At 41.7% G+C, this 62,161-nt stretch overlaps 1 protein-coding gene and 1 pseudogene across 2 annotated transcripts; both read left to right on the top strand.

Moving 5' to 3' along the window:
* Positions 1-19,267: 19,267 nt before the first annotated feature.
* Positions 19,268-24,060, top strand: LOC139460343 (uncharacterized; annotated as a pseudogene).
* A 2,140-nt stretch (positions 24,061-26,200) lies between these two features.
* Positions 26,201-55,469, top strand: LOC139460688 (C-type lectin domain family 9 member A-like). 2 transcript variants are annotated; one of them, XM_071242166.1, is made up of 6 exons: positions 26,201-26,523; positions 44,283-44,458; positions 45,294-45,379; positions 46,268-46,463; positions 53,192-53,386; positions 55,085-55,469. In XM_071242166.1, exons 1-6 carry the CDS (start codon positions 26,229-26,231, stop codon positions 55,322-55,324), a joined length of 1,188 nt encoding a protein of 395 aa, XP_071098267.1. In that variant the 5' UTR covers positions 26,201-26,228; the 3' UTR covers positions 55,325-55,469. The 2 variants fall into 2 exon arrangements, with proteins under 2 accessions (XP_071098267.1, XP_071098268.1); XM_071242167.1 differs by lacking the exons at positions 26,201-26,523; positions 44,283-44,458; positions 45,294-45,379; positions 46,268-46,463 and adding an exon at positions 51,477-51,781.
* Positions 55,470-62,161: the final 6,692 nt, after the last annotated feature.

Below are 62,161 nucleotides of genomic sequence, written 5' to 3'. Positions count from 1 at the left end.
CATGTGTGTGTATATGTACTAGTATGTGTGTGTGTGTCTATGTACTAGTATGTTTGTGTGTCTATGTATGTGTGTGTTTGTGTGTGTCTATGTATAAGTGTGTGTATATGTATGTGTGTGTTTGTGTCTATGTTTATGCCTGTCTATGTGTGTGCTTGTGTCTGTGTGTCTATGTATGTATGTATGTATGTATGTATGTATGTATGTATGTATGTATGTATGTATGTGTCTATGTATGTGTGTGTGTCTACGTGTGTGTGTGTATGGGTTTGTGTGTGTCTATGTATGAGTGTGTGTTTGTGTGTATCTATGTATGTGTGTGTGTCTATGTATGTGTGAGTGTCTGTGTGTGTGTGTCTATGTGTGTGTGTTTGTGGCTGCGTATGTCTATGTATGTGTGTGTCTGTGTGTGTGTCTGTGTGTGTGTGTCTCTGTGTGTGTGTGTGTGTGTATGTGTGTGTGTGTGTGTGAGGATGGGGAGGCTTTGTCTTCCTCACAAGATTCCTACTTAACCTTTCCCTTTTAAAGACTAAAAAAACTGAAGTGAAAATGATGTTTCCAAAGTTACCGATCGGTTCATTTTTGTTCAAGCATGTACAATACTCATTAAAACATTATTTTCAACACTTCTAATTTTATTTCACCCTTTATTTCCAAAATTCATCCTTTGAGATGCAACCATATATTGGAAACATTGCTTTTATGACCTCAAATTTCATATATAATACAGTTGAATGCACATGCCCATTCATAGCGCCATGGGTTCATCGTAAAAACGTCAACGCTGTGGGTAACAACGTTGATATGTTCGTTTACCATTACACAACGTCAAAAGAAAATGACTTCAGCTTGGTCTTGTAAAGAAAACCGAAAATGCCATTTTTTTAGGTTTCCATGTCAACAAGGAAGCCTGGTACTGGTCGACGAGTGTCCCCATATCGTGGCCAAGGCTACATGGCCGTAAGTCATTAGTCTGTCAGATCTTAATATCGATCTGCTACCGGTCACCAGTGTGTCGCCAGCATGCCGAACGCCGTCGTGTAGCATAACGAGTGCTGCCTCATTATGGGCGAATCTCTGAAGTTATCGATTAGAACAGCCTATCATGTGCAAATGACAAGCCAAATTACCATTATTTGCCGATGGAACAATGAATATAGGCCACACAAATCACTCGGTTTCTGCTAGCCATTGCCGAGGTCAAGTCTCTCTCGTCTAAATCACCCCTGCTTGTATCATCATGTAGCAGCAGTGCTTTACATTTCCGTGGCTTGTAGCATCGACCCTGAAAGATTTAATACTGGTTTTCGTCACGTGATTCACTGCAACACGGGATCAGATTGTCAACAAAAAAGAAGTCCGTGGCATCACGCGCGAAGACAAAAGAAAGGAATGTTTATTGTTGAAGATAGTTTGATGAGCTTAGTTGTGGAATAAAAACAATCGTGACGCCCTAACTTTCTCCGACGTACAACACGCATCCAATAAATGATCGTTGAAATTATTACACACTACACGTGTCTAAACAACAAGTTTCTTATCACCATCCGCTGTCGGAGGCCTCCAGCACGCCAGCGGAGGAGTTTGAGGGAGGTGGAGTCTCACTAGTCCTGCACCATGACCGTGGAATATATTTATTTTATGATTCGGTTGGCTGGTTGGTTTGTTGTTTTACGCCGCACTCAGCAATATTCCAGCTATATGACGGCGGTCTGTAAATAATCGAGTCTGGACCAGACAATCCAGTGATTACTTTCATGAGCATCGATCCGCGCAATTGGGATCGATGACATTTATCAACCAAGTCAGCGAGCCTAACCTCCCGATCCCGTTAGTCGCCTTTTATTTTATGAAAAATAATAATCTAGAAATGCATACAAAAGCAAGTCTAGCCAGTTCAAGCTAGCTCTATTCCACTCTGATATCAGCATAGGGAATTTTATCTTATTTTTAGAGTCAAGAAGGATATGGTGTAATATAAGATTTCAGAGACGAAATGTTAGTCTAGAGGCTCACAGACACCATCAGATTAGACTTATGAGATCATTCCGCCACAACCATGACCAGAGTCTGTCTTTGGACAGTAGATAGGGATGCAACATACGGGCAACGCTTAAGGAAGGTCATTGCGGATCAAGCATGTGCGCAACGTTGGGACGAGTCCAGTTTGCATTCATGAGAACACGTGTTGATTTGAAGAACTGGGAATTCTTTGTTCGCGATAAGCAGGATAACAAACGCGTACATGAGAACATTGAAGTTTAACGACTCCATTCAAAACAGATTTTTGTATCTGAAAATGTCTTCACCTTGCTCGTTTGATAAAGTGGTTTGTTTGTAAACGCCGACGTCAGTCTCGATTATCCGAGAAACCGATTACAGTGAGTGTTATAATTTTACATCACATCGGCAATATTGCAGCCATATCGCGATAAGAACAAGTGTATTACTATACAATTCCTGTCAACAAAGGACAGTAAAACGGTTAGGTAAATATCAGTGTAGACATAAAACAAACCTGAGCAAAATAAACAAAGACGTTTTCAATCAATTTGTCAAATAGAAAGTAAAACCAGGCTGTAGACCACTGGCAACCAAAGCTAGACCACCTAACTGGGGATCAAGGGGACTTACAGTGCTTTTGCTTCCTGCATGATTCCCAGGAGGATGTATGCCATCACTTTGGTCACGAGTGGTTGTACGAAATGTTAACCAATATTAAAAAGCAAAACACAATCAAGGAATTAAAACACTAGTTGATATTAATTATTTCAATATAGATGGACTCACGTGCCACTGTCAGGGGGACAATACTTTTACACTTCTTTAACCGAACAGATTTCAATGGGCGTAAAAGGCAATCGTTTTTATAATAATACAATGGCGACATAACATTGGAATAATGTGAACCTTTAGGTGTCCGTCTTGTCTTAAAAGAAACAGATACCACTCCGGTCATATTCTGGAATATGACACCCGGTGCCCCATGAGAGGTGAAGGAAACTGCGTACGGGATATGACACCGGGTGCCCCATGAGAGATGAAGGAAACTGCGCATGGAATATGACACCGGGTGCCCCATGAGAGGTGAAGGAAACTGCGCATGGAATATGACACCGGGTGCCCCATGAGAGGTGAAGGAAACTGCGCATGGAATATGACACCGGGTGCCCCATAAGAGGTGAAGGAAACTGCGTAGGGGATATGACACCGGGTGCCCCATGAGAGGTGAAGGAAACTGCGTATGGAATATGATACCGGGTGCCCCATGAGAGGTGAAGGAAACTGCGTATGGGATATGACACCGGGTGCCCCATGAGAGGTGAAGGAAACTGCGTATTGAATATGACACCGGGTGCCCCATGAGAGGTGAAGGAAACTGCGTATGGAATATGATACCGGGTGCCCCATGAGAGGTGAAGGAAACTGCGCATGGAATATGATACCGGGTGCCCCATGAGAGGTGAAGGAAACTGCGCATGGAATATGATACCGGGTGCCCCATGAGAGGTGAAGGAAACTGCGTATGGGATATGACACCGGGTGCCCCATGAGAGGTGAAGGAAACTGCGTATTGAATATGACACCGGGTGCCCCATGAGAGGTGAAGGAAACTGCGTAGGGGATATGACACCGGGTGCCCCATGAGAGGTGAAGGAAACTGCGTATGGGATATGACACCGGGTGCCCCATGAGAGGTGAAGGAAACTGCGCATGGAATATGACACCGGGTGCCCCATGAGAGGTGAAGGAAACTGCGCATGGAATATGACACCGGGTGCCCCATGAGAGGTGAAGGAAACTGCGCATGGAATATGACACCGGGTGCCCCATGAGAGGTGAAGGAAACTGCGTATGGAATATGACACCGGGTGCCCTATGAGAGGTGAAGGAAACTGCGTATGGGATATGACACCGGGTGCCCCATGAGAGGTGAAGGAAACTGCGTATGGAATATGACACCGGGTGCCCTATGAGAGGTGAAGGAAACTGCGTAGGGGATATGACACCGGGTGCCCCATGAGAGGTAAAGGAAACTGCGTATGGGATATGACACCGGGTGTCCTTTCAATGGTGAATGACTGATAGATGTGAAACTGGCAGACACCGTTCGTCAAACCCGTCAATAAAATGTTGACACCAGGTGCCCATTGAAAGGCTAACGGCTGGTAGCTATGAAACCAGACAATCCAGGATTGATATCATGAGCACCGATCTACGCAATGGGGATACGACGACATGCATCAACCAAGTCAGCGAGCCTGACCACCCGATCCTGTTAGTCGCCTCTTACGGACAAGCATAGCCGCCGTTTACGGCAAGTATGGGTTGCTGAAGGCATATTCTACCCCGGATCTCCACGGGTCGTGTCATTATTCATTTACACAAACTCACCACCCGATCCCGTTAGTCGCCTCTTACAAGCTTTCCTGAAGACCTTATGATATAGTCGGAATCGTGCAATGGCCCCTGACTTTAGAAGAGATTTTATATGATTAAAAAAAGGAGTCTGACGCTTTTATTCCTTGCCGAGTAGAGGGGTAGAGTAGTGGTTAAAGCACTCGCCCGTCACATCGTGATATTTCTGTATTTTGTATATGACGTATATTGCTAAACGCGGTGAAAAACTAAACTCACAACGCGTCTTCCTTTCCAAACTCTGGACCGCCTCAATGGTCTAGTGGTAGAGCTCCCACCTGGAGAGCGGAAGGTCCGGGCCGAGGTTCGATCCCCGACCGCGTCATACCAAAAGACGTTAAAAGATGGTACTTGTTGCTACCCTGTCTGGCGCTCGGCATTAAGGGGCTAAAACAAGGACTGGTCGGCTCCGAGTCAGTATACTGTGTCTGAGTGGGGTATTCATGTTAAAACTGCGGCATGGTATCTCAGTGAGCTAGCACTATAAATCGGCATCAGTCCGGACTAGTACAAGCAGCCACACAAACACACACACGCACATGCACGTCGCTATATAAGTGCAATAATCTTGGACGCGACGTTAAACCCCATTTACCTCACCTCCTAACTCTGTGAGGAGATTTTACTTGCGCTCCACACACTACTTCCCAAAACCAACCACAAGTACTCTTTCGGAAGCTCCTTGCTACGATATCGACAGCGGGCGGTAACGTCAAAACTCATCTATTATCACCCGAAACGAAATATTTTCAGATGACATCTTTTCAGAGAGAAATGTTTTTAGCCCTTCCATTTCACACCTCCATGTGTCGAAACAGTACATTGACACTCTGTAGGGATTATAGTTTCTCGACGAAGTTGAAGAAAAGATTAAGTTGGAAGCCCAGGCGCCGAGATGGATGACTAAGGCACGCTCTTTTTTCCGCTGAAATACCCAGAAGGAAATTAGTACGTACCGCCAGCTTCATTTAATGTGTCTTAAAAGGACACGGCTCCACTGAGAGCCAAAGTATGGTAGTCTTGAGGGGATATAATCCGATATGTCGCGCAGAGCGCATTCAGCTGACGGTGAGGAAGTAAATGTGACGGCTAGACGGAATACTCTGCTTTGTTTTAGCGGACATTAAGGTAAAATCAGGACGTTTCATATTATATTCGTCCAAATATACTGTGCCAACGGGGACGTTGTATCCGGGCGAGGAAAATGGGGCTTAGATCCGTGAAGATGTGTCAGTCAGGTTTCGCATTAGTGAAGAATTCATAACGGAAATGAGCCCGGCAGAAGTGTAACGCGGTATTAATCTTACAGTAATTATTTACCGTTATGAAAGACGTCACTCTTAGGGTTCACTCGTCTCATGGAAAGACTGAAGATCCCCCCCCCCCCCCCCCCCCAAAAAAAAAACGACAACAAAAAAACCCAACAAAACAAAAAAAAACAAAAAAAACCCACACAAACCCTTTCTCATACCGCCATCCCCGGGATATGGAGTACGCCAGTGTAAACAACATGGCTGAAATATTGTCAATGTGAATATCAATTCCCTCGATCACTCACTCACTCGCTCTCTCAAATGCATGACAAACGATTCGCATAAGGTTGGAGTAATCCAGTGATTGACATCATGAGCATCGATCCGCACAATTGGGGACGTGTGAGTGAATAATGTTTTACGCCATTTTTAGCAATTTTCTAGCAATATCACGGCGGGAAACCAGAAATGGGCTTCACAGATTGTACACATGTGGGGAAGCGAACACGGGCTTTTGGCGTGACGAACGAACGCTTTAACCACTAGGCTACCCCACCACCTCCTTAAAATTGTTTGTTTGTTTATTTGTTGTTTTAACGCCGCACTCAGCAGTATTCCAGCTATATGACGGCGGTCTGTAAATAATCGAATCTGGACCAGACAATCCAGTGGTTAATATCATGAGCATCGATCCACGCAATTCGGATACGATGACATTTATCAACCAAGTCAGCGAGCCTGACCACCCGATCCCGTTAGTTGTCTTTTACGTCAAGCATAGTAACCTTTTCCGGCAAGCATGGGTTGCTGAATAACTATCTCACAAATGGGATACGATGACATGCTTCAACCAAGTCATCGAGCCTGACCACCCGATCCCGTTAGTCGCCTCTTAACGCCAAGCACAGTCACCTCTTACGCCAAGCACGGTCGCCTTTTACGCCAAGCACAGTCACCTCTTACGCCAAGCACAGTCACCTCTTACGCCAAGCTCAGTCACCTCTTACGTCAAGCTCAGTCACCTCTTATGCCAAGCACAGTCGCCTTTTACGCCAAGCACAGTCACCTCTTACGCCAAGCACAGTCACCTCTTACGCCAAGCACAGTCACCTCTTACGCCAAGCAGTCACCTCTTACGCCAAGCACAGTCACCTCTTACGCCAAGCTCAGTCACCTCTTACGCCAAGCACAGTCACCTCTTACGCCAAGCACGGTCACCTCTTACGCCAAGCACAGTCACCTCTTACGCCAAGCACAGTCACCTCTTACGCCAAACACGGGTTGCTGAAGACTTATTCTCACCCGGATCTTCACGGTCCTTGTAATCTTTGACACGACATGACAGAAATATGTCTGAACGGAGGTTCCATACTTAGATTCCTTTGCCTGAATGAAGAAAAACAATTTCAAAGTTTCTGACGTGTTGAAAGCTGAGATGTAATCTATTTCAGGCGGCGTGTGTCGAAACGGGAACCTCCCGTGAAGCTCGTGCTAGCTGGGAGATGGACGCCCCACCTGTACCTATATATTCTCTTCATGGCAATCGAAACGAAGCGATGAGACGAGGGCGTAGGGGAGAATGAACGAAAGAATAAGGGCCCACAGGAGAGAGAGAGAGAGAGAGAGAGAGAGAGAGAGAGAGAGAGAGAGAGAGAGAGAGAGGTGTCGTCTTCCAAGACCACAGTTCGCTAAGCGATATAGAGCGATTTGTTGAAACCTAAGTACCTTTAAGTGCTCTCAATGAAAGAGGAACAGTGTTCCTAATTGAACCCATGCCCGATCACAAGACATGATCATTTGCACCGAGACAGTGTGTGACTAACCGAAAGACCAGCTTGTCTAATCGAACACACCTTTCAACGTGTCTGAAGAGGCAAAGTACCGCAATTGTGGCACCGCGATTGTTCGATACGACCGAAAGAGCTTTATCATCTGAAGGTAATGACGATTGGGAGATATCTGCTCGCAACAGAGGCTCATGTCATCCGCGAGAATATTACCGCGTTCATATATTAACGACATACATTTTCTCCTCTGATTTCACAACAAATATAATTAGGCAGCTTTTCTTCTTAAAGTCACATTAAGAATAAAATAAAGTATCCATGGAACTCTCCCTCGTTCTTAAATGGAGATATTCGTCAAAAGCCACTATTTGATTTTCGTTTGTGTGTTTCAGAGCATTTGCTTAATTTGTTGGAGCTAAATCAATATATACAACGAAAGCAGGTGCTCAATTATTATTTCTTAAATAAATAAAAAATAACGATCTTAATTTATTGGACACTTGTCTGCAAGAAAAGGTCACCTTATTTTATTTCTACTCTGCGAGACATTTGTTACTTTCCTTAATAAATAAAAATAACGATCTGAAATCATTGGAAATTAGTCGGCAAGAAAAGGGCACATTATTATCTTTCTACACTGCGAGAATTTTTTTGTTTTTTTTAACAAAAAAGTCCAAACTGAGTTAGTGTACATCCATAATGACACGACCCGTGAAGATCCGGGGTAGAATACATGTAGGTAAAAGGCGACTATGCTTGTCGTAAGAGGCGACTAACGGGATCGGGTGGTCAGGCTCGGTGACGTGATTGATGCATGTCATCGTATCCCAGTTGCGTGGATCGATGCTAATGATGTCAATCACTTGATTGTCTGGTCCAGACTCGATTACTTACAGACCGCCGTCATATAGCTGGAATATTGCTGAGTGTGGCATTAAACAACAAACCAACCAATCAACATCACTTGGATGCGACCTTCAATGGAGGTGTCGTAAGATCTCAAGGCCGAGAGGTAACCTATCAGAGTAAAAGATCTGATGTTCATGCACCTGTAATTACAGTTGCCTCTCTTTGGCAATCATGATGTAGAATAGGTCTTCAGCAACCAATGCTTGCCGTTATATTAAGGCGACTATGCTTGTCGTAAGAGGCGACTAACGGGATCGGGTGGTCAGGCTCGGTGACGTGGTTGATGCATGTCATCGTATCCCAATTTCGTGGATCGATGCTCATGATGTCAAAAACTGGATTGTCTGGTCCAGACCCGATTATTTACAGACTGCCGTCAGATATCTGGAATATTGAGTGTGGCGTTAAACAACAAAAAAACAAATAAAGCATAGGAATACGAGAGTAGCTGAATAATAGTTTGCTTCCTTTTATAATCTTTTTGATATGGAGTGTTATCTATATATGGATATCTATCTATCTATCTATCTATCTATCTATCTATCTATCTATCTATGAAATAAACGACGCGGGGGAGTTGTGTATCATAATTCAAAACCCTGCTATCTATCTATCTATCTATCTATCTATCTATCTATCTATCTATCTATCTATGAAATAAACGACGAGGAGGAGTTGAGTATAGAATAGTAAATCTATGCCCCTCACGGTCAAACAACCAATGACCACGGGCGGTTTATTTCTTATATGATCATATGATCATCCCTACGTATGTTAATAAAATTTACAAGCTTTAAAAATATTTAGCTGTATTTAAATAATGGTGACGCTCTGAATATAATCAAATCGTGGCAATGGCGGACGTGTCCATTTTGTGTACGGTGCGTGGGGGTTGGGAGGTTGGGGGTTGATGGGGGTTGATGGGGGTTGGTGGGGGTAAGTTTGATATTTCCTGAATATTCTCACAGCGGTTATATGTACCTTTTCTCCCAGTACAGATTGCCATATCCCAGTTTGGGATGCGATCGTTTGTCCACTGCTGTTATTTGCGTTGCCCAGTTGCATCTAAGGGAAACAACTCACTGCCTTCTCAAGACGAACGTCATCTGTTGTATCGCATATCGACCGGTGTTCGAATCTCCTGAAATGACGTCATGATAGAACAATGTTTTATCGAAAATAAACCAACCTAGTGTGCAACTGCTTGATATAAGGTCTTGAAATTTCATTTCGGGACCGACCATTTCATAAAAGACTTACACCCAGACATCACATGGAGATCCGTGAAGATCCGGGGTAGAATAGGTTTTCAGCATCCCATGCTTACCGTAAAAAGGCGACTATGCTTGTGGTAAGAGGCGACTAACGGGATCGGGTGGTCGGCCTCGCTCACATGGTTGATGCATGTCATCGTATCCCCATTTCATGATATTAATCACTGGATTGTCTGGTTCAGATTCAATTATTTACAGACCGCCGTCATATAGCTGGAATATTGCTGAGTGCGGCGTAAAACAACAAACAAACCAACCAACATCGCTTGGATTGGCCAAAGTTCGTTCAGGGTTCACCAGACGCGACCTTCAATGGAGGCGTTGAAAGAGCATGGTAAGAGAGGTAACCTATCAGAGTAAGAGATCTGATGCTCATGCACCTGTAATTACAGCTGCCTCTCTATTTTAATCGTGATGTAGAATAGGTCTTCAGCAACCCACGCTTGCCGTTGTATAAAGGCGACTATGCTTGTCGTAAGAAGCGACTAACGGGATCGGGTGGTCAGGCTCGCTGACTTGGTTGATGCATATCATCGATCCCAATTGCGTGGATCGAAGCGCATGATGTCAATCACTGGATTGTCTGGTCCAGACTCGATTATTTAAAGACCGCCGTCATATGGCTGGAATATATTGCTAAGGGGGGCGTTAAACAACAAACAACAAACACGTGAAACTAATTGCACTAATATTGTTTACCTACATAAATCTGTGATATATTATCAAGTCATCGAATACTTACTAGCTATTGTTTGTGTATAAATGATAAAAAGACAAAAACAACCAACCAGTTTATCGACATCTTCTGTCGATCGAGTCGCATAGAATATTTTGAAGCGCACGTAAAATCGTGTTATCGTCATAGACCAAGAAACTAGAGTGAGTATGTTTTTACGCCGCTTTTATCAATATTCCAGCAATATCACAGCGGGGGACACCAGAAATGGGCTTCACACATTGTACCCATGTCCAGAATCGAACCCGGGTCTTCGGCGTGACGAGCGAACGCTTTAACCACAAGACTACCCGACCTCCCCTTGAACCAAGAAACAAAAATTGACGATGTATATTAATCTCCTGTGTGGAAATGTTTCGGATGTTTTAAGAATGGAGATTTTGACCAGAAGTATAATATTTACCGACAGTGCACAGAGCAATATTTCATTATTTGTCGTCGACAGCTAAACTGGTTCTACTGACGCAAGCTTAGCGCTTTTAGCCTACGTGCGGCTGAGTGAAAAGTGGTAGAAAATATAGGCGCAAATGCGTAAAATCCAGAGGTTGTCAAATACGAATGCAAATAAACATGCGTTCACGAAAGATATGGTTAGGCCGCGAACACGTTGAATGATTGATTCATAACGCTTGGTTAGCGCCCTTGCGAAAATGAAGGCTTGCCTTTAATCGGTGGAAATCATATGAACAGTAATTCAAGGGAGGTTACTCTGCTTCTGCCTCACGTTGTCAATAGCTGATACTTATTTCGTAGACGGAATAAGGAGTTCGATTCCAGTGAAAGTTGTATGTGCAGTAAATCTGCTTTTGACTGGAGAAGAAAGGGGAGCAGATTTTGTTGTCTGATCAAGTTTTATTAATTTGCAACTTTGTCCAAATTGTTGAATTAAAAATAGTAATAATTTTTCGTTCGGTCTTTTTTCTGAAATTTAGATGTGATGTTTTGTTATCCCTGTAAAGTTTTTAAATTGTCAACTTAAATGAAAAACGTTATTGTGACATGTATAATATTTAAAAGTTTGACCTCGATTTGACCTTGTACCTGCGACCATACTGAAAACTAAAACTTCACACGGACGTCAAAAGTTTCAAAATGCAATTAAATTTGATTTATGTGTGAAGTTAGTAGTGGGCCTCAACACAGATTACCTTTTTGGCGATATTTTGACTTTTGATATTTATTTACCTTTGCACTTTGGTCCATACCGCGAAGCTTGCTCGTTTGGGTTCAAAAGCGTATGGTTTTGCGATTTCTTGAAGGGTCAAGGGAACTTCTTCGGATCAGGCAAGGTATCGGATGCCATGTTGTCTCACAATAAACTGGTACTTTATATCTTTTGCGTTGTGACAAGACGGGGACCGAGTTAAATTGGCACCAATTACGTCATAATCTAAGGGGGATAACTCAGGCCTGTTTAGCTCGGAAACCGCAGGCCTCATAACGGCATGACATTTTCACACTTACTGCGAGCTTCCTACTTTCACTGTGTGAAAAATGAGTGTATATTTTCAAACAAGAATACTAACTAAATCTAAAATTGCGTTTTGTTCAAAAATAAGAAAGAGAGTTATTTTTGCGTGTACACTTCCCCATTAATTCTCTCAAAATACATTTCCACGTTGTGTAAATATTTGCACCACACGAAGTTACAGTGTTCCCCAAAGGTATGCATGCTGGAAAGTAAATGTGTAATCCGAGCTCCATATCTCCAAGGAACATAAAATTGTAAAAAAACAAAAAAACATTGGATGAGATGACTAGTATGCCGAATGAAAGATGACCCGTGAAGATTCCGAGGTAGAATAGGTCTTCAGCAACCCATGCGTGCCGTAAAAGGCGACTACGCTTGTCGTAAAAGGCGACTAACGGGTGGTCAGACTCGCTGACTTGGTTGATGCATGTCATGGATCCAAATTGCGTGGATGGATGCTCATGATATTAATCACTGGATTGTCTGGTCCAGACTCGATTATTTACAGACCGCCGTCATATAGCTGGAATATGGCTGAGTGCGGCGTAAAACAACAAACCAACCAACCAATCACGAGTCCAATGTTCTTTAAACACATACACAGTGATACCATGTTCAACGTTCTTTAAACACATACACAGTAATACCATGTGTAGTGTCTCCTGTATAGACTTGATATCCTGGCATGTCTCTTTCACTGTAATCATTGAAGTGAGTTTCTGGAAAAACACAAAACACGAACCACTCCAACAAACTTATCATTATCTTATCTTGCAAATGACCATTGAGTAATGGAGCATTCAAGTGAGCCACCTTGAGTCCATCGTTATGACTGTTCTCTACAGGGTGTGTCCAAGTGAACAATTTTTCATTCCGCATTCTAGTCATCTCATCCGATGTTTCTTTGTTTTCTATAGTGTTATATCATCAAAACCTTCCACGTTTTAGGTCTTTCCTTAGTATGACCCTGCTTAGCATTGCATACACCTGTCCAGGCTGGGCTTCAAATTTCAAGTCAAGTCGTATGCATCTCAAATAGATAATTATAGTGACGGTTCTCAAACAACGCTGCATGGATCTCTTAGTTTTTATGTATGTGTGTGTACGTAGTTTGTTGTTAAACGCCGAACTCAGCAATATTCCAGCTATATGACGGCGGTCTGTAAAATAATCGAGTCTGGACCAGACAATCCAGTGATTAATATCATGGTCATCGATCCACACAATTTGGATTGATGACATGCATCAACCAAGTCAGCGAGCCTGACCACCCGATCCCGTTAGTCGCCTTTTACAACAAGCATAGTCGCCTTTTACATCAGGCATGGGTTGCTGAAGACCTATTCTACCCCGGATCTTCACGGGTCATTGCCAAGGAAACATACGGAAAAATCCCAAACTGTCAAAAGGTACCAATTCACCACAATACCTAATAATGTGCCAAGTTTGGTGAAGAAATATTGTAACTTGTTTCTATGGAAATATTGCAACTTGTTGCTATGGAAACTCGAAAAACATTTTTTTGAAAAAAGAAAACACCATAAAAAAATCTCCAGTTGAGCACCAGTTGACCACTGGACCTATTTATGTGCCAAGTTTGGTAAAGAAATAATGTACTGTTTTCGAGGTCTGCTCCGGAAATGAACACTACTTCTATCTTCAGTCCAAGCCAAAGTCGTTGTTACTGCAGGGGCGGTACGGTAGCCTAGCTAGTGGTTTAAGCGTTCGTTCGTCAAGGCGAAGACCCGGGTTCGATTCTCGACATGGGTACAATGTGTAAAGCCCATTTCTGGTGTCCCTCGTCGTGAAATTGCTGGAATATTGCTAAAAGCGGCGTAAAACCATACTCACTTACGTTGTTGGTGGATCTACCTCCGGCTATAAATTTACTCAGAGATGAAGAATATTAAATTTCCTATCTAATGGTGTACATTTACCTGCAAATATTAAACCGGTTTTGAAAAAAAGACACTTCTAAGTGTTGTCCGAGAAATTATTCTTCGTTGAAAAACGGCAAATTTCGCCGCTTTTTATCGTACACCGACTAAAGTACTGTGCGTCGATTTTTTTAGCAGCTTCACGGAAACTTTCACGGAACAAAATACTCCCTAATATCCGAATGACACAAATGTATATCAAATGAATTTATATATACGCTTATGTATACAAAAAATAGCTTGCCGTAAATGACGAAAACTGATTTTCCTCTATGACGTCAAAAGACGAAAGAGCGGTTACACACGTACACAAGCTCATTCCCAGCGCGTGACACCTTCGTTACACTCTCGGTAACATCGTTGCCACCAGTGTGGGCGCGGACATTACAAGAATCTTGAAATTTGCCCTCTAACCCCAAATGTAGTAACGTTTATACTTCTTTTTATGTCTTTGGAATGCCATCATATTTCATTTTGAAAAGGTTTACAACTGACCATGTTTTCCAGATGAATTAACTTTGTTGTTTTGATAATCAGATTGGTTCGAGATTGCAGACTAACGGAAAAACTTCTCCCTTACATACTTACTATATCAATAACACGATAGTTTTAATGAAACAGAAATTCAAATTGACAAACGAAGAAAGTAATTAAGCAGCGATAAGTGCATTCGGCGTCACGACAGTCGTCACTTCTTTGTAAACATAACGGTCATTCGGTTGCGAGTTCAACTCCAAGCATGGTTGTGGCCACCTATTCATATCGCTGTGAGGAGTTTGACACGTTCAAGGAAAAAGGGACGTAACTCCTCTATGCTTAGCACTCAGGTTGGATAAGGACAATATATTTTCGTGGTGTTTTGTTCACGAGGAACCAAACTATTCCAACACAAATATCGATATTGAAACTGTATACGTTTAGGCATAAACAAAGCCATAAGAAATGATCAAATCGTACTTCATAAAAAAGTAGTAACAGAGAAATGGATGGGCCAAACTAATCTATAAATTAGTCTTTAGATTCCAACATTCTCCTGATAGTGTTAGTGAATTTGATTATTCCATTATTAATGAAGTATTAGCCTTATCATCAAATATAATGACTTACTAAAAATGACACCTTTCTATTTGACAGTGGTATTTTGATTAATATATATCTCCCCTAATATTCGTTCATGGTTTGGAAAATCTCGACGTGTAGAACGGAATTTGAGCTTTTTCGACACACCATAAATAGCTGATTTTATCATGTAAACAATGTCTTGAATAGATAAACAATTAATCATAAAATAGATCGTTTGCAATGTATCCTTACTGGACAAAGACACGCACCTGTTTAGCATCAATTTTACGTAATCAAATACCCAAAAGAATACTTCAAAACAAACAAATGTATATTCAATTTTGAACATGTATTTGTTCATTATTTTGTGATTATTTCTCTTCATCTCGTTTCAGAATTATACAATAAAAGATGCGAAGAAAGATTCTTTGGTATAGAATTAACAGGACACGGTTTATATTTTTTAGACTCTTAACAGTTCTTGGAGAAATAAAGTAAGCAGTTTATTATCCTGTGATGAAAATATTTAAAAAAAACCGGTAAACCCATTGAATATATAATACAAAACGAGAGGAATAATTCGTAAATAGTTTGTGGCTAACGCGCACCTGGCGAATCGTTAGGCATCACCGTTCTGTATATCAAACAACATAAAATAACAATTCCAAGACCAAGACAATTTCTATGAAAATTGTGTGTATATATATTAACAAAAAATGATATCCTTTTTATTACAGTAGTATATTCCGTTTAAGTTTTAAAATAAAATGAAACGTTTATATGAAATTACAATACTGATTATTAAATTCTAAAGTTACATTTACATCTTCTTACATCTTCTAACACGCGTGAAGATTCGGGGGTGGAATAGATCTTCAGCAACCCAAACTTACCGTAAAAGGCGACTATGCTTGTCGTAAAAGGCGACTAACGGGATCGGGTGGTCAGGCTCGGATCGCTGACTTGGTTGATACATGTCATCGATCCCAATTGCGTGGATCGATGCTCATGATATTAATCACTGGAATGTCTGGTCCAGACTCGATTATTTTACAGACCGCCGTCATATAGCTGGAATATTGCTGAGTTCGGCGTTAAACAACAAACAAACAAACATCTTCTAACACTTGTCCGAAGGAAAGAAATATCGAAACTATAAACTTTTTTATTTCTTGTTCAAATGTTTAAACAAACAGGGGATGATCAAAGGTTCATAGAATTTGTGGCCTTTATCTACGTATGATAGCATACAAGACATTGATGAATAATTATAGTGAAATTACTTGTGTGACAAAATGTATGAAAGATATGCAAAAATCAACATCATAATTGAAACTGTAAAAACAGGATACAATGATCACGTGCACTGTCATTCCAGTACCTTCACCTCAAAGAAATTACCAAATGTGTACAACAATGTTGACGTATGACATCACTTCCGGTGACCGACTTATACAAAATAGCGTGTTCAGTGACAACATCACGCGGGACTTTAGCAAGGGACTTTCGTTGATCTAGGGATCGTATGTTCTTAAATGTGACAAGTAAGTAATCAGACACATTCTGACAATCTGTTTACTGTTATTTGTTGTTATATTTTTCATTGAAACTGGGAGAAATAGTAAACAATTCCGATAAATACCGTTGTCGTTGAACGTGATTTTCAATCGGTCATGGCGCCACGCAGGACGGAAACTTAAACAATTTCTGTTCAATTTACCAAACCATTGCGATGTATCTTTTTTTAATTCCCCAATTCTTCCTACGATTCTCTTACCATGCATATTCTGAAAATGTTGAAGCAATGCATGCAACGAATAGACAAATGGATAGCTCAAAATAGTTGAAAATGCTACAGTGTAAAATCTGAATTTTGCTTTGTTTACATTTCATACAAGTGCAGTTTTCCGAGCACAGCGTTCGTTTTCACACCAAATTTCTTACACATCTGTGGGTGAGGATAACTGGTATCAAACATATGTGTGAGATCGAATTCCAGGCCCGTGATTGGCTACTCCATGGTGATGACCTGAGGTCAGATTATGACGGACTACTTTCCTGATGTAAGTAATTGATAAGTTGCTCATGCTTCAGTCGAGTGTTCACCTACGTCTGTGTTGAACGTTATGGATTTGTTTTAGTGTAAAGCCCCTTATTGATTCCACATCGACATATATGCCTGTCATAGAGTAACAGTTTAAACAATAAGCCACTCCCCGTGATTTCCACTTAAGCGTAATAAGTGCTCCCTTAGCAGGGAGTTCTGGGAACCTCGCGACGGCTGCTTCCGCCATGAATGTAAACACTCAAGAAGAGTAAATCCATGTACATCTTGACTATCCCTCTAATACCGGGTTGTCTTGTTCATTATATGATTGTATGTAGTATGGGGTTACCACAATGCCACTCCTCTTCAACCCTCACTTCCAAGTCGAAAATTTTTTAAAATACACTACGCTCACTAGGCCTAACACACTTCGCAGTTTTGAATTCGGTTGGAAATTCCCTCTTCTGTGATATCATATCCACTGTCATTTTAGGCAAAGCAAAATTACCATTCACGGCGTTATTTACTCCGTGTTTAGAAATCTAAAGATAGGATATTTACTCAAAGAATTGAATTTCAAAAGTAGCATATTCTGTGTCAGTATCTGGGTATCTGTTTTTTCATCTAATCACTAATGATAGTTTTGAAACGTCGCCTAGAATCGGATAGAATGTTTTGGAAAATTCGCACACACAAACGCCGAAGTGTACGTGCCACCATATTGTAGAGTATTTACAAAATCACGTGTCAGGTGCCGATTATGAGACGCCTGTTAGATCACGTATATTTCCAACTCAACTGCGTTACATGCATCCCTGAATTCCTCATACATGGAGGAATCAAATGGCATATGGTCTTTGTCACAATGCAAATTATCTAGAAGATAGGTTTGTTGTTTAACGCTGCACTCAGCAATATGCCAGCTATATGACTGCGGTCTGTAAATAATCGAGTCTGGACCAGACAATCCAGCGATTGATATCATGAGCATCGATCCGAGCAACTGGGATACGATGACGTGTATCAACCAAGTCAGCGAACCTGACAACCCGATCCCGTTAGTCGCCTCTTACCAAAGACAATGACACTTCTTAATTCAGAATATAATGGCGACAGTTATGTTGTTAACAGCAACAAGTGCATTAACCAAAGGAAAGAATTAAGAATAAATATATATTTGAGTTCAGCAAAGAGCTAGAGGCAATTTTCACCGGCAGATCTAACCAGACGCAAAGACTACTTTACTAAAGTTAATTTCTAACGAGACATTTATTCAATGCAAAAATGCCATATATTCTTGCCACTGAGGGGGTCACGGGTGGCCCAGTCGTCTAGGGCGCCGCGATTCGCTGTGCAGAGTTGCGTCCCTTGGGCACGCCAGAAACCTATGATTGTGGGTTCGAATCCCGGTTCGCCCCGATTATGTTTCTAGGTTTGTCAGCACCATACCCGTGCTCGTGGGTTTCACCGAAGTGGTAAACGTCTGAGACCTGCATCACTTCGGGCTTTCCTCCCACATTAAGCTGACACGCCGCGATATAACTGGAATACTGTTAAAAGCTGCGTTAAACCCAACTCACTCACTCACTCACTTGCCACTGAGTTTTTTGGTTTGGTTTGTTGTTTAACGCCGCACTCCAGCTATATGACGGCGGTCTGTAAATAATCGAGTCTGGACCAGACAATCCAGTGATTGAAATCATGAACATCGATCCACGCAATTGGGACCGATGACATGTGCCACTGACTGCACTTATGGACAGTCATGGAAGGGTAACATCTGCCAGTTTGGCACAGCAAGAATGACGAGAGTGACTAAACACCTGTTTAGAATTTTAGTTCAATTACAAGCAGCACGCCATTCCTTATCATGCTGACAAAATAACTATATATTGGTTGGTTTGTTGTTCAACGCTGCACTCAGCAGTATTCTAGCTATATGACGGCGGTCTGTAAATAATCGAGTCTGGACCAGACAATCCAGTGATTGATATCATGAGCATCGATCCACGCAATTCGGATACGATGACATTCATAAGCCAAGTCAGCAAGCCTGGCCACCCGATCCCGTCACTCACGACAAGCATAGCCGCCTTTTACGGCAAGCAAGGGTTGCTGGAGACCTATTCTAACCCGGATCTTTACGGGCCGGGTGCAAATTGCCTGCTTGTACCCAACACAGTTCATGTTGAAGAGTATAACCACGGTGTCATTGTTCACGTTGACAAGAGAATACATGCTATCAATATGGCCTCGCCTAAACCAAATTGATACAAGTAAAATACTTCAAACAAATCTGACTTTCCTTTTGATCGATGTAAAGCCACTGTCAAACACACTGTACAAAACAGCATATCCGTTATTTAGTAGACATGTCGTCAGAATCCACGAATGGCTTTGTGTTTGAGAGAACTCGGTTGGTAGTATCCATGCAACCAGATGGAGACGCGAAGTCATGTTTTCCATAACAAACACCACTTGCTCGAAGAGCAATATATAATTAACAGATAAATTCAGTTCCTGAACATTTACGAAAGAGCATTGTGGCACTGTAGCTAACCTGGTACAGGAAAAGTAGGAACATTCCCTTGTGAAGTTTCTCTGTCCCTTGATGTGATAGGCCCGTGAAGAATCCGGGGTAGAAGAGGTCTTCAGCAACCCATGCTTGCCATAAAAGGCGACTATGCTTGCCGTGAGTGACGGGATCGGGTGGTCAGTCTTGCTGACTTGGTTCCCTTGTGAAACGTTTCTGTCCCTTGATGTGATAGGCCCGTGAAGAATCCGTCTTCAGCGTAGAATAGGTCTTCAGCAACCCATGCTTGCCGTAAAAGGCGACTATGCTTGTCGTAGAGGGCGACTAAAGAGACCGGGTGGTAAGGCTGGCTGACTCGGTTGAAACATGTCATCGTATCCCAATTGCGTGGATCGATGCTCATGATGTCAATCACTGGATTGTCTGGTCCAGACTCGATTACTTACAGACCGCCGTCTGGAATATTGCTGAGTGCGGCGTTAAACAAAAATCCAACCCAATCCAATCCAAGCCTTACGTACGAATTAAGTAATGCAAACAATGAAGGACCTCCTTTATTTGGAACACTCATTTGATCGTGTCATTGTTGGATAATGTTTTCTCTGTCCAAGGATATGAAATAAGTTCATTTAAGTGAGTGAGTGAGTATGGTTTTACGCCGCTTTTAGCAATATTCCAGAAATATCACGGCGGGGGACACCAGAAATGGGCTTCACACATTGTACCCATGTCGGGAATCGAACCCGGGTCTTCGGCGTGACGAGCTAACGCTTTAACCACTAGGCTACCTGACCGCCCCAGTTAATTTAAGATCCTTAAATTTAAATAATGGGGAGATGGTGTAGCAGCTTCAATGGTACCTTCGTTTCATCTACAGTTACTGTTTCTGACGTCTGAGGCGCTGCAATTTGCTGTGCAAAGTTGCGTCCCTTGGTCACGCAAGAACCCAGATCGTTGGTTCGTATACTTTTTCGCCCCGATTATGTTTCTAAGATTGACAGCATCATACCCGTGCTCGTGGGTTTTCACCAAAGACCTGCATCATCACTTGCCGTGATATAACTGGAATATTGTGAAAAGGGGCGATTAGCCAAGTAACTCACTCACTCAATCAATCACTTGCTCATGGCGACCTTACGTCCACATTGGACAATATGGTTGCCAAAACTGGAAATTAAATCCATTCCATAGACCGAAACCCGTATGTCACATTCGCCCACAATGATCATTTGGCCGAGCAAGTTTGTTTATAATATTCGCATATCTTCCAGGACATTTCGTTTGTGAGTTATAAAGTTTGAACACGTGAAACTACTGCAACTATTCAGTAGTGGTTGTTAGCCCGTTAATGAATTGGTTTGTGTTTGCGTGTGTGTTTGGAAAATGACATATGTTGGCGTTGCAGGACTCTTTTTCTTCAGCGTCAGGAGGCACGGGTGGCCCAGTCGTCTAAGGCGCCGCGATTCGGTGAGTGAGTTGGGTCTAACGCCGCTTTTAACAGTATTCCAGGTATATCATGGCGTGTAAGCTTAATGTGGGAGGAAAGCCCGAAGTGATGCAGGTCTCTGACGTTTACCACTTCGGTGAAACCCACGAGCACGGGTATGGTGCTGACAAACCTAGAAACATAATCGGGGCGAACCGGGATTCGAACCCACAATCATAGGTTTCTGGCGTGCCCAAGGGACGCAACTCTGCACAGCGAATCGCGGCGCCTTAGACAACTGGGGCCCGTCCCCCCCCCCCCCCCCCCCCCCCCGCCCACACACACACACACACACCCTTGCCATTGTCATATAGTCGGAATCGTACAATATGCAGATTTCTTATGGAAAGGGTTTTGTCACTTTTATGGATTATTAATGCCATCTGAAAGCTTGTGTAATTAAAATGAAACGTCGTTGGACGACAATCCTTGGGCTTCGCAAACTAAAATAGCAGATCCTGTTTAGAACTACATTAACGTGATTTCCGAATTACCTCATTGAAGATATTATACCTTCATTCAGTCTTCATTCATTGTCTCTTTACGCGCTATGCACCGTGAGTCATGTGCAGTGTAGACCCGTGAAGATCCGGGGTAGAATAGGTCTTCAGCAACTATGCATGTCGTAAAAGGTGACTATGCTTGTCGTAAAAGGCGACTAACGGGATCGGGTAGTCAGGGTCGCTGAAAACATGCAATATTCCAGCTATATGATGGCGGTCGGTAAATGATCTGGAGTTTGAACCAGACAATCCAGTGACAATCCAGTGACAAACCCGATCCCGTTAGTCGACTCTTACGACAAGCATAGTCGCCTTTTACGGCAAGCATGGGTTGCTGAAGACCTACTCTATCCCGGACAGGTCACCATATTATAGAATCAGTTTGAATAGTGCAGTGATTAAGAACAAAGAAGAAAACAAAATTTAAACAAGAGTTTGCCACTAACGTGGCTATATCCCTCGCCCTTTCTCAGAATTTATGACATAATTATATCTAAACAAACCCTAACCTTTTTTAACCGAGGTGGAACTTGTCATGGAAACTGTAAAAAAAAAGGAAGAGTTTGGAACCTAAATCCACCTTGTTGCCATAAAAACGTAAAAAAATAAAAATTTCTAAAATTTCTCGCTGACTTGGTTAATATATCATGGTCATCGATCCCAATTGCGTGGATCGATGCTCATTATATCAATCACTGGATTGTCTGGTCCAGACTCGATTATTTACAGACCGCCGTCATATAGCTGGAATATTGCTGAGTGCGGCGTAAAACAACAAATAAACTCATTCAGTAATGCAATGTTAGCTGTGGAGATGAATATCTTTAAAATACTCTTAATGTACGTTTTGTTTACCTTTATATATCATATAGGCGATTCCAAATATTAGGTAGATTGTCCTTGTGTTTTAGAAACAGTACATATTTGAATATGTCTAATTACCAGACGCAATTTAAATGTTTCAAACAACATTTCGATTCATGTGCATGCCTCGCCATTGTTTCCCTATTTGTCTAACAACTGCACTGAATAGTCGTGCATCTGCACAGTATAATTAACCAACTCAGCAGAATAATAATTGGCCAGCTGACGTACTTAAATAAGCAGCCTAATTGCTGACATAGCAAATGTCAAGTTAATCAGAACTGATTAGCTCAGCAGAATAATGATCGGTCAGCTGCCTTTAAAAGCAGGCAGGTTGTGTTAACAAACCATCGGAGAAGCGCAGTCACAATAGCAGAGAGGAAAACCAGGGACAAGGAGAGACGAGCACTGACCAGCCAGTCCAGCACTCAGCTGCCCAAGTGTCAACGTGACTTCTTCCTATGTTCGACTCTGTAACTATTGAAGGACTGGTTCTGTAGTTCTACTGTGTTAAAAAACAAACCATTCTCCGCAACCACCCCGAACCCGGGTCTTCGGCGTGAACGCCTTAACCACTAGGCTACCCGACCGCCCCCGATTGCATACCAGGCAGGAGCGATCATTGTTACCGTTTGTCGGGAAGGCACTAAGTTTCCTGTTTGGTGTAGTATCTGATGCATATCTGGATACCATTAAACGGAATATTAAAAAAAATAGCAGACTACCAGATAGGATTAGTCCACATAGTAAAGGAAGAATTTTCGATTCTAAACACATCCAGAGTACGAATCTCAGAAAACAGGCATACCATTAATGAAGGAATTGACAACCTGGTTATAATCGAGGGAAAGATTTCTAATGTTATAAAAGAATTGGACAAACAAATCTTGGAATTAGAATGAGCAACAAAAACATATTTACAAATTGAATTAGTAATGGAGGAGTGAGTGAGTGAGTGAGTGAGTGAGTATGGTTTTACGCCGCTTTTAGCAATATTCCCGCAATATCACGGCGGGGGACACCAGAAAGGGGCTTCACACATTGTACCCATGTCGGGAATCGAACCCGGGTATTCGGCGTGACCACCCAACGTTTAAACCACTAGGCTACCCGACCGCCCCAGTAATCAAGGAAATTAGACAAATGTTACAAACTTTGATTTAATTCATGGAACACCTCAAGTTACAACTGAATATGCTGGCACTGTGACATTTATCCCCGAGTACCATCACCCCTCGCCATTTACTGGCCCTTCTGAATGATGCTAAAACCCAATTACCAGCAAAGTTTAAGTTATCTGGCATGCCAGAGGAAGATTTAGGGAACTTCTATAAAAAATTGACGTGTAACACGGTATTAGAGGATGATAAAATTTTGATAATTACTTCGATCCCCTTGTTAGATGTCAATGGGAAATTTGAAATTTATCAAGCTTATAACTTACCCATGCCAATATGACAACGACTGCCCGACAGGTCTGAAGAAATTAGCCGTATGGTCGCTAAGTATCGTGTGGAAAACCACGTGTTAGCTGTAAATGCAGAACGTACTAAGTATGCATTATTAAAGAATTCGGAGGTCGAAACATGCACCCAGCCTTACACAAACTACTGTCATATCCAAAGTCCTATATACCCCACCAACTTAAGTCAACTTTGCATAGTGGCTCTGTTTATGAAAAAGGAAGATAGCGTATTGCCAATGACAGAATATTTAACAGATAGCCGCTGGATAGTTACTTCTGATAAGGGTTACACACAACCAAATGTTTTCACATAGACTTCTATAGTAACGTTATATTTTTTTTAAAAATAACTAAGCATTCAACAGCTATTACCTGTACGTGTGTGCACAGTTTGGCCTTAGAGCAGCAATAAAAAAGTAAAAAATGACAAGCTTAGCCAGCTCCTTTTCCGAGTACATGAAGCTAAACACACCACCCCCAGTTTCGCACCAAATGTCACCTACTTGAAAATAGCTGTGGTCACATTCAGCATAAGTCATCATGTTGAAAAAGACAGTACTAAATATAGAAAAAACATAGTCAGTTTTAGTAACTGGATGGATGTACATTTGAAAGACATAAAGATCTTATAGAATATCCTCCAATCACAGCCTGCAGATATCTCACGATCTGCACTGAAGGCTCCTACGAAAACCGCACTAGTCGTGTGGGGAGAGGGCGACGGATATTCTCAAACCATGAGGGTTTCCCCCCACCTTTAGGGAGAATCAGGCTAAACGCGTCATGCTCTGCCTCAAACAGTCATTTATGTTTAACTCCGTATTACCACAATGAAACTTTATACGAGTTCGAGGACGGTTTCCTTCAATTGGCTCGTAGCCCAAATGTTTCAAACATGTGACTATGGAAACCATTCCTTCAGGCTGGGCGAGAACTGGGTGTAATGAAACTACCCCCAAAATTGACACAAATAGAACGCATTCCCATGGGGCATCTGATCGAACAGTTATCTGATCTATTATGACACATTTAATTGGAAGTGGGATGTAATTGTTCTTTTGATAGTAATAATACTATGTATGGTTAGTGAAACCCTGGCTAGCCAAATAGAAAAGAGATAGAAACATTGACTTGGTGATGACGGAGTTCGAGATGGTGTCAGTAGAAACTGAAGACGCATGTCACGCTCACAGGGGAGATTACTCTCTGCACCTCTTATGACCACAGGAAACATGGGCCAGCGAGTAGACCAAGGTGTGGAGGACCAGACAGAAAATACAAGTCAACGTCGATGTGAGAATGGTGTATCATTCCCAGGCACAGTGATTTGTGTGTGGTGGACCTGCCAACAAGGTTGCCATGAAGACAATGAACATAATTGTACCACTATATGTATGTTGCCATAATGTTTGATGCTACGGAAGCCTTTTAGGGCCATTTGTTTTTTGAATTTTTTTTGACACTATCTTCAAATACTAAGTTAAAATTTAGAGAAACTAAGTTGAAATTTGAGGATACTATCTTCAAATTTCAAGATACCATCTTGACATTTTAAGATATTAAGTTGAAATTTCAAGATATTAAGTTGAAATTTCAAGATACTAAGTTACAATTTCAAGATACTAAGTTACAATTTCAAGATACTAAGTTGAAATTTCAAAATACTATCTTGAAATTTCAAGATAAGAAGTTAACATCCTAAGATGTAAAAATACGTTTGAAGTGAATAATTTTTGAGATATCAAGATCCTACAGAAGCTTTTGGGCCATTTGTTTTTTTCGATACTATCTTGAAATTTCAAGGTACTAAGTTGAAATTTCAAGATACTATTTCAACTTAGTATCTTTAAATTTCAACTTCTATATCTTGAAATTTCAACTTAGTATCGAAAAAATTTAAAAAAACAAATGGCCCTAAAAGGCTTCCGTATAATGCACATGGACACCGTTAGTTAATATGGTGCATCTAAATATTCATCAACACTACGAAGATAGTGTTGCATAAGCATGGTAATTCTATATACATCCCTGAAAAATTAGAATTAGTACTCACCTGTAGTGTCATGATTGTATTTCATTGTTTGTGAGGATGGGTTTACTGTGGAATCGATTGATTCTTCTAGACGATCAATAATGTAATTATGATTTGTTACACATGATGTATAATGGAAGTATGTGGAATCACATATCGCCCGTTTCTGTAGTTCTACTGTGTTAATAAACAAATAATTCTCCGTCAACACGGCTTGTCGTCCTACGTGCACGGAGGTGTCACTATTCCTCTCACAAAGACGCACGTTTAACTTATGAATCAATAAGAGTTGAATGTTGATTCGAACACAGTGTTCCCGGATAGGAGTTATGTTACATGCATAATGTTTATTGATCTGGGACAGAGTCAGAACTGACAACACGTCTTTTGAACAGACGAGTCAACCTCGCAGTTACGTAGATTCCAGTTTTGAAGTGTTGAGGAATCACTATGTTCAAACGGGACATCTTTCTCCTGACGCTTGTATTCCATAAACTGATATCTGCCCATCAGTCTTGTGGTGGGTTTCATGTTCGACGTCACTCAAGTTTGGACAATCTGTTGTTTAATGAGGCCTTTATGTCTGAACACGTCGTGGAAGGTAGATTATCATGTGCAGAACGTTGTTACCGACACCCCCTCTGTAACATGCTGCTGCACAACCCAACGTCCAAACGATGTCGCCTGTACAAGTCCTTCATCAACACAGGAGGCACTGAAGAGCCGGGCTGGCAGTATTATGCAGGTGATCTTAATTTATATAAGGATTTGGTTGGTTTGTTGTTTAACGCCGCACTCGGCATTATTTCAGCTATATGACGGCTGCCTGTAAATAATCGAGTCTTGACCAGACAATCCAGTGATTGATATCATGAGCATCGATCCACACAATTGGGATCGATGACATGTATCAACCTAGTCAGCGAGCCTGACCACCCGATCCTGTTAGTCGCATTTTACGACAGGCATAGTCACCTTTTACGGCAAGCATGGGTTGCTGAAGACCTATTCTACCCCGGAATCTTCACGGGTCTTATATAAGTAGAGCGTAAATGAATTAATTTGTATATCACGTGAGCAATTATTCAGTTATATGCGAGTGAGTGAGTGAGTGGGTGAGTTAAAATGTAAAATCACATCGGCACTGTTGCAGCCATAAAATGTCACGAACAATTTATACATTAACAATTGAGACATTTAGATTAAAAAAAACATGTCAACAATGGACTGTAAAACAACTTGAGTATAACAGTTTTGTATTAAAACCCGTCAGCAATCATAAATATATATGACCATTTACAACAATAGACCCGTGAAGATCCGGGGTAGAGCAGGTCTTCAGCAACCCATGCTTGCCGTAAAAGGCGACTTTGCTTGTCGTAAAAGGCGACTAACTGGATCAGGTGGTCAGGCTCGCTGACTTGGTTGATGCATGTCATCGTATCCCAATTTCGTGGATCGATCATCATGGTGTCAATCACTGGATTGTCTGATCCAGACTCGATAATTTACAGACCGCCGTCATATAGCTGGAATATTGCTGAGTGCGGCGTTAAACAACAAACAAACAAACAACCCATCAAGGGACATCCACTAACAATCTCAGTTAATACTCAGATACTACCAATTAATGAAATAACTTTAATCAAAAGTTGTCAATAAATTCTATTTCTTAAGAAAAAATAATTAAACAAGAACTTCACTGATCAAAAATATCTCCTCTAGATAAAACTTTGAAATTGTTATCCCTTGCAATGGAAACATCAACACAGTAATGCAGGACATGCTTTACTGTAGTTGTCTCACCACAGGGAATACAGAGCGGGTGAGGTGAGGTGAGGTGAGGTGAGGTGAGGTGAGGTTTAACGTTAACGTCGCGTCCAAGATGATTGCACTTACATAGCGAAGTGCATGTACGTGTGTGAGTTTCTATTTATACTAGTCCGGACTAATGCGTATTTTATAGTGCCACTGGGATACAATGACACAGTTTAACATGAATACCCCACTCAGACACAATATATTGACGCCGAGCCGACCAGTCCTTGCTTTAGCCCCTTAATGCCGAGCGCCAGACAGAGTAACAACAACAAGTACCATATTTTAATGTCTTTTGGTATGACGCGGCCGGGGATCGAACCCCAGACCTTCCGCTCTCCAGGCGGACGCTCTACCACAAGACCACGGAGGCGGTCTGTAAACTACCGGGCAAAAGAAACTAATCACTTGTAAATTAAGGTTTATCTGAATTAAAGACGATGCGATAAGTTAGAACATTATCAGAAAACATTCACCAAAACACCCCCTGTGCACACTTTTTGCAGGATTCAGTGAATTTCGTGCAGTCAGGATAAATGGGAAAAAGCAGGATTTTGGGAACTGATAAAAATGTTCGTGCAGGAATGTTACATAAATTCCGGTGTGGGGCAGAGCAAGGATTCGGCATCAAACAGAACATTAGAGAAATGCCGAGACTCACACAAGAGGAACGTGACAGAGCTACTGAGTGAGTGAGTGAGTGAGTATGGTTTTACGCCGCTTTTAGCAATATTCCAGCAAAATCACGGCGGGGGACACCAGCAATGGGCTTCACACATTGTACCCATGTCGGGAATCGAACCCGGGTCTTCGGCGTGGTTAGGTCGTTGTAACTCCGCTTTGAGCAGTATTCCAGTTAAATCCTAGCAGTAGTATAGTCTAAGTCCGCAGAAGGTAGTTTTGGTTGAGGGAGGTTGAGGGAAAATAGCGAAGGTGATTGGTTGATCCAAGTCACGTGATCGGATAGGATGACTCATGCATCAACAGCGCGTCACAGGTGAGGGGGAATGAAAGGTGTGTGTTTATAAGGCAGAAAAGAATTCATAAGAAAACAAAAGTAAAAGGTTATGAATAGAGCTATGTGTATAGCGTGCTGCCCTAAATAGACAGACCGTACCCGTCAGCCCAGTTTGAATTGAGCGCGCTTGACAACTCACGTGGCCTCGTCGTTTAACCCGCGCTCGCTAGAGCGTGCGACCTGGTTTGATGAATGCAGGGTGTGTGTTGAAAGTACATCATACCACAATAGAGACGGGTTATGTCAACACGATATACGCCGGGTAATGTAGGCACACACAAAAATGTACGTCTAGCTGGATCAAATTCATCTTGTACGGTCTACACGTTGTACACCACGAACGTTAGACAACCTGTATAGAAAAAAATATAGACAAAATAGATAAGACTACGCAATCAGCAAGCTAGCAGTGTCGTTTAATTACATTTAGCGCGCAAGAACGAGGTAGTCACGTCACCCTGCATTGACTATAACGCTGAAGGCAGCCGGATTTCGAATCACCCGCGCTGCGTACTATTGTGAACCATTTGTAAAGAATTATTCAGCCCTGTCCCGACTTGCATAGTTGATGTTTCAACGCTAGCGTTTCCATTTAACGCGATGACAAATAAACCGTACGGTTTGAGTTTTAACCGTGTAACATGATGTGCACAGTTTTACTTCAGAATCGTCACGATATGGCTGAAATACTGCCGATGTGACGTTAAATCTTAACTCACTCACTCAATTTACTTCAGAACGTGCTATTTTGAAAATAGATAGTTACAACCTTGTCTGTGTTCAATAAGAAACTGATAAGTACATGTACCAGTGTGACGGCACGAAGCTAGGTTTGTTGGGAAAGTGATGGAAGCAATCTATAGGACATTTTCATGTTTACAATACTCACCCTTAATTCGAAGAGAGAACAGAGTTTATCATGGAAAATTGTTTGACGAGGAAAATGTTTTATTGGAAATATATGTCGAAGCAGGTTTATTCATAGCTAATGTATAGCAGAGAGACTAAGCGACCGACCGCCCATAACAATGTCAACATACCCCGGCCTTACAATTAATGTCAACATACCAGCCTCGCCTGAAGCTTCCCATTCATAAATTGTGTGACCAGTGTGCCGTATTTATGATATGTTAGGGAAGATGTGTTGTACATATGTTATTTTAAAAGGGAGTTATTTCAGAGAGGATATATATGGGTATTCCCCCTCATTAAACCTTTCTTTCGTTGGCGTCTATTAAACGTATCCGGTATTTAATACATTTGAATGATGTAGGAAAGTATGTGCGTGTAGACGTTGTACCTATATCCGAACACGAATGTATGACACCTTTAAATAGATCAATTACGGTTCTAACCACGACACGCAACATGACTATGAGCGTGGTTAGCAGTTCATATTTATAAACACATCGTAAATGACATATTTCTGATGAATGAACTCGCCCGCACACATGTCTATAGGATTATGTTCGCCCGAACTGTAAACAGTGACACATTGGATAACAGGAAGGGTGTGTGGAATGCACTCGTCCTCGTAAGGGTAAAATACGCGTTTAAACTCACCATTTAAATGATGATGACATTACTTTTTTACATGTATTGGTATCAGTGAGTGAGTGAATTTAGTTTTACGCCACACTCGGCATTATTCCAGCTCTAGGACGGTGGTCTGTCAATAAACGAGCTTGGACCAGACAATCCAGTGATCAACAGCATGAGCAGCGGATGGATCCCCGTCGTCAGTCGCCGATAAGCATGGGTTACTGAAGGTCCATTCTATAACCCGGGACAATCACGGGTGTAGTATGACGAAGACTATATACTAATATGATCGCTTTTTTAACATACTCACAAGTGTGCTGTGAAGAAAAGAGTGTCTTCCAAGAATCCCTGCACGTGTAAGACAGTATAAACTCTACAGTAGTGTAGCCCGACAAACAGTTTTACTCTCGCCAGCAAACGGATTGGACGTGAACAACATGAAGAAAGCGTCAGAGATTAGACTTGACCCTAGAGATATATTTAGGAAGACTACGTTGAGAAAATCACAACAGAGAAAGAAACCACAAGCAGCCAAGAAGTCGACGCTGAAGACAAAGAAGAGACAGGTAACACCTAAAATATTAACGATGACAACCAAACAGGGATCGAAGACAACACTCCAACCCGTGAAAATACAACATGTGTCGGAGGTGAAGGCTGTGGTGGAACGGGCACTTGCTGCCTTGAAGCGTCAACAGAGTCAAGGGTATAAAAGAAAGCTTCATACCCTCTAATCGCACACCGTATTGGATCACCATGGGGGTTGCCACCTGTCCGGACTGTGAAAAAATGTTTTCAAGGAGAGACGTCATGTTACGACACAGGAGAAATAAACATAGCATACCGCCGCCGCCGTTACAAGCCCACCCGCCGCCGCAAGTCCACTCGCCATTACAAGCCCACCCGCTAACGCCGCCGCCGCAAGCCCATCCGCTACCGCCGCCGCCGCCGCAAATCCACCCGCCATTACAAGCCCACCCGCTAACGCCGCCGCCGCCGCAAGTCCACCCACCGCCGCCGCCGCTGCGTCGAGCCAACCCGCCGTTCCAAGCACATCCGCCGCCGCCGCCGCCATCGCAAGTCCACTCGTGGCTGCCTCATTTACCATGTATATCTGATCTTCGAGAACAATTCAAGTTCCTGATTCCCTCAAATGCGCTCGTTGTGGGACCCAGTGGTTGTGGAAAGTCTGTGTTTACCTCTCATGTACTCCGGCATGGCCTGATCCAACCCCAACCTACCCGCATCGTTTGGTGTTATACTCAATGGCAGCCATTATATCAGGACCTCGGTGAGCAGCTGCCTCAGCTGACCTTTGTCAAAGGAATTCCCTACGATATCTTGGACGAGGATTACTTTGATGCTCGTCAACAGAACGTGTTGGTCCTGGATGATTTCCTGGCCGAAGCAAAGCACGACACGCGTATTTCGCGGCTGTTTACTCAAACCTCACATCACAAGAATGTATTGATCTTTCTCTTGATACAAAATCTGTTTCCGAGAGGTAAGGAATGGAGAGACATTGCTTTGAACGCGCATTATGTCACCCTGTTTCATTCCACCATAGATAAACAGCAAATCAAACTCTTCGCTCGTAGAATTTTCACCGAACATATGGATCACTTTATGGCTATGTATGAAAAGGTTGCTGAAACACCCTATGGACAACTCACCATCGATCTAAAACCTACCACCAAAGATAAGGATCGACTGCATGTTAACCTCATAAATGAGGAAAACAGGAGAACAACAGCACAGTCTGAACCTGATCTGCGTAGGGAGAAGTTGACTACAACAGAATCTCTGGATAGTTCTCTGACACAAGAAGAGAGATTGCCCCAACATCAGCTCACTCCAACTGAAACCGATTCAGACACGAGTAGTGAGACATCGTTGACTATGGCCACGGCTTGCGCAGATTGCGGGGTGCTGATAGATAACATGCACGATCTACAGCGACATATCAAACACTGGTGTCCGGCCAATAGCCTTCAACCTAAGAGAAAGCGTGCCAGACTCGAGAGTGATGACGATGACAGTGACTTTGACGACCTAGCCTCTTCCCAGAAAGGCAGTGGTCTTGCCGTCAAACCTCCACGTGGGAAGTCAACATTCACTAATATGGAAGCCGAGGAGTGGCAAAATGTAGGCTTACAACGCATCTGGAAGCAGGTGTACGATACGTTTCATGACAAGATGAAACTGCAGAAAAAACAGTACGAGCGACAGGGACGAACGCAAGAATGGATTGAGAGAAGATTGAAACTGAGGTGGGAGGATCTAGTGCGTAGTACTCTCAACTATGCGATGGAATATACCACATACTTTAAAGAGGCACCTCTGTTTCAAAACATGCTATACAACCTGGGAGACATGAATCCTTCCACGGAACAATCCGTTCTCAAAAATAAAATCCTCCTCCTAAAACCCAAGATGAAAGAGATCCTGCCTTTGATGGATATGCCGGAAATAGACAGTGAGACTGAATCTGATAGCGTTGCAGAGGATAACAACGGTGATGACGAGGAGGAGGATGATGATCGTGAGCAGAACGATTAGGCATAAATACCCATCACTACTGTATCAGTCTAACAGTCTGAAGAGAATGCCGAGTCAACGCCACGCGTCTAGTTTGATTCATATTTTGAAAACACCTCGTAAACTGAGGCGTTTGAACGATAAGAAACGCCGAATTTCCCTCTACGTGAGAGGAAATGTGAAACTGGGACCTCCTGGACGGAAATCGTTACAAGCAATGGATAAAGCATAGACTATAGACAACCATTCAACCTTAAAACAGCGTAAAAAAGGAAACATTCAACAGTGCGAAATGTGTTTCAAAACATGGACTCGCTATTTAAACAATAGGGCCTTCGAGCAGCAGCAGCATGTGTATATGAGTGACTAAATAATGTTCCAGAGTGAATACTATTGTCCATTCGTATATCACGGCTTTGTATGGAACCGATTGGCTCGAATCAATAAATGATACGAATGAATTGTTTGTTTTTTCTCAGTTTTTGCACATTAGTATATAGTCTTCGTCATACTACACCCGTGAAGGTCCCGGGTTATAGAATGGACCTTCAGTAACCCATGCTTATCTGCGACTGACGACGGGGATCCATTGGTCAGTCTCGCCGACTCGGATGACACGTGCCATCGGTTCCTAGTTGCACAGATCGCTGCTCATGATGTTGATCACTGGATTGTCTGGTTCAAGCTCGTTTATTGACAGACCACCGTCCTAGAGCTGGAATAATGCCGAGTGTGGCGTAAAACTAAATTCACTCACTCACTGATACCAATACATCTAATAAGTAATGTCATCGTTTAAATGGTGAGTTTAAACGCATATTTTACCCTTACGAGGACGAGTGCATTCCACACACCCTTCCTGTTATAAAATGTGTCACTGTTTACAGTTCGGGCGAACATAACCCTATAGACATGTGTGCGGGCGAGTTCATTCATCAGAAATATGTCATTTACGATGTGTTTATAAATATGAACTGCTAACCACGCTCATAGTCATGTTGCGTGTCGTGGTTAGAACCGTAATTGATCTAATTGAAAGGTGTCATACATTCGTGTTCGGATATAGGTACAACATCTACACGCACATACTTTCCTACATCACTTAAATGTATTAAATACCGGATACGTTTAATAGACACCAACGAAAGAAAAGTTTAATGAGGGGAATACCCATATATATCCTCTCTGAAATAACTCCCTTTTAAAATAACAAATGTACAACACATCTTCCCTGACATATCATGAATACGGGACACTGGTCACACAATTTATGAATGGGAAGCTTCAGGCGAGGCTGGTATGTTGACATTAATTGTAAGGCCGGGGTATGTTGACATTGTTATGGGCGGTCGGTAGCTTAGTCTCTCTGCTATACATTAGCTATGAATAAACCTGCTTCGACATATATTTCCAATAAAACATTTTCCTCGTCAAACAATTTTCCATGATAAACTCTGTTCTCTCTTCGAATTAAGGGTGAGTATTGTAAACATGAAAATGTCCTATAGATTGCTTCCATCACTTTCCCAACAAACCTAGCTTCGTGCCGTCACACTGGTACATGTACTTATCAGTTTCTTATTGAACACAGACAAGGTTGCAACTATCTATTTTCAAAATAGCACGTTCTGAAGTAAAACTGTGCACATCATGTTACACGGTTAAAACTCAAACCGTACGGTTTATTTGTCATCGCGTTAAATGGAAACGCTAGCGTTGAAACATCAACTATGCAAGTCGGGACAGGGCTGAATAATTCTTTACAAATGGTTCACAATAGTACGCAGCGCGGGTGATTCGAAATCCGGCTGCCTTCAGCGTTATAGTCAATGCAGGGTGACGTGACTACCTCGTTCTTGCGCGCTAAATGTAATTAAACGACACTGCTAGCTTGCTGATTGCGTAGTCTTATCTATTTTGTCTATATTTTTTTCTATACAGGTTGTCTAACGTTCGTGGTGTACAACGTGTAGACCGTACAAGATGAATTTGATCCAGCTAGACGTACATTTTTGTGTGTGCCTACATTACCCGGCGTATATCGTGTTGACATAACCCGTCTCTATTGTGGTATGATGTACTTTCAACACACACCCTGCATTCATCAAACCAGGTCGCACGCTCTAGCGAGCGCGGGTTAAACGACGAGGCCACGTGAGTTGTCAAGCGCGCTCAATTCAAACTGGGCTGACGGGTACGGTCTGTCTATTTAGGGCAGCACGCTATACACATAGCTCTATTCATAACCTTTTACTTTTGTTTTCTTATGAATTCTTTTCTGCCTTATAAACACACACCTTTCATTCCCCCTCACCTGTGACGCGCTGTTGATGCATGAGTCATCCTATCCGATCACGTGACTTGGATCAACCAATCACCTTCGCTATTTTCCCTCAACCTCCCTCAACCAAAACTACCTTCTGCGGACTTAGACTATACTACTCCTAGCATGTCAGCTCAATGTGTGAAGACGCTCGAAGTGATGCAGTTCTGAGACGTTTACCACTTTGGTGAAATCTACGACAAGCCTAAAACATAACCGAGGCGAAAGGGGATCCAAAACAATGAACAAAGGTTTTTGGAATGTCTAAGGCACGCATCTCTGGACAGCGAAGAGCTGTTTTATTTGCTTTTAATTTAAATTATTAAGCAGGAGTCCCATCTACAAAAATAAAAAAAAGAAGTAAATTCAGTTGTTTTAGTTTTTGTACATAACAAAGAAGAGAAGTACAAAGACAAAAGCATTCACTCAGGCACTCATGCCTTGTATGCTTGTATACAGTTACTTCCGTGAAACTTTAAAACAAAATGATTTACTATTATTATTTATTTTCAATGAATGAGTGAGTGAGTTTATGCTTTACGTCACATCGGCAGTATTTCAGCCATATCGTGACGAGTTTCAAAGAATGACGCATAACCCAATCGGCATAAAAACTCTGATCTACGGTTTGTTATAGACTCAATTTCATTTTCAATAAAATGTTTTAATTTTAACGCTCCCTTAAAATGATTTATGTGAGAATGTCTTTCTTCCATTTACATTTGTAGATATAAAATTTACCCAATATGAGAAAAAAATCAAAGACAGAATCACTTACTGCATCTTTTTTACATCCAAATAAAACCAGTTCCAAAGAAAGTTGTAAATTTACATTGTACACATGACCACATCCCTCCGAAATCTATTTTAACACAATTGCCCAGAATCCTTCAACAATTTCAAGTTCCCAAAGCAGATAAGATACTTTATCATATAATGAGTAGGTTTCTCGGCAGGATAAAACCAACGGATAAAAACGATATCCGTTGGGGTCATATGCGGAAAGAGATGCAAATATCAAAGGTCAAGTAGGGACTACCTTCACTATTTATAAACAAACACTGACACTTCACTTACCCTGTGACGTAATAAATATTAATGCGCGCATTCCAGGAAAACTCGCAATGTTTCGGTAATGTTTGTGAGAGAGGGAAAGCGATTTTGAAGCACAGAATTAACGAATGACATTATATGATAAAGAGGTTATCACGCTTGTGTGTTTGGGGATGGTAAATATCCTGTATTAGGAATAAACACTATGTATTTAGCTCGTCAAGGCTCGCTAAATACAATGTTTATTCCTAATGCAGGATATTTACTATCCCCAAACACACTCGCGTGATAACCTCTATGTATCTTTATTTAGATAGCGAAAATCTCAAATATTTTGACTTTTGACTCGTGACTTTAATTTTAGGTCGGAAAGAATCAGTGGTTAACATTCTTTGAATAATTCTGCACTTAAACCTTAACTTTGTACATGTGTGTACTAGACATAGGTTTTTAGAACATTGGAGTCCAGTCTATCTCTGATACTTCATCCAATTATACCTCTAATGCTATGTCAAATAGCCTTTTGTACACTGAATAATGCCAAAATAGTCAAGTTATACAGATAGTACACGGTTATAACGAACTCAAAAGGACCACTAATTTTAGTTCTTTATTACCGTAGTTCGTTATAAGCATATATATACACCATATATACAGCAAATGGGCGGAACCAAAAAGAGTTCGTTGTATCCATTTCGATATAAACGTGTTTGTTGTTAACGGAGTTTACTGTATTGTTAAATTCGGTGAGGGTAAGAAATTCTTCAAAATCATTAACTATGTCACAAATTTAAAAAAATAACTCTTTTCAAATCATTTCTTTCTGAATATAGACTTAAAATATACTGAACAGCATTGAAAACGCACCAGCAATAAATCTTGAAATATTACAAACTATTACAACTTGAGCAATGACCGATTTTAATTAGAACAGACATAGACGGATTATTAAGAAAGACGACCAAGGAAACAGGAATATCACAAAGTAATTACATTAACGTCATCAGTGTAAGGAAGACACATAGGGTTAAAATGAAAAGTCAATATCTGGTATGTCCGCCATTGGCAGCAACACAGGCCATGCAAGTCTTCTCATTGATCAAATAAGCCTGCGAATAGTAGTTCTTGGGCATTCCACTCTTGACGTAGTGTATCTTCAAGTTCTCTCAGGTTCTGTACTTGCGGAAGGCGTGAGAGGCGTTGACCCATGTAATCCCATAGATGTTCAATTGGCAAAAGATCGGGTGACAGGGCTGGCCATGGAAGCAGAGGCACATTATTGTTCGCTAGGTACTGTGTTGAAACACGTGCCTTGTGCGCTGTTGCATTATCTTGCTGGAAGGTGTGCATATCCTGGTGCTGATGAAAGAAAGGGATGACGTGATTTGCCAATATGTTATTCCTGTAGTAAAGGGCCTTAACTCTTCAGTAGTAAAGGGCCTCAGCATTCAGTAAACGGGACATCAGAAACGGGACATCAGAGAACAGCACACCATGCCACTACCGCAATCTCCAATGACGATGCCTTTTGGCCCAACACAGACGTTCATTTCGATGTCGATCAGTGAGTATGGGTCCAACATATGGACGTCGAGCACGTAGCCCTGCTGAGCGGATACGTCGACGTACGGTGTCAGCGCTGATCAAACCCCGTCGGCCTTGTACGGTTGCTGCAGTCCTTGTAGCCGGAAGTGTACGATCACGAAGATGCCGACGCACAATATGGCGATCCTGCCGAGGTGTAGTTACACGACGTTGACCCGGAAGTGCTCGATCTCTGGTGGTTCTTGTCTGCTGGTATCTGCTCAGTAGCCTGAGGACTGTTGAATGATGGCATTGAAACCGTTGTGCAACGACTCTACTTGACGTACCAACTTGAAGACATGCACAAGGCACGTTCACGTTCCTCTGCTGTTAATCTTGGCATTTCTTATGTCAGTACCCTTTACGTCTGCAGCAACAAGTGATGTGGCTTTTAAAAGCCTGTCTTTTATAGCCCTATTCTGCATGCTTCCCGTGAAAGAAAACACGTTTTCCATGATGTGCACACAATTTGTTGCGTTTTGGCGATGTCGCTCACAACAAATTTAGAAATGTGTTTTGACGAGCTGTTCTTCATGCTTCGCCCAGAACGTCGTATATTACTCATTCACTTATATATTTTCATATGACTTCAGCCCGGATAAAAATACATCCATTTTTATGGTGGTGCGTTTTCATTGCTGTTCAGTATATTTGGGTTGTAAAAACTGTTTTCAGGCAAATAAACTTCAAAGGTTTCACCTTTGATGGTAGGTCAACCTATTCCCGAGGCAAGACTTTAAAAGTCCAGTTTCCACCCTTGCCGAAATAAGCTGGAATTACTGGGCTCGATCGTAGCGCACCCAATGGTTATTACCAGTTATGTCCCTTCTAAGCCTACCAATCAGGTTCCACCTCTCGTATCGCTTGCGTTTGCTTCACACAAAATGGTGGCGCCCAGTCAGGACGATCTGCTCGATAATGAGGATCTACATTGTGATAAAACGGGTCTTACATCGTGAAATGCATCAAATCACGTGAGCACCTTGATTAAAAACATGATTCAGGCTTGGAAAATATTTGCTGACAACGAGTTAGCGGCGCACATGATTTGCAAATCCTGCAATCGATCGAAATCTGCACGACAGTTTACGAACCGGATTTTGATTTCGGTGCGCGATTTTGATTGGACTATGCATAGACTCGTTAGTCCAGCCAAAATGTAACTCCATAATACCAGCCTATTTCGGCAAGGGTGGAAACTGGACTTTTATAGTCAGTTAACTCTCTTGCCTCGGGAAGATGAGGGGATCAGTGAAGCCATGAAGACAAATCTTCCAAAAAGTGTTCCCAAGTGTTCTGATAATGTTCTTCAGATAATAACACCCAAAACCTTAAAATTCTGACATAAGGAACAGTTTTTAGAGTAAATATCTATCCACTTCAGATTCTTAGAAGCAACTTTCTGATCCATGTTTTACGTAATCAAACACAATAATCTTTCTTTAACCACCATATTTATTTGTTTATAGCCCTTTGAATTTTGTCAGGCTTATCATTCCCAAGACATTTGAACATCTTTTGCAATTGCTTAAGAAAAACAAGAAACAATTTCTTATTTTTTGCAAACTTGATTGGTCAACAGGGGCAATTCCTATTTAAAGACCCTTCCGATACAATGATATTATATATAATATATACTCTTCAAAAAAGGAAACTTGACACTGACTTTCAAAATGTAATATAATGCGATTGTATCAAAATAGGACACAGAAACCATAATTGAAACATTGTTTGAAGATCAATGTACACAATGTTCAAAACATTAATCGTGTCATCTAGACAGACACACGTACACGATACAGTAAATGTCACAGGGGTACAGAAAATGTCAGTATCGGTTGTGCCCACCACGTGCATCAATCACCGCTTGACACCGACGACCCATAGATGCAATCAAGTTGTCAATAACACGCAGTTGGATGTGCTGGCATTCATGCTGAAGTGCATCAAGAAGCGCCGGAAGTGTTTGAGGCGGTGGATTCCTTCTGTGAATCCGTCGATCCAACTCGTCCCACAGATGCTCATTCGGGGACAAATCTGGTGACTGGGCTGGCCAAGGTAATGTCTGGATGTTGTCGTACTGTAAGAAGTCCTGACAAACACGTGCAACATGCGGTCGAGCGTTGTCCTGCTGGAACTGTCCGCCATGAACGTTGACGTGAGGAAGAATGTAAGGCTGTAGGATCAAGTCTCTGTAACGCACACCTGTCAATGCACCTGCCACATGCACGAGAAGCGTCCTACCACCGTGATGAATTCCGGCCCATGACACTCCCGCCGCCAAATGGGACAACCTGCTGCACACAGTTGGGGGCGAAACGTTCACGTTCACGTCCTTAGACACGTGCGTGCCAATCAGCACGTGTGAGTAGGAAACGGGACTCGTCAGTAAACAGTACATTTCTCCACCTTGCACGTTCATATCTAGCCCTCTGTTGGCACCAAAGCAGTCGGTCCGCCAGATGACGTGGGGTCAATATATGACGTCGAACCGGTCTTCGTGCAAAAAGTCCAGCCTCCCTCAGTCTGTTGCGTACCGATTGATCTGATATTCTGCGTACCCCAGGTATTTGTGTGGTTGTAGACGTGGCTGTGGTAGTGCGGTCTCGGAGGTGTCGCGGCCGGATGTATCGATCTTGTGCTTGGGTTGTCACCCTTGGTCTTCCTGACCTTGATCTGTCGTCTACTCTATTGGTGTTGTTGTATCGGGTCCACAGTGCGGAGATTGTCTGTCTGGATACGCCAAAGTGCCTGACCACTTCTTGCTGAGTTGCTCCATCTTGTAATCTCTCAATGGCTTTGTTCCGTTGAGCTGCATTCAGTCTTGGCATTCTGTCACCGCCTCTACTGACGTTATAAGGACTGTATGAACAGCCGTTGATGTGGATTTTTATACCCATTCAGCAGGGGGTCCTGAATGCCTAAATGCAGGATCCTGTGCTTCACGTTTTTTACAGGCGGTTGCGTTTGGATGAAGCTGTAAAATTGATCCCCAAACGCTACGTGTATGTGCTTTGCGTGTGCTTTCTCGAATTATAGACACATCATCTTTCTGTTTGACTTATTTGGTTCTCATTTAATGTAATTATTTTAGATCTTTGGCAAAAAGTGGTTTTACATCTATGTCAAGTTTCTTATTTTTGAGGAGTATATATCATAACACACAGTGGATGATAAAAGGTTCAAACATATATACTCCCTTAAAAAAAAGAAACGCACAGTGTACCTTATAAAGTCGATATATCTCATTTAATATCATAGATACAAATATGAAATCTTGGAGCTCGATAGTATCATGCTGTCGTTGTACAAAGGCATTGAAAACTGTTCATTGTCATGTCACATGAGGCCACAAGGTTACGCTGAACTCAGTATCTTGTGTGACCGCCCCGGGCAGCAATCACGGCTCTGCATCTGCTCGGCACTGACTGGATTAGTGTACGAATTCTGTCCTGTGGAATTCTGCGCCATTCTTCTTGTAACGCGTTGGCCAGTGTCTGCGGCGTATTCTGACGTTGACGTAGAAGTCGATCAAGTTCATCCCAGAGGTGTTCGATTAGGTTGAGATCTGGAGATCTCGACGGCCAGGGCAGACGTTGGTGTTGGCATTATGAAGGTAGTCTATCGTGACACGAGCTGTGTGCGATGGAGAGTTGTCCTGTTGAAACAGCTCCCTCTGGCGGTCAATGATTGGAAGAAGGTGAGGTTGAAGAATTTGATTCATGTAGTGATTTGCTGTCATATTGTCCTGAACCACAACCAAGTCATATCTCGTGGTGTAGGATATGGCCCCCCACACCATGACACTACTGCCATCGACTTTGTCTAATTCACGTACACAATTTGGGGCAAAACGCTCATTTCGACGACGATAACACGTTGTCTTCCATCTCGCCGGTGAAGAAGAAATCGTGATTCATTGCTACACCACACTCGTCTCCAGTTTCTCTAATTCCAAGGCTGTTAGGTATGACACCAACGCAAGCGTCGCTGTCGATGGATCGGTTGCAAAACAGGGACGATAACTGGTCTTCTGGGTCGGATTCCAGCCCCGCGAAGATGGTTCCTGACAGTCTGGTCCGATATCCTCCTCAAACCAGGGATGCGTCCTGCAGTCTCCGTAGCTGTGGCATTGCAATGACGTAGGTGGAACAGTCGAATGTCGCGATCCTGTGCAGGGGTGGTAACTCTTGGTCGGCCGGTTCTCGGACGGTCTGCAGTGGAATTGAATTGTGTGTATCGGTCCCAGGGGTGGCAAATGGTTTACTGTTTTCCTCCATGATATTTTTGAACAAGTGTGAAAACGTGTGTCGAATATCAGGCCATCAACATTTTCCAATAACATATATCCAATTTATATACCGGATTTTTTGTGTAGTCAGGTTCAATGAACTACATACTACCTGTGCGTTTCTTTTTTTGAAGAGTGTAAATGTACACAAAATGTCTAACTATTTTAAAGGCGTTCAAAGCGTCAGAGTAAAATATGCATGGAGAGATTCTATAAGTCTAATATTTGTTCCAGATGACAGTTATATTTCCAAACAACACGGTTTTAATATCATAACCATTTATATAAAAGAAATACTTCTAATGTCCGTATACCTTTTACATTGGAATAAATACTGAAGATTATCTTCGTAACAGTGACCACAACGACACTTAAGGCCAGTAACAACAAAACGGTCAAACGTATGTCCATTCAGGTCACTGCAATCGAGTATTATTCTTCAGTGTGTTTTTTCTAGTACCTTAACATTGAAATATAGGATGTATATTGCTAATATTATGTTTCTCCTAATTCTTTTTCAAATGAATTAAAGATTCAGTACATCTTAAAGTGTCATCCAACATATTCCAATTATGTACTGATGATGTCAAAAATGAATTTCTATATCTTTTCGCACGACATGAAGGTACTTGCAGTATGTTGTAGGATCGTGATACATACATGGAAGTGGCAAAAATGCTCAAAGGAATTAAACTTGAAAAGTATTCGGGCGTTTTATAACAAAACATTTTGTGGTTTTGCCGGTGATCACTTAGTGAAATATAGCCCGTTTCATTATATAGTTTACCCTGACTCACTCCTCTAACAGATCGAGGGCGGTCGGGTAGCCTAGTGGTTAAAGCGTTCGCTCGTCACGCCGAAGACCCGGGTTCGATTCCAGACATGGGTACACTGTGTGAAGCCCATTTCTAGTGTCCCCCGCCGTGATATTGCCGAAATATTGCTAAAGCGGCGTTAAACCATACTCACTCACTCACTAACAGATCCACATATGGTTCTTAATTGTAGTTTTTTCTAATAGCAGTTCTTGGCCCTTAGTATGGGCGGTCATTCGGTCAACGTTGAAAAACAGGTAAAAATAATGATAGTCAGATGTTACAAAACGACGTCATATGAAAAGAATGAACAATGTGTACTGAAGAACATCAGTTTTGTTTGTTTGTTTGTTGTTTAACGCCGCACTCAGCAATATTCCAGCTATATGACGGCGGTTTGTAAAATAATCGAGTCTGGACCAGACAATCCAGTGATTGACATCATAAGCATCGATCAGCATGGGTTGTTGAAGACCTATTCTACCCTGGATCTTCACGGGTCGAATACAAAGTAAGATATCTAGGAGCAGGATAATTGCCCTCCGGACAAATAAAAATATTACTTCATCATTATTTCTTAATGAAATAAATAATGAAACATAGATTCCAATAGTGTCGGTTCGACCCGATTATGTTTCTAGGTTTGTCAGCACCATACCCGTGCTCGAGTGTTTCACCGAAGTGGTAAACGTATGAGACCTGCATTACTTCGGGCTTTCCTCCCACATAAAGCTGACACGCCATGATGTAACTGGAATACTGTAAAAAGCGGCGTTAAACCCAACCCACTCACTCACTAATATTGTCAACTGAAACAAATACTATATATGTTAATAACATATTGATAATCACACAGACGGTCATCGAAAAGATATGAAATCTAATTAGTTTTCAAGAAAGTAGCACCTCACCGCACTGCATGCAACATAAAGCTGTCAATGTTTGCGGTTATTGGATTGCCATATATTGTGGGAATAGTAGTTATGGAAGAATAGCTGAGACAAAAAAAGAAAAATCACAGGCAATATACTGGTATGTGCCAGATCACACTGGCAATTAGCCCTTGAAAAATCGACTGATGCCTGATGTAGAAAACCCTTTTATTTTCTCTAAGTTGTTAAATTTTCATCAACTGTAGTTAGTCATATGTGTTCCATAAGATATAAAAATAAATAGGGAATTGCAAAAGAACTTTGTACTCACCATGTACTTCATAACTGCCGCCAGCAAACTGTTGTTGCATTCGTGACTAACTCGTGTTATTCCGGGACAAATCGAATCTTCTTTCAGGTTACGGAAAGGGGCGAGTGGTGACGAATGACTGTTGTTATTGACTCACACAATTTACTCACACGATCTTCCTCAAAATTTTCATTCCCCCCCCCAACAAAACACAAAAACAAAACAAAATGCATTTTCATGTCAATTTCTATGGTCTATTGACGCCTTTCAATGTAATCTCTTTCGTCGGATATTCGAGACATTGGCCTTCCATATCGCTCTATTGTTCATGTATGTTCAGCTGAATGCAACCACTTCCGCGTGGAGAATGCCCTGTCGCTGACATCCGTGAACCAGTCTGTGGACGTTGCCTGTGGAAGTGGGTTCACACACATCCCCTCCTCTTCATTCTACTGTTCCCTTGGCACTGAGGTCCTCAACATTGGAAGGTGTGCTCAGACACGTTGGATCAATCCGGTATGTTGGTTGGTTGTTGGTTTGTTGTTTAACGCCGCACTCAGCAATATTCTAGCTACTAGTATATATGACTGCGGTCTGTAAATGATCGAGTCTGGACCAGACAATCCAGTGATTAATATCATGAGCATTAATCCATGCAATTTGGATTGATGACGTGCATCAACCAAGTCAGCGAGCCTGACCACCCGATCCCGTTAGTCGCCTTTTACGACAAGCTTAGTCGCCTTTTACGGCAAGCATGGGTTGCTGAAGACCTATTCTAGCCCAGATCTTCACGGATCCTCAGACACGTTGGATCAATCCGGTATGTTCGTGTACAAACGACGCTACATTTTCATCGTGGTCGTCATAAAACTAACAACATGTGCCAGAGCCATGTGACAAACATGCCAATGTGCTTTTATTAATTTAATTTTATGTGTTGTATTACTATCATGAGCAATTTGAGTTAAATGAGGATGTATTATATTCAATGATTCAGAAAAAAATCATTCCGGGGTAGAATAGGTCTTCAGCAACCCATGCTTGCCGTAAAATGTGACTCTGCTTGTCGCAAAAGGCGACTAACGGGATCGGGTGGTCAGGATCACTGACTTGGTTGATGCATGTCATCGATCCCAATTGCGTGGATCGATGCTCATGATATTAATTATTGGATTGTCTGGTCCAGACTCGATTATTTACAGACCGCCGACTTAGAGCTGGAATATTGCTGAGTGCGGCGTTAAACAACAAAACAACCAACCAGCCAAGAAAAAAATCATTATGATATATCAATGGGGTAATAAGTATTTTGAATATTTCAAAATAGTTTGGCTTTACTTGATGACAGGTATCTCCTTGGGTCACCGATCTTTCTGCACCGTTATCCCCTGGGGTGGAGATCAAAGTGAGAGGTGCAGGCGATGGTGGTGGAAAGTAAGTTATCAAACATTAACAACCAGTAGACATGTTCAGTATTATGAATAAATCTTTTCCTTGACTATAAACTAAGTATGCAAGTTAGAAATGAAACCCATTTCAACAGAATCACAGCCAAATAATATGCAGATAGCCAACATCTTTATCAACGTCCAGACCCGTGACGATCCCGGGTAGAATAGGTCTTCAGCAACCCATCCAGTCGTAAAAGGCGACTATGCTTGTCGTAAGAGGCGAGTAACGGGATCTGGTGATCAGGCTTGCTGACAAGGTTGATGCAGATCTTCGATCAAAATTGCGTGGATCGATGCTCATGATGTCAGTCACTGGACTGTCTGGTTCAGACTCGGATTATTTACAGGCCGCCGTCATATAGCTGGAATATTGCTGAGTTAATGGCCATGACTGAAGATCAAGGTTATTCAACCGGAAATGTTTTTGTCTCTGTTGGTAAGATAGCTGGAGACATAAGACTTTCTGTTTGAAGGTCGTACTGTATTGGGCATGTGTTTTACCAGTATTAATGTCATTAAACCGGACGTGCATATACGTTTTGTTGATAATTTAGCAAATGGCATCTAGGCATAATATGCAGATAGCCCACATCTTTATCAACGTCCAGACCCGTGAAGATTCCGGGGTAGAATAGGTCTTCAGCAACCCATGCTTGCCGTAAAAGTCGACTATGCTTGTAAAATGCGACTAACCCGATCCAGTTAGTCGCCTCTTACGACAAGCATAGTCGCCTTATACGGCAAGCATGGGTTGATGAAGACCTATTCTAACCCGGATAGTCACGGGCATGTTACTGAACACGTTTCAAGTTTGTATTATCTTTTTAAGGAGAAAGCTCAAAGGTCTTTGTGTTTTCCGTTTTGACTATAGTACTGACGTGCACCTGTGGGGACCTGACAACCTAAACTGTGTGTTCCTCCTGTCTATCCGTTGGTTTAGACCTGATGCAATCTTCAACACACAAACCTCCGGGACCTGGGGGACTGAACTTAGGCCATCGACCTTCATATTTTCTCCAAACGTGGTGTTTGATGTCCTCGTGAGAATAACAACAACCCAATTCCTGGTAGGTGAATTGTCCTTGGAAGAGGAGGATGTCCAAAATTAATTGAAAATGAAATAATTTTAGTCAGTTGGTTTGTTGTTTAACGCCGCACTCAGCAATATTCCAGCTATATGACGGCGGTCTGTAAATAATCGAGTCTGGACCAGACAATCAAGTGATTGACATCATGAGAACCGATCCATGCAATCGGGATACGATGACATGCATCAAACCAAGTCAGCGAGCCTGACCACCTGATCCCGTTGGTCGCCTTATACGGCAAGCACGGGTTGCTGAAGACCTATTCTATCGCGGATCTTCACGGGTGGAAGAACCAATTCGTGCATGGAATCACCATGAAATCCGAAACACATGCTACAGACAGTAATTCAGTGGATGAGTAATCCCCAATCTCCCTCTCACACGGGATGAGTTTGGGAGAGACAGATTAGGACCGTGAGGAAAGTAGTGAATGCATTATTGTATGGCCTGCATGATGAACGGCAAGTATGGGTTGCTGAAGACTTATTCTACAAATAAAACAAATGACTATTAGGGTCCTCCAAACAGTCTCTCGTTTTATCGACATCACTACATCTTTGTCTGGTTTCTGATCACAATGAATAACCATAAAGAAATTAAGCTAGCCATTCTTCAGGTTATAGACTGGAAAAAGAGGAAGGATTAACTGTAGATCAACGAAAACTGTTACATGCCCTCCTCAGATCTATGTTATGGTCTATGTTCAGACTGAGGTTACCGTTACTCCTTGCTTAACGGGGCGGTCGGGTAGCCTAGTGGTTAAGGCACTCGCTCGTCACGCCGTAGACCCGGTTTCCATTCCCGACATAGGTGCAATGTGTGAAACCCATTTCTGGTGTCCCCCGCTGTGATATTGCTGGAATATTGCTTAAAGCGGCGTAAAACCATACTCACTCACTCCTCAGGGTGTGACCAAGATAACGTGGAGGTCAAGGTCACAGTAAAAGTAATTTGTTTGGCATGTTCCCTCAAATGACTTTTTGCAGATAATGTCCAAGTGGTATATGCATGTAGTGTTTTTTTTCTGATTTAGAGTTGTCTTGCATTAAGCACGTGTTTTCCTAAACCGAATGTCCATATTATTTTCTTATTTATGTTTTACGAAACCTGAAGTGATGTCATTAAACCGGAAGAGCTTATGACTGTGTTGTTTCGCAGGCAAAGGGCGGAGGTCGTTCGGTTTCAAAAGTGAACATCACTTGGCATGAGGAATCTCAAACCGGAAGTGGTGACGTTTAAACAGAAGTGCTTACAACTCATCTATTTATGTATTACGAGACATGTGTCTTTCTGTTTTAAAGTTGTAATGTACATGTGTTTTCCCAAATCTCCTGATTCTGTTTTTTACAGGTAATGCAGAGACCTTGCTAATCCCAAATAATGATGTTTCGATCGTTGCTATATTCATGCAAATTATAGACACAATAGCCGGAACTAATGCGTACGTATAGAATTTAATAAATGCCCATATCAGTGGTTGATGTCGGTCAATCCCAATTGCGTGGATCGATGCTCATGATATTTATTGGCCGCCGTCATATAGCTGGAATATTGGAGTGCGGCGTTAAACAACAAACGAACGAACGAACGAACGAAACGTCCTTCAGAACCAGATTAACGTTTAACGAACAAACATTGTCATGTATTTACATTTAAATACACATTGAGAGTGAATAATAAATGCAGTACCACGCTTCTCGTCAGATACACTTTCTTTTGAACTTTCAGTCGATCAGTTCATAGAAATCTTCTCGTATGTAACCAAAACGAGTATTATATATACTTAAGTCCATTTGTATCACAGTTGAACATCTAAGTGGATAATGAGTCAATATTTATAACTCATACTCATGTGTTAATTTCAGATATTCATCGATGGCAATATCTTCTACGAAGCCCCAATACGGATTTCTGTCGAAAACGCCACGAGGCTTGCGATCTCATTCAGTCTCCTGGAGTCAGTGGAAATCAAATATCCATAAAACGTTTATTATCCCCCGCCCAACAAAGTTGTCGGGGAATATAGAAACGGGCTCCGTCCGTCCGTCACGTTTCGTTTCCGGAGCATAACTCAGAAACCGTTCTATATTTTTTCATGAAACTTTGCAGGTCTGTCAAGTACATGCTGAACTGGTGCCTTTTGCTATCTAGAAATTTTAGAAATTTTTTTTTTTTCGTTTCCATGGCAACAAGATAGACTTAGGTTCTGTGATGGTAGGGTTCGTTTCGGCAGCATTACTCATAAATTGTTCAATATATTTTCATGAAACTTTGCAGGCTTGTCAGGTACATGCTGAACTGGTGCCTTTTGCTATTTCGAAATTTTAGAATTTTTTATTTTTTACGTTTTTATGGCAACAAGATGGATTTAGGTTCCAAACTCTTCCTTTTTGTTACAGTTTCCATGACAAGTTCCACCTCGGTTAAAAAAGGTTAGGGTTTGTTTAGATATAATTATGTCATAAATTCTGAGCAAGGGCGAGGGATATAGCCACGTTAGTGGCAAACTCTTGTTTAAATTTTGTTTTCTTCTTTGTTCTTAATCACTGCACTATTCAAACTGATTCTATAATATGGTGACCTGTCCGGGGTAGAGTAGGTCTTCAGCAACCCATGCTTGCTGTAAAAGGCGACTATGCTTGTCGTAAGAGGCGACTAACGGGATCGGGTTTGTCACTGGATTGTCACTGGATTGTCTGGTTCAAACTCCAGATCATTTACCGACCGCCATCATACAGCTGGAATATTGCATGTTTTCAGCGAGCCTGACCACTCGATCTCGTTAGTCGCCTCTTACGACAAGCATAGTCACGTGTTTATGCATGCATAGAGACCATATTTCAACAAGCACGCTGTATGTTTTATCAACTGTGGTAAGTGAAAGTAACGTTTACTTACTTAGGGACACTGTTACTGCAGCGACCCCCCCCCCCCCCCCTCCCCCTCCCTTCTAATTATGTTTTTGTTCTGATTATTTCCGGGAGTTATTGAGTGTTCGATGCTTAAATTTTAACATTTGAAACTTCCTAATCCAACTCCTTGGTATATTGATCATTAATATATTTTCATGTGGCAATAACGATCCTGGTGGAATAGAAATGCAGATTTGCAATCATGTCCCATTTAATTCATCTGACGACAAGGGGATGGCTATTTTTTCAATTTGATTAAATCATTCCTGAATAAAATCTACCTATTGAATGACTACGAATTTGTGCGTCTTTCTTGAAGATTGATTTCTTGAAGAGTGGTTACCTTTATACTTGTAAATATAAGCTTTGAATACTGTTGTTAGGAATTGAGATCAGCAAAATTCCGAGGGGTACCAGAATTTTGTCTGTGTGTCATACACACTTTGAGATCATAAGATCTAGTGAGTGAGTATGGTTTTACGCCGCTTTTAGCAATATTCCAGTAATATCACAGCGGGGGACACCAGAAATGGGCTTCACACATTGTACCCATGTCGGGGATCGAACCCGAGTTTTTGGCATGACGAGCGAACGCTTTAACCACTAGGCTACCTGACCGCCCCTTCATAAGATCTGGATTTCTTTGGTCTGAAAGTTTAAGATTCTTTGGGTTAGCTTTTGGTTTTGTACACACCTCAAGAAAGATATGCATAATAATGAGAATGTTTTCTTGACGCGATGTGCATCAGGACTCATGTGTAGTGTAGACCCGTGAAGATCCGGGGTAGAATAGGTCTTCAGCAACCCTTGCTTGTCTTAAAAGGCAACTATGCTTGTCATAAGAGGCGACTAACAGGATCGGGTAGTCAGGCTCGCCGACTTGGATGATGCATGTCATCGATCCCAAATGCTCATGATGTCAATCACTGGATTGTCTTTTTCAGATTCGATTATTTACAGACCGCCGTCATATATTTGAAATATTGCTGAGTGCGGCGTTAATTATCAAACAAACAAAAGTAATTTAATCTCTCTCTTTCATATTTTGGGGAAATGTTAGAGTAACTTGACATTTGGTTAAGAACTGGAAAATAAAAGATAAACGCCTGACGTGGGGTTTTGACGACGACGTCGGCGGGTCAAGAAACAAACAACGCTTACGTGGTGGCCTTAGATGCTTGGGACATAATTTGCTGCCATATCATGGCTACAGCTCGATTCTCTTGCTTCCAACGACATTGTTCCTTTGTGCTACAGTTGAACCTTTATAGGCGTATTCAAGATGTGTTTGGATTATGCAGTTCGGTCGTGATACAGGGGTGATATACTCCAGTAAATACGGCATGAATAGCTATATTTGTCCACCAAAGAAAATACTAGGCTGGTTCGGCTCATTCAATTGGAGACATATAGAACTCAGAGGTCGACATTACCAGATTGGCCCATGAGCCGCCGCCTTCTGACACAGGACTCCAGGCAGACGTGTTTATATGAAGTTTAACATTCAAAGCCCAAATACAACATCATGTAGAAAATCAAACAAGCAAGTTTCCAGCACAGTGCTTGCCATGACCAGCCGATTGATAGAACCGGGCCCATTTTACCACCCGTCCAGGTGAAGTAAGGGTCGAAGTGGTGTGTTGGGCAAAAGGAACACCGGTTTCTGGATCCAGTGCCCTCGACCACCAGAATCCCGTTCTCCACCAACACAGGGGCGCAACCCACGACAAATGAGTTGCCCAACTCAGTCGCTCTTACGACCAGCAATGGGGTGCTGAGGACACAATCTGTTATACCCCGGGTCCCCCACGGGGGTTTAAAATAGTAAACTATTACTCAAGAAAAACTTTTGTAAAAATTAGATACTGTTTATGCATTGATTTGTCGATTGATCCGTCAGTGAACCGAGACAATATCAGTGAATCCTTACAAGTCAATCAATAACCTTTAACTCAACACAATGTCACTGTTTCAAGAAACCCTGTGGAACTCATTGAGAGGCCTAACCGGTTGCATTGTTAAGGAGAATGAATAATATAGTATACGTTGGTAACATAAATCAGTATTTAGCGACCACATTGCACGAGAGAAAGATGAACGCTGTGCTGTGTCTGATCATTGTCTTCATCCCAGTCGTGTATGCAGGAAACGGCGATTCCAGGTATCGTTTTGAGAGACAAATAACACTGGAAGGTTTACAGGCACGGGAACATCCCTCCAGCATACAAACATCTCTTGATGAAAGGACCTGTGCTGGTCTCTGTGCCAAGGACGGACTCTGTGCTGCTGTCACCTACCACGGCAGCCAATGCGCCATGTACAGATCTACTCTCACGTCCTCTGGGACATCTTTCCCTGGAGCTAAGCACTTCATCAAGGCAGGAGGTGAGATCCTACGAAGTTTGATTTGTAAATTACACATAACTACACACTGACCTTTTAATTGTCCGTCTTGAAGGATACATTCGTTGATGTTGATCCAATCATGCTTGTGTGAATTTATCTGTTGTCTCGAGGCTGTGAAAATGAAGACAAGAGCATAAACTTGTTTGATAATAGTGTGGAAAAACTGTGACAGAAGTCAACTCTAAAATAGTCTGGAGATGTGTCAAGTATTGTTAATTCTAGGAAGCAGAGTGTGGTAATCTCTTAATGCTGGGTTCACAATATGTTTCTAGTATCACTAAGATATATTATATAAGATATATATATATATATATATATATATATATATATATATATATATATATATATATATATGCAGTATACTGATTTCCTGATGTAGATCTAAGGAAACGTAGAATAACTTTGGTGCATTTCAGATGGTTAAGTGCGATTGGATTAAAGATTAAAGTTGACAGAAACACATGTATGCCTAGAGATTTAAGATTATGTATCCGTTCATTAAACTACGTGAATATCAGTGATTATTATGCCTCAAAGTATGCCTGTGAATAATTGACCTGAATGTCATATATTCTTCAATGATAACCCTTTGTGGAGGCACAGGGCCCACTTGCACAAAGCAATCTTTGCGCCGAGACTCTCGTAAGCTTATATTAAGGTATGGGAGTTACGATCATCTTAACGCTAAGATCACTTTGCGCAATTGGGCCCAAATCTTTCGAGGCGATCGCGTTTGTTGCCGTGATAATGTTTCTTTACTCTGAATTGACAATGTGAAGATAAATATTTGAGCATTTACACGATTATTGAAACCAGGAAAATGCCTTCCCATTTGACATAAGATAAGATGACTACATGAACACGTAAAAACCATGTAACGAGTATCTGTTGTGATTCGGATGTTGCCAATGGTTGGCCTTTAGAGGCGATTACCTTGTGTCAGATGGCCAGGCTAAGTGATTTGGATGATTGTATGTCATCGTGTCCAGAAAGTGTAGATCCTTCTTCATCTTGTCAGACACTGATTTGCTAGGTTCAGATGTCATAAATTGACGGCTCCAAAGTAACATCTGCATATTTCGGATTGTGAAGTTAACTGCAACCATGCCCTCTCTCAATTGCAGAATTCTGTGCTGGCTCAAGGCAAACAGAAAGAGCAGACATAAGTTTTTTTTCTGGAAACAGGGTATGGATGGCCATGTTGTCTAAAGTGATGAAATTCGCTGTGCACCTTAACCGCCCTTATACTTATGATCATGGTTCGAATTCCAGATTCGCAAGTTACAGGTTTCTCAGCACCATACACCTGCTCGTTGGTTTCGCAAAAGTGGTAAAACACCAAAACATACATGCATACGTACATGATAAACAATTGGTATTCCCTTTCAGCGCTTCCTGATCCAGACCCATGTCCTGTATCCAGGGGCTACACGTCCGTGTTGTCTCCCCGGCTGTGTTACAAGTACATATCAATCGCCAACAACTGGACTTCTCAAAATGATCTGTGCCATTCTGAAGGTGGCCGCCTTGTCGTCCTCAACAGTCAGGAGAAACAGGAGTTCATGGCCTCATTCCAGAATCAGGGTCAGTGATTAGTTGTCCTTTTTACACGTAACTTACCATACCAGCACCAGCACCAGCGTCACGTTGGTTGGTTGGTTTGTTGTTTAACGCCGCACTCAGCAATATTCCAGCTATAAAACGGCGGTCTGTAAATAATCGACAATCCAGTGATTGACATCATGAGCATCGATCCACGCAATTGGGATACGATGACATGCATCAACCAAGTCAGCGAGCCTGACCACCCGGTCCCGTGTTGCGTCATGTAAAAAAGACAGGCATATTCGGCTGTTGCCTCTACGGAATAGATAACAAACTTCCACATTAACAGTTCGGACAAATCCTGGATTTAGACCAATTAGTGGCTGCACTGTACGCAACCGGCTGAGGAAGCATTACATCCGGCCCCGATGTCTAGCGATACGCCCAATTATCATCAGGCACGCATAGCTTGGTGTGGACAAAGTATCTGTGGTTCAGAAGAGAAAAGTTTACAGTTTCTGTTCACAAATGAGTTCAGGTCAACGGACGCCCAGGAGGACGCTTTAGCGACGTTTGCATATTCAATATTGTCAGTTTGGGGGTGGAAGTGTATTGGTATGGGTTGGCTTTTCAGCTATTTTGGAGAACACAACTCATCATTGTTAATGGCAACTTAAATGGCGTACGCTACCGGGACAACATCGTTGAAGATCATGTTCTACCGTTTGTGCAAATGCGGGAACGTGACGTCATATGCAGCAGGATAATGCCCGCCCTCCTATTGCTCCTGTTGTAACACAATTTTTAAGACAGCATAACATTGTTGTACTGCCATGGCCAACTGTTTCTCCCGTCCTTTCCACCTGAGCGGTTACCTCAGTTGGGCCAATCTTTGGTTTACATTGAGAACAACATCCCCCAGGCATTTTTCAATAACATAACATTTCCATCACTTTACATGAATTCAGTTACATTTTCCCTTTAGTATAGTTATTTACAATGTGTTGAGGGTTATGTTATGTAAAGCAGACTAGTGAGTGAGTTAGAGGGTTGGGTTTAACGCCGCTTTTAACAGTATTCCAGTCATATCACGGCGTGTCAGCTTAATGTGGGAGGAAAGCCTGAAGTGATGCAGGTCTCTGACGTTTACCACTTCGGTGAAACCCACGAGCTCGGGTATGGTGCTGACAAACCTAGAAACATAATTGGGGCGAACCGGGATTCGAACCCACAATCATAGGTTTCTGGCGTGCCCAAGGGACGCATCTCTGCACAGCGAATCGCGGCGCCTTAGACGACTGGGCCACCCGTAAAGCAGACTAGATTGCGAGCTTGGTGGATAACAGGGATGGCCATGATGTTGAAGGCCAGTTGATGAGTAGCGTCAGCAGGTTGTGGCCTTCTATAGCAATATAAGCCTCGTTGCGATTTCTGTTACCCTTTTATCAATTGACAGTGCTGTAGCTGGAACATTTATATATACAGTAAACTACGGTTATAAAGAACTAAAACGGACCACTAAGTTTAGTTGTAAATAACCGTAGTTTGTTATAAGCATATTTGCAACAAATGTCAGGACTAAAAAAATAAGTTCGTTATATTGGTCAGTTTGTTATAAGCGTGTTCGTTGTAAACGTAGTTTACTGTAACTGTGTTCAAGTGAATAAAGCAGTCCCGTTTGAATGTTGTGTAGGTGGCAGTAGTGGCCCATATATTCACTGCGTTTTTTCTTGGCAGCTGAGGTGTTTCCCTCCCTCTGGGTTGGAATGCAGAGCTCCAGCAGCATCAGTGTGTTTACCTGGCAGGATGGGTCCACCTATGTCTGGAAGTGGCAACCTGGCGAACCAGACTACATTAGTTACCAGAGATGTGGACAGCTGCAACGTGGTGAGATGTCTGACGTCGAATGTGAACTCCATCGTCAGTCCGTCTGTGAGATACAGCTGTAAGACTTTGGGCTATCAACGCTATCTGTGAGACATCGATTTTAGACTGCCAGATACTAACGCGATGCTGTGAAATACCAACATAAAACTGTGAGATATTGTGGAATTACAATTTGACAATGAGAAATAACAACGTCCTTACGTTCTCATCAAACATCAAACATTTGGACTCATTATCCGACTTAAAACTGTTAATGTAATGATTGCAGTTTTTGACAAACATGAAATGTCTGAAGATTTGAAAGTAGACATGTATGCTCAAAGGTTTTGAAATAATGTTTTTATAACATTACGAACAAACGAGAGTAAGTTGTTTTGTCCTGTCCGCACACATGGCGATCTACATTGAATTAAGCTAAGTTGACGTCAAACGTCTTATGACGTCACAGCACAATTATATCCTAGTACCCATAATGTCCCTTTTCTCTTGGTGGGTCACACATATTTAGTCTCATATTGTCACAGCCCGATCTTGGTACGTTTTTATGACAAGCAAGAGTGAGTGAGTGAGTGAGTGAGTGAGTGAGTGAGTATGGTTTACGTCGCTTTTAGCAATATTCCAGCAATATCACGGCGGAGTACACCAGAAATGGGCTTCACACAATGTACCCATGTCGGTAATGGAACCCGGGCTACCCAACCGCCTCACGACAAGCAAGAAATGGTGGAGAACTATTCTGCCGTGAAACCTAAGGGGATTATTATACTATAAAATGATAAATGTATTTAATTTATATATAGTCTAGTTCACTAATTTGTATTCTCGACAAAGAAACATTCTCCTGGACACACCTCATGTTTGATTTTCATATTAACTTCCAGAGTACCTTTACAAAGAAATTCTTCATAAAACGTTCACATATACAGTAAACTACGTTTATAACGAACTCAAAGGGACCACTAATTTTAGTTTGTTATAACCATAGTTCATTATAAGCATATACACAGCATAAATACAACAAATAGCTGGGACTAAGAAATAAGTTCGTTATATTGGTTTGTTTGTTATAAGCGTGTTCGTTATAACCGTAGTTTAATATATTGTTATAGATAATGCCATGATTAACCGAGGACGTCTAGTTATTTTACTGTCCTTCGATGGCAGTTTCATTGTATTTATTATGTTTAACCCATGATAGTCACGACATGGCTGAAATATTGCTGATGTGACTTAAACATTTAACTCACTCACTCAGTCACTCACTTACTTACTGTGACTACTCAACTGCTGGGGAGTTGCACAAAACATACTGATATTCTGAAAAACAACAACTTTAAGCTATTGATTGGATCTTGATGTTGTGGTGTTATGGTTTCAAATCAAATTAAGCTTGAAATAATGATTATCGAGAAATTGGTGAAGCTTGAATGTAACCTGCAATTACCTATTATTAGGTCATTAAACATGCAGTATGTAACTTCACAAACAGATTAAGATCAATACAATATACACTAAGTACATAATGTCGGCAAAATTTTGTTTGACAACGTGGTGAAATATTGTATCCAACTACGGTTAATTTGATAGTCTTACAACTACTGTGAGGGGTAAAAATAACAAAAATCCAAATACTTTTGTCTTATAACTTTGCGCTGGTATACATGTAATATTGTTTTCACTATTAGTTCAATAATTTGTTGCCACTGACAGTTACTACAAATATATTGACAGCAGTTTCTACAACCATTGAAATTACTTACACATAAGACCTGTGAAGATCCAGGGTAGAGTAGGTAGGTCTTCAGCAACCCATGCTTGCCGTAAAAGGCAACTATGCTTGTCATATAAGGAAAATATCAGGACTGGGTGGTAAGACTCGCTGACTCGGTTGATGCATGCCATCGTATCCCAATTGCGTGGATCGATGCTTATGAGTCAAACACTGGATTGTCTGGTCCAGACTCGATTGTTTACAGACCGCCCTCATATAGCTGGAATATTGCTGAGTAAGGCGTTAAACAACAAACAAACAAAAGAAAACATACAATTGAGTAAAACATACACTAATGACTGTGTCACAAAGATACACAGCTTCACAGGCGATTGGCCGACTCGTCTTCAGCCGAAAAAAACCCGGGCATATTCCTTCGCCAGCTGGATTCTTCTACCAGTAAATGAACTGCGCATCGGGATTGTCCTCTAGTTCCATACAGTTTGTAAATAGCATTGTCAAGAGTAATGGAAGTAGGTAAGTTCAGTCAGATCGAGGTTCGTGATGGGGACATATAGTCTGGAAGTTAATTTAAGGTACCAACGTTTACTACAATATCTACTCCAGTCAAAGTTGGTGTGAGATTATTAAACAGTCATACATAACTGGATATTACATTTAAAGACAATCGGTGCATGAATAAAAAATCTGTCTATTTAGCTGTCACTATATTTCATCAACAATCAGACCTGTTCGTCACTGGTGGAACGAGCATTCATTGTAACAGCCATATGCATAATGCTACCCCTGCGTCACAGGGCCATACGACACATTTGAACCAATCAACTCAACTTGAAAGGTTGCACGCACGAATACGGTGTTAGCATTAAATTTCATGATGTCTCAGCGCAGGTATCTTTCCGCTGATGCGAAAGGTTTCCTAGTTAAAATAGTTGAAAACTTTAAGGCTGAAAGTGAAAGACGTTCGCCCTTCTTTGACATTTCAAAGTACATAGAAAGAACAATTCATGCGTTACAGCTTCCCAAACAAACCGTAGTTAAGATTTTGAACTCTCATAAAAACACATGCTCCCCTGCACATCCCTTAGGGGTCATATCAACACAGGATAGGAAACTAAAGTGTGATTCCTTTGATAAGAAAGTTGTCAGGGACACGAGAAAATGAATTTATTTCAACACGAAAACAAAAACAAATTCTCCTTACAGAGCATGACATAGATATTTCCAAATGGACCATTTGTAAACGCCTTTCCAAATTTGGAAATCAGTACAAAAAGACGAAAGGGTCGAAATTACCATTGTGTGAACGACCAGATTTCATTCGTTTGGACGAAACCTGGGTTAACGCCTGCCACACAGCGGCTTACCAAGAGAGCCACAGCGCAAGATTCCCCCTGGTAAAGGGGAGCCCCTGATTGTCGTCCATGCAGGCTCCCACAGAGGTTTCCTCCCTGGGTGTGATCTAGTGTTCAGATTCAGATCTACAGATGGCAGAGACTACCATACCGAGATGAACAGTATTCACTGCGTATGTTAAGGAGCAGTTCCTCTTAGCACTGCCTGATAAATCCTTGGTGGTTATGGACAATGCTCCCTATCACAGTTGTCAAGATTCTATTAACCGTTGCCTAACCTCAAATTCCACCAAAGGTAAGATATGTCAGTGTTTGGACAACAACCCCATAGCTCGGCCCACGAAAGCCAAAAAAACTGACTACTACCAAATGGTTCTTCAGAACAAACCCCCACCCTCTTATTTGATTGAAAACATGTTGAGAGAACACGGTCACGAAGTGCTTAGATTTCCTCCTTACCATTGTGACTTGAATCCCATCGAACTAATCTGGGGTGATTAGAAAAATACGGTCGCACGGCAAAATAAGACCTTCAAGCTTGCCGACGTCAAGCATATTGTCTTGAAAGGGATGGGGGAAATTACAGATATACGTTGGACAAACTGTGTCCAACATGTTATGAAAGTATCCGAACAGATACTATCCAGACTCTTGTTATTCATTTACATGACAGCACAGACTCCGAATCTGACGACGAGGGCATTTCATGGGACCAAGAATAGTGCAATACATATATACCCCTATACAACTACACACGGATATGAATTCTTACATATTCGTACATATTCTGAATCATTTCTTAAGATTCTTAAATATATCTTTTTTTATTCCCAAACATACTTGTAGTTCATGGGATTCGTGAGAAAAAAATTTGTTTATCAAAGAATTTCTAGAAATCGTCTACGAATTTCAGGTTTGTGCTTTGTACAGTCCGTTTGACTCCAAATGAGAACGATAAATTGCAAAATAACTCGAAATCCAGAAAAGTGTATGAAACATCAATACGGTACTTGACCATGAATACCTTGTACCCAACAATATCTGAATTTTGTTTATTTTAAGACCCATGACGGATGAAGTTCTTTAAGAAACTATCATGTAATTTTGTATAGAAATGTGTACATGACACGTAGGGGGACAAACCGTGCAAGGAACAGCGCAAGCACGGTCTGCACGTGCTACACAGTGACCTGTTCATTCAATGACAAGATGCGCTCCTCAGCAGAAGTTAAACAGTTGATGTTGAATGTGTGTATGATTTATTTAGAAGTGAAGCAGAAAGAGCAAAGACTTTTTATGCAATTAATAAATTCGTGCGTGCGTGATTCCCGTGCAACCTTTCGAGTTGAGTTGGTTGGTTCAACTGTGGGCATTATGCAGATGGCTGTTACAATGAATGCTCGTTCCACTCGTGACGAACAGGTCTCGTTGTTGATGAAATATAGTGATAGCTAAATAGACAGATTTTTTATTCATGCACCGATTGTCTTTAAATGTAATATCCAGTTATGTATAACTGTTTAAAAATCTCATACCAAGTTTGACTGGAGTAGGTCCAATAGTTTTTCAGATATTGTAGTAAACGTCGGTAACTTAAATTAACTTCCAGACAATAGTCACACTGAATATGTTATATAATTTACTCGTGTAATTAAACGGTTAAAAATAGTAGCGTTTCCGAAGCGTGCTTGTCGTCATGGTGGAATGGAGAAGAACAGTGTTTTGAAATTTGAGGTACTTTAAATGTGAATTCCGTCTGTATTTAATCTTAATTGAGTGCTATCGAACAGTGGCCTCATCTCCTAATTGGATCTTGTGGTTACTTTCTTGATTGTGTATTACTGGACCTCGGCAGCGTGGAACGCTGCTAATGGTGTCTTCCGCTGATTTAACTAACTGAAACTCGATTGCAAACTGCTGATTTAGTGCAGCTGTATCGAGGTATAAGGGTAAATTGTGCACTGGATGACATTCCAAATATTTACAGATATGGGGCCACCCAAGAAATCCAATATGGCCGCCAAATCCAATATGGTCGCCATGGAGGAATGACATTTTAGTACTGTACGTCTCATGTGAACATGACCCACAACCTAAATATATGATGAGAAATGAATGTTTTGGAATATATTTACCCAACACATCTGTAAAGCAAATAATATTACCATAATAGACTATTTATCTTTATTTAAGTCATCGAAAGTGTGAAAAAACCCACATGAATTTCTTTCTTCTTCGGCAGATCGTTGAGACATATTTCATTGAGGCCAATTAACTATACAAATATTGTATACCCAATATTGAAACCAATGACAACAACAGAATATTTAAAGAACGGCATTTTTCTTGAGATATGCTTAATATGGCTAATGGATTGGACAGTCGCCACCACATTTGTAAAGTGCTGATAAAATATGCCACCACAGAGTTACACCTGGCTCTGCGCCCAGACACAAAATTATTTTTAAACAACCGCCTCCATGGTCTAGTGGTAGAGCGTCCACCCAGAGGGCGGAAGGTCCGGGGTTTGATTCCCGGCCGCGTCATACCAAAATACGTTAAAAGATGGAACTTGTTGTTACCCTGCCTGGCGCTCGGCATTAAGGGGCTAAAACAAGGACGCGCGGCTCGGAGTCAGTATACCGTGTCTGAGTGGGATATTCATGTTCAACTACGGCATGGTATCTCAGTGAGCTAGCACTATAAATCGGCATCCGTCCCTGACCAGTACAAGCAGCCACACACACACACAGACACAAGTGCATGCACGTCGCTATAGAAGTGCAATAATCTTGGACGCGACGTTAAACCCGATTTCACCTCACCTTTTTAAACATGTCAAATGCTGCCAGACAGCGAAATATCCTGAGCATCGATCCATGCAATGGAATTTTATTAAAGAGGTGGGACTACATCAAATTTCAAAACACAGTAGGTTTATCTCCATTCTACCATGACGGCAACAACGCTTTGGAAACGGCGCTCTCTTGCAACGCGTAACAACACAGGTGCACAGGTCCACAATCATAGAACATTCCGGGTCTTCACAGGTCACATGTCACAAGAGCTGCAGTTAAAGCTGGTCGCAGTTGGGAGTGTTGGTTGGTTGGTTGGTTTGTTGTTTAACGCCGAATTTAGCAATATTCCAGCCATATGACGGCGGTCTGTAAATAATCGAGTCTGGACCAGACAATCCAGTGACTAATCTCATGAGCATCAATCCACGCAATTGGGATCGATGACATGCATCAACCAAGTCAGCGAGCCTGACCACCCGATCCTGTTTGTCGCCTCTTTCGACAAGCATAGTCACCTTTTACGGCAAGCATGGATTGCTGAAGACCTATTCTACCCCGGAATCTTCACGGGTCGCAAGGTGTGACTGTGTTGTGGCACATTTAATAAGTACACCATTTGGAAATGTGATCACATTATATATTGTCACTAGCCACACAAAACATTAACCACATTCAAGGATATTTCAATCAAGGGGCACGGGTGGTCCAGTCGTCTAAGGCGCCGCGATTCACTGTGCAGAGTTGCGTCCCTTGGGCAAGCCAGAAATATATGATTGTGGGTTCGAATCCCGATTATGTTTCTAGGTTTGTCAGGGCTTCGGGCTTTCCTCCAGCACATTAAGCTGACACGCCATGATATAACTGGAATACTGTTAAAAGCGGCGTTAAACCCAACTCAGTAACTCACTCATATTTCAAATAATAAAAATAAATGTTTTTGAATATTCTGTTATTTACCATATGAATTCAATATTAGTATAGTTATTTGGCTTTAATGTTATATGTCTTAAAGATAACGATGCCAAAAGAGAAAGAAATGCAT

Source organism: Haliotis cracherodii, unplaced genomic scaffold, assembly GCF_022045235.1.
Source record: "Haliotis cracherodii isolate W230 unplaced genomic scaffold, xgHalCrac1.p SCAF_14, whole genome shotgun sequence".
Taxonomy (NCBI): Eukaryota; Metazoa; Mollusca; class Gastropoda; order Lepetellida; family Haliotidae; genus Haliotis; species Haliotis cracherodii.
This window is presented reverse-complemented; position numbering and strand designations above follow the sequence as displayed.

What these genes read in the sequence shown, in the direction of transcription:
- LOC139460688 (XM_071242166.1), top strand. Translation starts at nt 26,229, where the DNA reads ATGTTCAAACGGGACATCTTTCTCCTGACGCTTGTATTCCATAAACTG. An exon ending in GGGCTGGCAGTATTATGCAG is followed by an intron (nt 26,524 to 44,282) that starts GTGATCTTAATT and finishes ATGTATGTTCAG; the next exon opens with CTGAATGCAACCACTTCCGC. An exon ending in GGCCTCATTCCAGAATCAGG is followed by an intron (nt 53,387 to 55,084) that starts GTCAGTGATTAG and finishes TTTTCTTGGCAG; the next exon opens with CTGAGGTGTTTCCCTCCCTC.